Raw genomic sequence first — 72089 nt, 5'->3', positions numbered from 1 at the left:
GGGACCAAGCCTTCAGCACACAAGCCTTTGGAGGAATACTCCATATCTAAACCACAACAAATAGTAAACAGAAACTCAAGCCAAGGCCCTCCTTTCCATGGCCTCAATAATTAAATAATCCTTAGCAGAGCTGTAGTAGGTGCTCCATAATAACACTAAGAGGACATGCCAATATCCATTTGCTTTCTTTTCAAGTTTTGAGTCCTAATGACTCAATTTAGGCTCAGGTCAAACATCTCCTAGCGCAAATTCTGAGTCGCCTTTAAATATGCAAGCATCTTCAACAAGAAGGAAAGAAAAATGAGTGATGGACATTTGTATTCATTTATTAGGGCTTCCATAAGAAAATATGTATCTGCTGACAGTTCTGAAAACTGCAAGTCCTAGATCAAATTGGCAGCATACTTGGTTTCTACTGGCTTCTCCTCATCCTGTGGGATTTGCTTTCTCCCGTGTCCTCACACAGCATTTCCTCTGCACATTTCTGGTGTCTCTTTTTATTTTTCATTTCTAAGGACAGCAACCTTGTTTCAATAGTGTCCCACCCTCATGACCTTATTTAACCCTAATCACCTCTTTAAAGGTCCTGTCTGCAAATACAGTCTCATTGGAGTTTAGAGCCTCAGTATATGTGTTCAGTCCACAACAATATTCACCTGGCACTTCTTTCTGTGCTGCACTTGCAAATATACAATTATGTTGAGCATTCACTCCAACCTGAAGAGATAGATGTATTTTGTAGAGGTGGTCTGGAAGGCTAGGAAACTGCCCAAGATCATCACCCAAAGAGCACATGACAAGAATGTGGTTTGCCTCTAGGGAGACTTATCATAGAGAGTAAGGAAATAATGGCAGGTCATTTGAGGAGGCACTTGGGAAGCTCTACAATCTCTACCATTGCCTTTTATTTGCTATTTGGAGCAATATTCTTACCTTTCAAATGAAAAGACCCTGGGAAATTTTTTCCTAACTGAAGCCACGGAAGCTAAGGCCCTGAAACAGCCAGTATTATTCCAACAAAGATTTCAGAGACCAGAGGCAGTAGGGGAAAGCCCATAATCTTAGGATAGAAGAGAAAAAAGTGAAGGCAGCTGACCTGTGACCAGGATTACAGCCTAGATAAGTTCAGACAAGGTGGGAGAGACATTTCATGTCTATCTTTGCACTCTTTCATATGACGGTACTAATAATAATGGTATTCCTTTTGTAGCCAGCACTGCCAGGTGCTAAAGGATTCACCACTCATATCAAGGATCTGTTTCATTATTCTACCCAAAGGCTCCTTTCTAAGAATAGTAGTACCTCCTGCCCCTGCCACTGGGAAAAATACTTCCCTTAATAAGAAATGATCAATTATATTTTCTTGGGATCAAGTAGTAGTTCTGTCATTAGCTAGGTGTGTGATCCATTTATTTTCTTATTGGGGAAATGGGCATGTCAGTAATACAGACCTCAATCCAGACACTGGTGGCTTGTAACTATAATCCTAGCTACTCAGGAGGATGAGATCTGAAGATTATAGTTCAAGGCCAGCATGGGCAGGATAGTCCATGAAATTCTTATCTTCAATTAACCACCATAGGTAGCAATAGATCTGTAGTCCAAATGGTAGAGGGCCAGCCATGAATGAAAAAAGCTAAGGGACAGAGGCCAGGCACTGAGTGTAAGCCCCAATACCAGGATTAAAAAATGAAGTATAATAATAGTAATAAAAATAGTATAGACTTCAGTCTGTTATGAGAAATGAATAACACAATGTAATACACATAAGCATCCTTAGCACAATGCTCAATACCTATACAAGGGATGACATTTTTTCTTAAAAAATAATTGTCATGATTCTCCATTTCCCCTTGGGAAATCTGTCTTAAAATCCTTGGTGAGCTTTTGTGAGAATTTAGAGGCAAATGGAGAAAGGCAAAGGATGAAAAGGCTTAGTTGGAATGCTGCCCAGTTCCGCCATCACACAGGCAAACACCTGACATGTATAGGAAAGCCAGGTCCCTGGGGTGGTTGCCCAGATGGATCAAGACAGAGTCAGAGCGATTTTAGTGTGAACTTTCCTAACACCTCAGATTGGACTCCTGCAGCCTGAATATCCCCTTCCCCCTATTTTTCATCCTTTTGTTTAATTTCTCCTTTTTGCCAGTAGCTCATGTGGTGTTTGAAGGCAGGAATTCTGGATCTTACTCTATCCCAAATGTCCAAGGCCATTCTGTGCCTACAGGGGGAACAAACACATAGTTATTAACTGACTAAACTGAGACAACTATGCTGAGTAAGAAATAAGATTCATTTGTTCATAGTAGTAATAGACAAGAATATTCATAAATTTAAATAAATAATAATGATAATAACAAAACAACAGGCAGGGCACTGGTAGCTCACGATTGCTGGAGGCTGAGATCTGAGGATCACTGTTCAAAGCCAGCCTGGGCAAGAAAGTCCATGAGATTCTAATCTCCAATTAACCAGCAGAAATACTAGAAGTGGAGGTGTGTCTTAAGTAGTAGAGTACCAGCCTTGAGCAAAAAAAAAAAAAAAAATGAAGTAACAATACCCAGGCCCTGAGTTCAAGCCCCAGTATTGGCATGGAGCTAAGCCACCCTGAGGCTGGTTATTATTTGTATATGTGTGTGTGTGTGCGTGCATGTGTGTGTGTGTGTGTGTGTGTATGTGTGTGCAGAAAAGTTCATGAGACTCTTATCTCCAATAAACTACTCAGAAAAAGTCTGGAATGGTGCTGTGGCTTAAGTGGTAAGATCATTAGCCTTGAGCAAAAAAAGCTCAGGTACAGCACCCAAGCCCTGAGTTCAAGCCCCAGAACTAGCACCCCCACACCCCCAAAATAAAGGAATCACATGATGAACTATTTGAAAATAGTCAATTTGAATACAAATTACATGGTATTGAGCATATCTTTAAACTTGTTTAAACTTCTATTTCCTCATCTGTACAGTGGGGATAATGCTGCATGGGAAGCCCCCTGCACATCTAGTCTAGCTGCTTCCATCCTCGAGGCTCCACTACTGTGAGCTAAAGGGCTATGCCACACGTGTGGCCAGCAGAAAGGCTGGAACAGAAGTCTGGATTTCCCCACAGTTAACATCCATCCTCCCTCTGGATCCTCAGGGCTCTAATGCTATGGTCATGACCAGTTCTGTCATTCCTTTGCTATTTTCTGGGGTCAAATTCCTAGTTTCTCGGGTCATCATTCCTACTGAAACTAATGGATGTAATACAGACCTGAGGTCACAGGCAGCAATGGAAAGCTCTTCGTTCTTCCAGAATGAGTGTATAAAGCCAAACCAAATGAAACAGAACCCCTCTCAAGGGAGAAGACAAAAGACAAAGCCTGAACTCCAACATCATCAGAAAGTTCAAGTTTCCAAAGCCTGAACAGTCTAGTCACATGACTTTCCTTTTACATTCAGTCTTAAATCAAAAGGAAAACACAAACCCAAAACAAAAAAGTCAATTATCTCCTTGAAAGAATGAAGAAATATCTCTTTTTAAAAAATGACTGTAAGAAGGATCTTGGGAGTGACTCAGGAATGAAGTTGAAGAAGAAAGAAGAGCAATTGTATCTTTTCCTTTATATTTCATAATAAAGGCTCTCTCTGGAGCAATACCTCATAGAGCTACCGCTCTCAGAACCATCCCCCCAAATACTAAATATTTTGGCTAAAATATTTTCATTTGTCTCATGAGAAAATAACTTAGAATAATCCTAATTTTATTCCTTTCTATTTTGGAATCGATTTTTGTGTTCACACACAGCCTATACAAAGGGTGGCTTACTATGATCTTTCTTGAATTCTTGGTGCTTAGTACTAATAAAATTCAAATATATTTCCATAGGTAATATTAAATAGCTAAAATGATTTTTTAAAAACATTCTGGGGTCAGCTAATTTTGTTTATTTTTTAAATCCCCCTCCTTTAAAAAAAAAAAAAAAAAGACAGTCTTGCTATGTAACCTAACCTAGATTTGAACTTGATATACAACCCAGACTAGTTTGAGCTCATGATCCTTCTGTCTTTGCTTCCAAGTTCTAGGATTACAGATTTGTGCCTACTAGCTACATTTTAAAATTTGTACTTAGAAATAAATAATATTACATTTTTAATACCCCAAATATCACTTATAAAGGTTAACCATATGTTAAGGTGCATAGTAAATTTCAAGATATTCTAAAATATTTGGTGCTTTTATCAATTTTCTCTGATGTAATAGATTCATAGATCCATTTTCTCTTTTTTTCTTATAATTTTAAAATCTCTGTCTCTGCCACTGTCTCTGTCTCTCTCTCATGGTATTATTGGGCCTTACTACGTAGCCCAGGCTAGCCTCAAACTCAAGATCCACTGCCTCTGTCCCTGGGATTGCATACCACACCGGAATTATTATAGCTATTAATGAATAAAACCTGGACACATTGTGTGTTTCACTGTGGGTAGCCACATGTGCACATGGCCTGATTCTATTTACTTTTGGTTCAATTTTTATCATATGCATTTTGATTGATGGTGATACATGCATCTACCATACACAAATTTCCAGGCTTAATTTCTTTTTGCCAGAGACAGAAAATGAGAATAGGAAAAATTAGTACCATAAAAAGGGAGAAACAGGCCTAAGGAAAGGAAAGGCCTTGTTCAAGGCCACACAGCCTGTCTAGAGTTCTCCCCAGAGCACAGAACATCTGTCAACTTGTTTTGGATTCTGTGAGAAGAGTGTTGTTCAGCTAATGGGTTATTGATTAATGTCCAGGAAAAAAAAATGTACAGAGAGAAGTTTCTGTATTCCCAATGATGAGAAGCTCTTTGGCTTCCTTTTAGTGGGAACTATAAGAACATTCGGGACAATCCTCTCCATTGTGTGGGAAGGTCCCAAGAACTGTGGGGTGGTAGCATTTCTAGTCCAACAAGTGCAAGCCATACTTCCTACCTAAAGTGATACCAGAAATGCCCTTGTGATTTCTGAGTTCCTACTAGAAAGATAGGACTGCTTTGAATTGATACCCAAGGCACCAAATTATAAAATCAAATCCATGAGTTCTCCCCCACCTTCCTCCGTAGCTGGACCCTTCCAAAGGTCCTCTTTCTATATACTAAATAACATATCTTCCTCCTTTGGAAAGTGCTTCAGGCATCCAAGAATAACCGCGAGTTATGTTCCCATTCACTAGCTTCAGGCAAATGACACAAAATGAAGTCAGCAGTACTGATGTCCAAAGTTTTCAGTGTGTGTGTGTGTGTGTGTGGCAGTGATGGAGTTTGAATACAAGGCCTCACACTTGCGAGGCTGGTGCTCTGCCACATAAGCCATACCTTCAGCCCTGTGTTTCTTTGATTATTTTTTTGTTGTTGTTGGTCATGGGGCTTGAACTCTGGGCCTGGACACTGTCTTTCAGCTCTTCAGCTCAAGGCTAGGACTCTACCACTTGAGCCACAGTGCTACCTCCAGCTTTTTCTGCTTATGTGGTGCTGAGGAATCGAATCCAGGGCCTCATGCATGCAAGGCAAGCATTCTACCACTGAGCCACCTTCCCAGGCCTCTGGTTATTTTTGAAATAGGGTCTTACTTCCTACTTGGGCATGTGCCTGAGCTGTGATCAGCCTATGTTAAGCTTTCTGTTGTTGCTGAGATAGCATGCTGTGGCATCCAGCTTCCCTCCATAGAAATGAAGTCTCACTGACTTTTCTGCCTGGGTTAGCCTTAAGCTGTGATCCTCCCTAAGGACAAAGTGTTAGTACAAGTTTTCTCTTTCTGTTTCCTGGCTGCCATGACATCAGCTACTCTGCCCTGTCTTGCTCTCTCCATCAGGATGGACTGAAACCTCTAAAACTCTGAGCTAAAATAAACCTTTCCAGTCTTAAGTTGTTTTGCTAGTCCTTTTGTCAAATAAAATGCCCTGACCCTGCAGGCATTGCAAGAGACTTAGCCGGGTGGGCGCACATTTCACATACAAACCGTCCATCCAAGGTCCATAGCTCCCAGTACCCTCCATGGCCACTACCCATCTGCCCCAATCACCTCAGGACCACATAACAAACAACTAGGGACAGCCCCAATGTCCCAAATTCAATGACGTTCAATCCAGACAATCCTAGCACTGCTTGCCCTGTCCCTCCTCTTCCTTCATGATAATGGCTGGCTCTTAACATACTTTCCCTCCTTGTTTTCTCTGCCTCCTGACAATACTGGTGGTTTTCCAGGTGGGTCCTGTTTCACGCTCATTTTATGAAATTCTTGAGAATTTCATGGGGGATATTTTTAAAGCCATGTCAATCAGAACCTCTAGGAATGTGGCTGAGGCATCAAGTGTTTTCAAAACTTCCTCAGGTGACTCCAAAGTTCAAGCCAAGTCTGAGACGGATGCTTACTGAGTCTTCACAGTACACACTTCCAAATTTAACAGTCATTTCTATGGTAATCTCCAGCGCCTCTCTTTGGACAGTGACAGTGCAGAGAGAATTTTAACCTGGAAACTCACCCTTCCCACCATTGCCTGCCTTTTACATCTACATTCATGCCTCCCCTGCATAGAACCTATAGGGAGATCGAATTTTCCTATTGAAAAAGCTTTTACCCAAGACAGGAGGAAAACTTTTGGCAAAGAAGGGGTTAAGATGATAACTAATTCAGTTGCATGCTGGGAACTGTAGTACAATAGTGGAGCCTTGCCAAAGAGGAACTGTTGGTTTCCAAAGCCTTACAGGGAATCTCCTATTCCCCATAGCCCATGAGCAAAGCAGAGACCTGCAATGGCTAATGCTGCAAGACACCACAGACAGAATAGCCAGCTTAGAACCTAGCAGCTCTTCTCAGCAGCTGTGTCTGCAGCTTGAGCAGGTTGCTTAACCTCCTGGCTTCCTTTTCTGTAATTATGGGGAAAATAATAACAGCACCTGACCCATGAGGTTGTCAAGAGCATAAGTGAGTTATTATAAATGAAGTGCTTTTAATGATAGTGGACATATATGGGCATTGTAGAAGTGTCTACATTTTATTTTACCTCCTTCTCAACTCCTCCCTGCATCAAAGTTCTATTCTCTTGGTCAAAAAGATAAAATCCCCGGTGGCATAGTTAGGACATTAGAGTTGATTGGCCCTTTGAGAAATTATTCATAATGGTTTGCCTAAATTGTCTTCTGGTCATCTCTCTATAAAATCATATGCCAATATCAACAATGAAAAAAGTGTATTTTTCCTTTCTACTTTATTAATGCAGAAGATGAAGCACAGAGAAGCTAAGCAACTTGCTCAGGGTCACACAACTAGTAGATAACGGAAACAATATTCTAACAGGTCCAGTTGTTGATCTCAATCAATAAGTGAAATCTGCTGGGATCAAGATTATTTCCTGGGCTGGGATGTAGTTCAGTGGCAAAGCACTTGCCTACTAAGTGCATTGTCCTGGGTTCAATCTTCAGCACCAAAAAAGAACACAAACACACACACACACACACATACACACACACACACACACACCAGTTAAAAAATGATTATTTCCTGACGATTTCATAACATTCTTGTGGGGGACAACGATCCGTAGCATTTTCTAATACAGTGTTTTCATCTTTCTTTTTCTCTTCTGTTCTGTTTCTTGTTTGTTTTTTTTTTTGAGTGTGGTTGTTTTTTCCTTTTATAGTACTAAGGTTTCAACCAGAATAGCCTCATGCTAGGCAGGTGCTCAACCACTTGAACCATGCTCTAAACTCATTTTGCTTTAAGGATTTTTCATATAGGGTCTTTGTCCCTTGGCCAGCCTTGGACTATGATCTTTCTACCTATGCTACCTATCTAGCTAGAATGGCAGGCTTATGTCACCATGGCCAGCTTGTTTGTTGAGATGGGGAGTCTCATTAAGTTTTTTCCAGAGCTGGCCTTAAGCTATGCTGGGCTTATAGGCATGAACCATCTCACATTGTCTATTGTATCACTTTTCTTCTTTTTTTCCTTTCTTCTTTCCTTCCTTCCTCCCTCTCTCCTTGCTCTTCGGTTATAAATCAATGGTAAGGAACACAACGTATATCACCACCATGCACTCACACACATACATAATACACAAAGGTATTACAAGGCAACAGTTATCCCTATAAGAGCAATGTACTTCAATTTTGTATTCAAAACTATTTCCTTTTTTAAATTCTAGTTGTACCCACTAGATTGATTTCCCAATCATCTATTGCATTTGACTAGCAGTTTCCAAAAGCCAGATGTATTGAGAAAGCTTCTTAAAATGACACGTTTGTTTGCAAAAGGAGTCAGGGCCAGGCTTGATCTTTTAAGGCTCCTAATAATGATTTGTTTACTTGCACACTGTGTGTTTCCTAGGCCACACCAGCCTGAGGGGAAAACTGGGATCAGACCCACAGCACAGACTGTTCCTCTTTTACCGTGTTGGCTGTCCTCGGCTTTTCCAGAAGTGCCAGCGACAGCCCCCTGGACCCTTCCTATATGAGAATGGCCAGGAAGCACTGCATACATGCTCTCAGAGTTGTGTCCCTCAGTGTCCTTCTTGGCCCAGGCTTGCTGCTGGGATCATTTGCTGGTTCTTCTGATGGGGGCTGTCTGTGGTTGGGCCACCAAAGCTGAGCTTCTGGAGGAAACTTGAATGACTTGGTGATGTCTCAGCCCTGGGCCTGGAGGGGGCGCTGTTTGCCTCACATCGCTACTGTGGCTCCTGATGCCATCATCACTATGCGCCATAACTAGAAAGAACACAAAACCCCATAAAGGAGATTCTTCTTACCCAAACTTACACATGACCAAGGGCAGTGGCCTGAGAAGAAGCTTCACCCTATACCCACAGGCCCTGTGTTTTTCTCCAGCTTTGGGCCTCATCATCAGGCCAAGTTCAGGTACCATTACTCTCATCCAAACTGGCACATTCTTCCCTCCCCAGAAGGCATGTTGGTTCCTTCCTACAGCTTAGTGTCTATGCTTACAAATATCTCCTTCTTATTGTGAATATAGATTTCTGCTAGCCTCATATTTATTTGACCACTTTGCTTCCCAAGTAGTAGGAGTCACATGGCCAGAACTCAGGTTCTGTTGCAACGGAAATGATGATAATGACAATGGTGATGATGATAATGACACATCTCTTATGTATCTGTATCATACGTAATTCAACCACTCCATGTGTTACTATTATTGTCCTTATATTACAGAGGAGAAAATTGTGGTTGAGGAGGGTAAAATAGGTTGATGGTCACATGGCTGGCAAGGTACAGAGCCAGAACTCCTGGACCTTGCTCAGCTGCTCCTCTACAACTTAGCCTGGGCATTGTGCCTGCCTGCGCTGGACCTCCTGGCATCCCTAGGCCTCTGCCCACTCTGTTTTCATCCTTTTTAAGCCCCTTTCCCCAGTGTCACCATCATGGTCCCCAGTTAAGTTGCCAACCTTATCTGAGGACCTCCAAGTTGGTGGAAGCCTCTAGGTCTTCATCCTCCCTCCTCCTCCATCCTTCCATCACTCCCTTGGGCTTCCTGGGAAGTTGGGTAGGAGACATTGTCTGAAGTAAAGACCCCCCTCTCCAACCCCAGGCTTCTCAAGATTTTCCATGGAGCAAGCCACTCTCATCTTCCTGGCTCCCTCCTCAGGTTCAGTTCTGCAGCCTGCTCCCAAAAAGGCTAGCAGCATCCTGCGTGCCATGGTTAAAATTGTGCCTGATCCTGTGGGTTGTTTCATTGAATAAAGAATTCAACTCTGGGCTTTAAATGCCATAGAAAAAGAAAAAAGTTACTGTCTTTTCAGAATGCCCATTGTTATTTGTCCCCAGAGCTGTCCCCACCCAGGGTTCCTTTTCTACTTGAACTGACACATGGAGCTGCCAGATAACTACAGCTGCAGAGTAAATAACAGGGGTGTGATTTCTTTTCCTCACTCGTCGCTTTCCCAGCTTTACCACATCAGAAATGAAAGACTGATGTGTGGGCTCAAAGCCAAGGTCTCAATAATTTGACATATGAGAGAATGAAATGTAGGAACTTTATGATCCTGTTTGACTATGTGGATTTTTTTTTTTCAGTACAAGAATTTGAACTCAGAGTTTTGTACTTGCTAAGTAGGTGTCCTTCCATTTGAGTCACACCTCCAGCCCTTTGGCCCTGCTTATTTTTGAGGTAGGGTCTCACTTTTTGCATAGCCACCTAGATCAGACCTTGATCCTCCTATTTTATACTTCCTGCCAAAGACGATGACAGGTACACACCATTATACCCAGAGTTTTCTGCTGAAATAGGATCCTACATTTATTTTTTAAAATTTTTTAATTTTTTTTTTTTGCCCTCGAACCATGATCTTTCTCATGAGCTACCACACCCAGTTATTGGTTGAGAAAGAGTCTTGTGAACTTTTTACCCAACCTGGCCTTCAACTGTGATCCTCCTGATATCAGCCTCTAGAAGAGCTAGGAATACAGATATGTCACCTGGCTTGGCTTCCATGCATTGTTTTTAATCATGTGTCTCTGTACGAAGGCAGCTCTGCCCCTAACTAACCCCATCTGTGATGTCTCAGTGTCTCACTTTCACATCGAAGCATTCTGAGTTCCCTGATAGTTTTCAGGACTCCTTTTTAATCACCACTGATATCATTTTTCAGGTCAGGTAATTAAGGGAGTTGTGTGGGTCTTTGAATAAAAATGATCCTTCATAAAATGTTCACCACAGAATTGTTTTCTGGAGCAAGCTTCTGCCCAGCACATCCAGCAGAATCCCATTTACAGAACATCTGACTTGTGGCCAGCTTTTAAGTGACAGTTTTACTGTTTAGAGCCATGCTGCCCAGAGGTCACGGTTTCTAACAACATAATCACCCATTCCCTCCTCCACAGATCTGACAGGGAAGAACTCATTTGAAAAATCACAACTTCTCTTGGATTAAGTGTTTTGTTGTCCCCCCCCCCTTTTTTTCCTGTAAGAAATATATTTACATGATGTTAATGATGATAACCGACGGGTACTTTGAAACATACTCCAGGTGATAGCACTCCCCTGCCTCAAACTCTTCAGTCTCATCCTGTTCCATTCTCTGGATCACACTGGTCTTTGCATGCTGTTCCCTCAACACCTGGAACACTTCACCTCCCCCACCCTCACCCCTTCCCCTTCCTTGCCTTGTAACTCCTCTCAGTCATCCCTTCTTCAGGGAATTGTCTCCCAACCTCCTTGATGAGGTCAGGTCCTTCTTTATGAAAACTCCGAGGTGCAATTTGAGGTTGGTTTGGAGTCACATGGGCACCAGGAACAGTTCTGATGTTGTTCATGCAGCCATGGGGGTAGCTCACTGAGTTCAGAATATCCAGGCCCTGGGTTTGAAGCTGGATCTCTCTACCTTTCAGGACACTGGGATAAATAAGTAGTAACTCATTGAGAGAATGAACAGGCCTGACAGGACCCTCTGTTCACAGAGCTTGTGGAGTTTGAAGGAGTGATTGGACCAGGCATGGTGGCACATGTCTATAATCCCACTGAGGCAAGAGGATCATGAGTTTGAGGCCAAGTCCAATACAGGGAGAATCTGTCAAAAAAGAAAAAAAAAAAAAAGGAATGACTTAAGTTAGCACGGGGTCTGTAGGATCAGCTACAAGAGGAAGAAGGCAAAATGGCTTTCGCTTCTGATAAGGAGCTTATGTTATAATCACACATTTGTTCAAATCGTCTTTGTCACCAGCCCAGTTTAAGAAGTAGCAGGAGAAAAGGCTTCCCCCTGATACCCCAGCTTGAAGGATGGCTACTTTCAGCATGGCAAGAAGACCAAGGATCTGTGGGCTTCCACTATCTCTTAGGAGGGAGGATCTTCCTGAGTGTCTCCCATCTTCTAGAACCAGACCACTCCATTCCCCAAGGCCAGGGCCTCTCCATTGCTTAAATCAAGTCCCCCCCACTCCCGCTTTTTTCCCCCCAAGGATGCATCTTTTCTTCTGAGGTGTTCGCCAGAGACAGCTTATTTTCATAGTGGTGGTTGCAGCACTCCATCCTGTCATCCTCATGCTGTGCACCCGGGACTGTGAATTTCGCAGATGTGGGATTTCAAAGCCAAGGTCTGCAGTTCTTAGGCTAGCCTTTCCCCCAGCTTATCACAGCCTCCTAGACCGAGCCAGGCCCTTTTCAAAGCCCCAGTTGGCTGCCTCCTGCTGGCAGGGAGTTCCTTCCAGGCTTCAGTGCTACTGCCAAGGAATGGGGGTGGGGGTGGGGTGGGAAAAGGGAGGAGATCGGATTGGGGGGGGGGGAGTTCTGTGTGTGGGCTATATTGCCCTCTCTCATGGTTGTGCATAGAGGGGGGATTATGAAAATCCATAATTTGTGACACTTGATACCTATCAAAAATGTATTTCCTCACATTCACCTCCTCCCATGAAAGTCTCAGTCTCCTCCATACATTTGTATTTGTTGTTTAATCATACCTCTGACCAGGTGGACTGAGCAAGAAATAGGAAGATAAATGAATCCTGCAGAGAGAGAGAGAGAGAGAGAGAGAGACTTTCATTTAACTTTATCCTACCCCCCCTCGCCCCCCCCCCCCCAGCCAAGGCTAGCTCCCCAAAGCTAGTTTTACTGAGGTTGTTTGCTATAAGCAAAGCAAATTCCCAGAGGTTTCCCAGAGATTGCTGCCATCCTGTGCAAGATGACTGCTCCCACCCTCCCGCCCACCCACCCACTAATAAGACATAATGCCTGTCCTATTTTGGGTAACAATTAAAGGGCCTCCGGGTGAAAGCAGAAAGCTGTTTATTTTTCTGTTACATCACTTTGCCTTCGAAGGCTGCTCTGTGCTCGGCGTTTGCCGGTGATGCAAGCGGCTCTCTTCCTCCAGCAGTTGGATCGTTCCCATCTCACAGCACCTCACAGGTCTCCCCCCCCCCCCCCCCCCCCACCCAGAGCAGTGCACTGCTGAAGAGAGGAGAGAGGAGCTGTTCACGAATCAGCTGCAGGTCCCTGTTTTGAAAAGCCAAGATACAGACAGAGAGAGAGGAAGAAAGGGTGGACTCCTATGTGACCTGTTCTGAGAACAAACCCAGGCACCCTCTGAATTCCAGAAGATCTGTTCATGTGTGGGGCTATTTTTTCGACTGCATGGAATCAGAAAGAAGCAAAAGGATGGCAAATGTCTGCATCCCCCTGAAACGAATTGCTTATTTCCTATGTCTCTTATCTGCGCTTTTGCTGACTGAAGGGAAGAAAGCAGCGAAGCCAAAATGCCCTGCCGTGTGTACTTGTACCAAAGATAATGCTTTATGTGAGAATGCCAGATCCATTCCTCGCTCCGTGCCTCCTGATGTTATCTCACTGTAAGGCCCGTAAGCATTTTGATATTTAATTTTATGATTGAAAAAAATTCCAGCTTGTGGATCTGGGGTTTTGTATATAGTGATGGAAAGGCAGAGAGAGAGAGAGAGAGAGAGAGAGAGAGAGAGAGAGAGAGAGAGATTTCTCTTGCATGCTTGGCGATTTGACAGCCTTAACATTTTGCTGCATTTCCAAATTTTTGATTCTTGATTAACTGCTACTGAACATGCTTAGACACCCCCCCCCCCCCGCCCCCCCTCCCACCGCCGCCCTGCATTTCCCTGGGCATTCATATGAGAAACCTGTAGCAGTTTCATCTGGCTTTCTTACTTCACCTGGGAAGAAGCAGTATCTTACTTCATAAAATAGGGTAAAAATAGTGACTTGGATGCTAAACTGGATTAACATAAGGTTCGTTCTCTCTCTGTGTGTCTTTGTGTTTTTCATGTGTGTTTTGTTTTCTTTCAGATCCTTTGTGAGATCGGGTTTTACTGAAATCTCTGAAGGGAGTTTTTTATTCACACCATCGCTGCAGCTCTTGTGAGAAATATTTATATCATGACTATTTTTTAATACATAGTGGGATAATGATGATAAATAATACAACGGGACTCTTTGGAATATAGTGGGATAAGCCTTTCTAGTAAAAACAAGCTCAATATTAATTTTGTCGCATGTGATGCTATTAATTGAGAAAGATCAGCAGAAGGAAAGGTGATAGGTTTGCTTCTAACTTCCCACCAACGGTGCAGGTTGCTACTTGCCATGGTAAATGTGCTAACCTGTGAGGCTATCTACTCTAATGGCTATTTGTGAAGTTGTTGGGATGTGGTGACAAAAATCCCAATCCCATAGCACTATTTGACTTTCATTTTTAACTTGGGAACTTTGGTGATTTTTGCCCTGGAGTTTTTTCACATTTGTCAATGCAGAACCCAATATAACATATGCGCTCAAGATGTTGCCGCCAGAGAATCTGGTGCAGGCTGCTACTCTGTGTGATTTAGCATGTAGGGGGGAAAAAGAAAACCTTCACTTCTTTCTAGGTAATTCCTTAAACTATCATTTCTCAAGAGACTGCTTTCTCATCTCATCTAATTTATAGAAGGAAAGAATATATTTAATTTAGGGTTAGTGCACAGGATTACTTTCCACTATGTGTTTTGAGTTGATCACAGGGGAATCACATATTTAGTCTGTACCTGCACATATTAATATATATAATATATATATACATATATATTTGGCTGAGAAATCAAATCTCTTCATAGGTGTAATGTAACATGTATAATTTGTTCAGATGTGTAATGTCTGGCAATTGGAGTTCTGGTTCTTAGAGCAATATCACATGGGGGAAAGGTCAAGAGGTCCCAGTAGTATCCGACAACAGTCTTGAGTTGGTAGCTAAAGGGAATTAGTCAATTGTCGATGCACTGAGTTTGGAGTATTTTAACAGCATGATTCAGGACTGGAGTTTTCTGCTTGTTTTTTGGGGTTTGGGTTTGCTTGCTTTCTTGCCTTACTTGGCCATTTTGGCTGTTTGAGATTGTATACACTAAGCAGTAAAGAACTGAAATTGAAGAGCCCAGAGGGAACTGAAATCTCACCTTATCTCTCACTAGATCTTAGACATGTAATTTCGATCAAATGATTCAATCTCAGTGAGCCTCAGACTCCTTCTCTATACACATTTTGAAGAGTTCTTATCGGAGATGAATAAGAAAAATTCTTGGCATGGCATATAAAAAATCCTTATATGTTATATAAAAGTCAAGGCATTTCATTTTGATGTAAAGGTGAAAAAAAACCTAAAAGTCACTAAACATATTGCTTGGGCTGTATGAAATCCCAAAGCTGGCCTATTTCATTAGATTTGCAAACTTGATTGAATGTTTCAACTTATGCAACAATTGTGGCTATGTCCTTCCCCAAGCTTATGTCTCTGAGGAGTCAACAATTGAGTAGATGATTCTCAAGGGGTTTCCCAAGGGCCAGTAGTGTGATTACAATAAGTGTGAATATATTAAACAAATCAAAAAATGATAGTCTTTAGTAGAGAGAAGGGAGAAGTCAGTAATGCTGGGATCTTCCCACAGAATAAGAATTTGCTATACGTGAGAAAGTGATACATTGGCCTTATGCTGCTTATTGGCTAAATAAATGGGTCGCTTAAAAGATATCTTTTTGGTGTACCCAGATACCTCCCTCCCCCAGTATAGATCAAGTTTTAAAAGAAATCTCAGTTATACAACTACTTATATTGTGACATTAGATGTACATCAGCTATAACATCAAAAACCTGGATTGATCTATGTAAACAGTTAGCTTTATTTTTGTTGGGTGGGTGCAGCCATGACAAACCCTGCTGGGCAGTGTTGTAGAAATAGAACCCGGCTGCTGCATGGTAATGTGATTACATGTATTTAGAATCACAGAGGGAAGCCAAGGGATGGGTTTTAAATAGCCCACACCAAGTGTGTGCCATGCCCCTCTGTCCCATGCTCTGAGTTCCTATGGAACATTCCAACCCTTATTTCCACAAGCAGGTCAGGTTTCAGAAATAACAAAAGGGCGAGCAGTCTTGCCCTGGATGTCCTCAGTTAACTCCCATTGGCCAACCTCAGCTGTGTCATGCTGATCTTAGGTAAAACTATTAGGGGTCAACATTGGTCTCTAGTCACCAGGATCCTGTTCCTAAGGCCTTTGTTCTCCACCCATCCTGCGCATCACTCCCTGCCTGATTCCTTCTATCCTCAAGGAAAGGTCAAACAAGATCATTTTCATTGAGTAGGAAAGTAACAATAAGGATCTGAATATGAGCTATATCACCAGATAATAATTGTGGGAAAACTTGTACCACAGATAGAAAGAGGGTACATGAGTGAGACAAGGCCATCCAAGTGCCCTTGAACTCCCACTTGAACTGCCAATCTGCCTCTGGAACCTTAAGAGCCCAGTGCTACCATTTTTGGGGGTCTAGATCTCATCTGTTATTGCTTGGGAGTAGCTATGAATAATGGCATTTGTATCCACAGATCCTCAAATGTGCCCCTTAGTTTGCCAAGAGAGAAACTTCGGAATCAATTCTGTTGGATCCATGTGGAAGGCAGTTGGTTTCATCTTCTCATTTTTTTTTTTTTGTTTGTTTCTTGAAAGGAAAAAGAAAGATCCCATTCCTATCACTTACCATAGCCATCTGAGAATGTAGTTATGGCCCAAATGCATCCTCAAGCCCTTCTGTAGAAGTACTGTTCATAAGGTCAGCCTGGGATACAGAGGAAAACATACGTAGTACCTCATTCCACACAGTGTTTCAGAAGAAATCCTGGTAGGCCGTGGCTGGCAGTTTGTGTTGGAGAACAAGAAAAACAAAAGCCCACACTGCATGGAAAGGAGAGAAAGAATAAAAACAATCCAATAAAAATTTCTCAGATTAGTTGTGAAAAACATTTTCTATCTCACTTATTGTTTTAAAATACACACACAGACACACAGCACACAGACACACACACACACAAAACCCTTTTCCAAGCAAATGCAATTTTATCCATGTTTTTTACAGGGCCAGGTCAGAAATGTAACGAATCAGAATGATTCTGAACTCTAGTTTGCTCTTAGGAATGACAGTGGTACTTTCAGTGATCACAATTAAGAGGTATATGTTTCACACATTCCAGCCTGTTCTGGCACAGCTGCAGGCTGAAGTCCACAGTGATGCAGGACAGGCAAAGACTTGGTGTCAAGAGGATAAAATGTTGCCACATAGCTGTTGGTTGATGGCATTTTAATGAATATGCTTCCTGCAACTCCTAAGAAGGTTCTCCTTGCATGGAGTGAATTTCAAGGGTAGTTTTGGTATCATACTCAGAAAAATTAAGTTAAAATAAAAAAGAGAAACCTATTAGAATTCGATATGGCCAGGAGGTGGAGAGGGGGGAACTATTCCAGTGAGATTTGGTCTTATTTGAAATACAGAATTGATTTTCTAGGGAGAAAATAGCAATTTTTTAAAATAAATCCACAATTGTCACATAAATCCATAACCACCGAAAATTAAAAACTAAAACAAAAAGCAAAATAGAATGAACCAGAAATAAGCCCATCTTTACTAAGGCTTTAATCATTCAGTCCTTGAAAATAATTGTCAAGAGGAAAATATCATGGCCTCTCTTACCTTAAAGAAATTGCCAGAGGGGTGCCAGTGGCTCACACCTGTAATTCTAGCTACTCAGGAGGCTGAAATCTGAGGGCGACAGTTTGAAGCCAGCCCGGGCAAGAAAGTCTATGACATTCTTATCTCCAATTAACCACAGAAAAACCAGAAATGACACTGTGGCTCAAGTGGTAGACTGCTAGCCTTGAGCAAAAGGAAGCCAGGGACAGTGTCTAGGCCCAGAGTTCAAGCCCCAGAATCAGAAGGAAAAAAAAAAAAGAAAAAGAAAAAGAGGGAGAGAGAGAAAAAAAGAAAAAAAGACTGTCATTTTTTGAGTCACACCCCCACTTTGCTGGTTAATTAGAGATAAGAGTCTGATGAACTTTCCTACCCCTGCTGGTTTTAAACCATAATCCATAGATCTCAGCCTTCTGACTAGCTAGGCTTACTGTATGACCCACTAGTACCAAGCTCTATCTCTCTTGACAAGTATGAGAAAAGCTGGGTGCTCTTCAGTGACTAGAGAAGCCATACCGCTCAGCTGTGAGGTATTGGAGAAGTTGTTAACTGGTTGTACATAGATATGTATATTCTGGGTTTTGCCTAGTGGATGCTCTCACAATGATGGACTGAAAAGGAAATTTTCAATGTTATTTTGTCTACATTTTGCCCAAGATCCAGAAGTTTGTTTGGTAACTTCTTAATTAATTATGGTAGCTGTGTACAACATTTTTTTGGGTTGTTTTTATTTTTCCTGAAAGCACATTTCATCCTGCTACCTCCTCAAGCAAGAAGCCCAACTATCAGGCCCCTTACATCCATACCCACTTCCAGCTGGACAAGTCCCCTCTGCAACAGCGTGAGACTACTGCCTCTTCCTCCTCCTCTTCCCCAGCTCTAAAGCTCATTGAAGCACAGTCAGCACACTTCCACACCCCCCTCCCCACCTTCAGTTCCTGTCCCAGCCACCTCCATCACCATGGTCTTTCCTGTGTCACCTTTGTGCTTGGAAAACTTTAATGGTGCTTATGAACAGAGAAAATCTGAGCACCGCGATTTGTGTGAACAGCACTTGGCATACTTCTATTGGGGCAGAGTTTTCACTCACAGCATTGACATTACCTCCATGCTCTGCACCCTCCAGCTCCATCTATACTAGAGTGAAATATCTCATTCTGTGACCTGAACTGTCACAGTCTACGGACTTCTCTGTGGTTTGTAGTATTCCCTGCCACCCTCTAGGACGTTTGTGCTTGTATCTGTCCCAAGTCTAACATGGAGGATCCTCAGTAGACCATGGTGCTGGGAAACAGCCTAGACACCATAAATCCAGACTCTGCTCCTATGTATTTGCCGAATCCATGCACTGTCCATCGAAGACTCTGTTTTACTATCAGTGGAAAGTCCTGGTTGGGTGTTAATCCTTCCTTAGGTTTGGGATACCTATTTGAGGTCACATAAACTAATAGGGTGGAAAGAGGGAAAGTGAACCAGAGTCCCAAAGACCTATTTGCTCAGAAAGTTAGGACTTCAAACTTCTTCTGTGGACATTTCCAGAATCTCAAAAGCAATGTCCTTAAGCCTTTCCCTGAGACTCATTGTTTAAGTCCTTTTTTCCTACTTTGATTTCACATTTACACTGCTGCTTGCTAGTTGTATGCTTTGGAACAAGCTTCATCAAGCCTTGGTAGCTGTATGTACACATTGGAGACTAACCACCAAAGCTGTGGTGCAAGATTACAGTAAGGATTAAATGAAATGGGGCACAAACAGCCCAGTTCCTGTAACTCCATGAACATTAGCTCTTACTATAAGGCAGAAAATCACTTTAATTTGAACCACTGTAACATCAGATTAGTGTCTTGACTGTACAATTTGTGTTTACCTACAATCCCAGCTTTAAAGTTCAGTGGAGCTATACCTAGGTCTCTGTTAGAATCTGCTACGAAATCTTTTCAAATAAGAAGTATTCACGATCATACCTCTCATAAGAAATGTGGACTACTTACCTTTTTAAAAAAATCTCTCACTACTCCATAAAGAAAATAACTGGCACCACATTTTGTAAAACATGTCAGATTTTTAAAAAAATAATGAACACTGGCTAGTTTTCAATGAGTAGTCTTTTGTTTAGGATATAAATAAGCCTAAACTAAAAGTCAAGCAACATGACTCTAAATCCAGTTTGTACACCAGTGAGCTATGTGATATTTAATAGGGCACAAAATATCACTAAGCCTCAGCTTTCATATGAATTAAATACCAGAGAGAGAAATTATAGCTCTCAAACTCAAGTGCTAATGAGAGTTGGGTAGTAAGATAAATGAAAGACGCCTTTGGGCAGGAGACAATGGGGACTGGTGGGGACTGAGTGAAGACAGAGAATATATGTCTTCCTAAAAATGGTATCTTTAGCTCCTGCTAATTATTGGTGATAGAAATTCAGTACATGGAGATGGGGGGGAGTCACTGTTTTCCTAAATATTTTCAGAGGAAAGATGAATCTGGAGTAGACTGTTAAATAGGATGAACATCGTTTGACATTTGAGGACCTTCATATTAAATTATATCAATTATACCTAAGATTTCCTCCTGTCTTAAAATTCTATTGTAGTATATTCCTTTCTATAAATTTATATAATATAGAAAATGGCTCATTAAAGAAAGAACAAAATTATTCTGTCAGTTCCAACAAACAAGTAAATTTGATTGGTAATTAAAAGAGCCTCTTAATATAAAGTTGACTATTATAAAGTTATTGATAGACTAATAATATAATATCCAACCTCCAATATAGTCCAAATGGATCTTACTGGGACTCCCAATCGTGGCTGATGATCAGACAGTATTTCAATATCCCTTCCATGGAGCAAACATTAAAGAGGACTTGTTGGGCGTATGGACATAGCAAACTGGCAGGCACTTACCTATGTAAAATGTGACTAAAAAGCAAAGATTCTCTGAAAATTACAAATGAAAATGAATATGTACAAATGCATACTTCTTTGTGATACTGAAGTTTGAACTCAGGACTTCATGCTTGCTAGGCTGATGCTCTATTACTTGAGCTCTGTTCCAGCCCTTACTTATTTTTTCAGATAAGGTGTCCTGGTTTTGCCTAGACTAGTCTCAGACCATAATCCTCTTCCCGATGGCCTCCCACATAGCTTGGATCACAGACACCTATCTTCATTCCCCACTTCTTGGTTGAAATGGAGTCTCATTAACATTTTTGCCCTTGCCTGGGATGGCCTTGAACCATAATATCTACCTCCTCTTGACTTAACAGAGAATTCTTTGTGAATAGCATTGAATTTTCCCCACATTTCCATAGATAAGACTTTTGGAGTCTTCTTAGAATTACCAATGTTGGATAGCGTGTAAACCATCCAAGGCATGCTTTGATCATGGACATTGGGCACTGTATATTGTTTGATACTAAGTACCTAATTTATCTCATATTTTTATTTCATCATCATGATCACTCTTTTGCTGTGGTCATTCCCTGCAGTGGTGGAGATCAAACTTAGGTCCTGGTACATACTAAGAAAGAGCTCTACCTACAGAGCCACATCCCAGCCCTCATAACCATTTGCAGTGTGTATATGACCATCTCCACTTTCCTAGACGAAGTACTGAGTCCTCTGTGAAACTTCCCTAATAGCAGTTGAGGTGAAGTTCAAACCCTTAGCCGGCCCTGGCTTTAACAGTTCTGTTGACTTCCTTCTTGAGTGGTAAATCACTGGGCTTGACTTTGCAGAGTTTTGTTCCCCAAATCAAATTCCTCTCCAAGGGTCAATCCTTTGCCATTGACAAGGGCATAGAGGGGAATGTGTCCTCATTCCCAGAGACAATGGTTGAAAAGGAGCTTCAAAGCGCTTTGAAAGGGTTGCAGCATTGCTGGCAAGAACTTCTAGTTTCCCTAGGATTCCACTCTCATTTGTATGTGTACGTTCTGGTCTCCTTGCTTAAGGAAAGAGTCAGAGAAAGAAAGAAGGGGGACAAAACAGAGCAAAAGAGAAAGACCTTATTTACTTTAAAGTTACACCTTAGACTAGTGTTCTCTAAATCTGTATCCCAGGGAACACTTGTTTCAAAAGAATAAAGTTCTGTGCTCAACTAAATTAGAGGTACTGCGCATTCGAAACCCTGCCTGGCCACTTACAATGTAATGCACTTTGGCATCAAAAACTCTCTGCAATTATTGAAAGCTGTTTCATTTTTCGGTCCTACTATCAGTTCTATAGAAAATATTTTGGAAATGGATGCATGTGATAGTTGTATGTATTTATTGTTTAGACTGGATAATGATGCATAAGCAGGTAATCTCCTCTATCCTAGAAGAGAAATTTAACTATGTGTCTCGATAAGGAAAACAACTAAAAACAAGTTTGTTGGCATGGATTCATTGATGTAATATCTGGGGTTCTGGTCTCAGCACCAGGCTCTCTACCTGATTAAGTAGCTTGACAAGGTCTTCTTTAGGGACATCCCAGTAGATTCTCCTTCTTGCAGAGAAGTAGATGGTCCCTTGCAGCACATTCATCAGGCGGGAAAAGGTTCCTGAGCTTACATGTGTAATCTGAGATGGGCACCATGGCTCATGCCTAAGTATTCAGGAGGCTGAGATCTGAGGATCATGGTTTGAAGCCAGCCCTGGCAGGAAAGTCCATGAAACTCTTATGTCTATTTAACTACCAAAAGAAGCCAGGAGTGGCGCTATGGCTTGGGTTGTAGAATGCTAGCCTTGACCATGAAAGCTCAGGTACAAGGCCCAAGCCCTGAGTTCAAGCCCTAGAACCAGTGTGCATGGGTGTATGTACATTGTACACACAATGTACACTCTGTTTGGGTCTAAAAGGGAGTTTCCTCATAGTGAATATTCATTTCATGCACAGCTCAATGATTAAAGGATCCAGTTATCAATAAGATTCCAAACTTGCCTATTTCAAAGGTAATTTTCTTCTGAAAAGTCTAAATTTACTTAAAGCCAGAAAAGATTTGCATGGTTAAAAATAATAATAACCTGGTAAATTTCCTTAACCCTCTTTCTTAAATGTACTCTATCCCTACTTTTTTTTCACACTAAGCTCTCAGTCCCTGGAAGGTTTTGTTGTATTCCAGGGAATACATTCTGGGAAATACTGGGCAAGGCTGCTCTGGTTTGCAGCAGCAATTGGGCAGAGCTGAAGGCAGTAAAGGAAGCTGGCCTCACTCATGACTATTAACCAGTTCTAGCCAGAAGACTAGGCCTGAAGCCGGAGTCCAATTCTGCAGCTTACAGACTGCAAATTACTTTTCCCCCTCTCACCTTGGTTTTCTTTGTATTTTAAGTGGAGAATATAAAGCCAATATTAGTGCAGTCCTTTGAGGATTAAAGTGAGATGCTTGTAGCTAATGTTGAGCCCTGGTGTAGACATGCTTTAGATAAAATCCTAGCACCTTCCTGGTGTTCCAGGAGCAGACAGAAGTCGATCTTACAAAAACATCAGCCAAGTGAGCTGTTGGCCCACATGTGTCAACTCCAGTAAAAAAATCTTTGAGTCCTGAGGCAAGAAGTAGTAGCCTACAAAATCAAGACACAAATCCATGCCCAGGAGATCCCTACAAGTCTAAAATCTATATCCCTATCCTGGTCCACTACTGACAAAAGAAATAACCTTTGCCAATTTACTTACCTTCTACTGACCTGTTTCTTCATCTGCAATTAGGGTGCTGGTGGCTCATGTCTATAATCCTAGCTACTTAGGAGGCTGAGGAGTGTGGTTCAAAGCCAGTCTGGGTGGGAAAGTTGGTGACATTTTTTATCTTAAATTAACCACCAAAAAAGCCAGAAGTGGGGGTATAGCTCAAGTGGTAAAACATCAGGCTTGAGAGAAAAAGCTCAGGGACAGTGCCCAGGTCATGAGTTTGACTCCCAGTACTGGCATACAGACAGAAAGAGGGGGAGAGAGAGAGAAAGAGAGAGAGAAAGAGAGAGAGAGAGTACTAATACCTCCTCCACTCTAGATTTATGTGGAGCCAAATTATTCCAATCAATTCAGATTGAAGAGGTGGTAGTATACTTAAAAAGGAGTTGAATTACATTGAAAACTGTTTTTCAAGGATGAAAGTCAAAAATACCTATCAAATAATGTACTCTTGCATGGATGCCTCCCATTTTAATGCTTCCCTGTCTGAAGAGCGTATTTTTAAATATTCAAATGTAGATTATTCACATGGCACATACATTTAGAATATGTGCATTTAGCCAAAGTGAATCATCAACCTATTATTAATTATCATTCAGCCAGCCCTATTCTTCTGGATAAAGAAGATTAGTAACAAGCAGAGGGTCTGAATCACTTTGGCAGTGTTCTACACAAGTTGCCAAGCCTCTCTTGTGCCTTTGCATCTTTCAACAGCTTGCATCCCATATGTTCTGTGCTCTGTCATTTATACATATACACTCATATATCCTGACCCATATATACCTTGGAGAGTACTTACTGGTATTTGCGCACACTTCCCGTGGCTGCTAATAACAGGCCTGTGCCCATCCAAATCTTGAGTTTCCTTAACAGTCCAGTTAAGATCCTTTGCTAAATCTAAAGCTCGTCTAGCTGATATTTTATGCTTGTGTTCTTTGCTTAGATGTTCTTTGGTAGAAACACCAGGGCCATGTTTATGTATCTCACATAATATATATTCAAGAAGTTGTTTTGTTATTGTAATTCCTACTTTAACAGACAACGGAACAGATTCACCTACATAATGTCTTGACAGACAAGCACAAGTGGCAGCTACAAGATTTATTTTCTAGTTCATATCTAACAAATTGCAGCCTCTTAAGTGACAACTGGTTGCTGGCTGCTCACTCTTCTTTATCCAGAATAGTCTTCACAGCGGGAGGAATTGTGTGGGAGTCTCCTAAACCATCTTTCTCCATAGCCAGGAGAACCTGATCTGGGTAGAAGAGATGTAGGTTTTTCATGGGCTAATGACAATTCTGATGACAGTGAAGATGTTGCCCGAGAGGATCTGAAGGAATGTCACTGAAGCTGGGGGCCAAGCACAAGGCCAGTGACCAGCCTGGTTTGAGAACATGTTCTCAGTAGAGGTAGCACTCCTTCACGTTCAGCCATCTGCAGACCAGCCTCCTTGCCCCCAAAAGACTGCCATGCCTGCTCTTTCACAACTGAAGCCTACAGTGCTGCAAGTACAGACTCACATACTTTTAAACCTAACTGGGACCTCAAGTACTGTCCAGCATAGCCCCCTTACGTTACAATATAGAGGAGACGTGGCATGCTCAGAACACACAGGGTTTAAAACCCAAGCATGCCCGGCTTCTGGCAGGCATGGTGGCTCATGACTGCAACCCTAGCTATTCAGGAGGCTGAGATCTGAAGATCGCAGTTCCAACCCAGCCTACACAGGAAAGGCTATGAGACTCTTATCTCCAATTAATCAGAAAAAAAAAAAAAAAGCCAGAAGTGGAACTGTGGCTCAAGTAAGCAAAGAAACGAAGCTCAAGGACACTGCCTTGACTCTGTGCTCAAGCCCCAGGACTAGAACAACAACGACAACAAGTCAGATTTCTTGATTTCCTGTATAAGGTTTCTTCCCTGGCCTTTGGGAGAGGCAAGACAAGAAATCACTGTCAGAGCCACACCAATACAAGTGTGTTCCCAGTCCTTTCACTCTGGACCATGTCTATGGCCTTTCAGTTGTACTTACAAAGGCCTTGAACCCCTAGCCATCTTCCTTCTTAGACCCTCTGCTCCTGCCGCCAGTTTCCCTCTGAGCTATGAGCTGTGTGCTAACACTGCCACCCCGCTTTTCAAAAGCTCCTTTGGGAGTAAATTCATTCAATCGAGTTTTCGTTTAACCAAAAACTCCCTCACAACCTCCAGCCCTGGTGCTAACATGCTGTTCTCGATGAAGAGCTCTGCTCTGTCCACAGGCATGTGTGGGCAGCTGGAAGAGGAACCAGCGTTAACAAATGTCCTAGAGGTCAAACCTTCTGATCACAATGTAATAGTAATGATAGATTTATGAAAACTTTTTTTAAAAAGGGAATGCTATTCTAAATGACTGTTGAAATTAAGTATACAACTTAAGTCTTCTAAATCAAAGTTGCAGGATGCTTTATGTACAGAACAAAAATATACAACTGAGTACTGAATTCATTAAATACCCAAAATAATAAGGGAAAAAACAATAATAGAAATTTAAAACAATAGATTAGAAGCAGTGGGAATAAAAAAAGGGGGCCAGAGGCATGGCTCAGCAGTAAAGTACCTGCCTAGCAAGTGCAAGGCACTGACTTCACATATGAATCAGTCAATCAATCAATAAATCCAAGATTTGATCCTTAGAAAAACCTCCACAATAACAGCCATTTGGAAGAGCAACACTCACAGGTTGGAGAAACATTAATTATTCAACTAAAAGCTTTGGTGATAAATATTTAGAAAAGAATCGAGGATATATCTCACTTGATATATTAAAGTGAACTCCAAATGGATTAAAGAGGCCATGATTTCACAGGAAAAGAAGCAATGATAATATTAAATATTGGTAAGGATTTAAGACAGACATTTTCATACTCAGAGTTGGACAGATAATTTGGTAAAGCTTGCATAAAATACGAGACTTAAAAGCCATCTACATTTAGCTGGATGCTGGTGGCTCACACCTGTGATCCTAGCTACTCAGAAGGCTGAGATTTGAAAATCATGGTTCAAAGCCAGCTGGGGCAAGAAAGTCCACATGACTTTTATTTCCAATTAACCACCAAAAAAAAGTGGTAGAGTGTCAGCCTTGAGGACAAAAGCTCAAACCCTGAATTCAAGCCCTAGGACCAGCATTTAAAAAAAAAAAAAAAAAGATGGTTGCTAGCAAGTCTACAAAATCTTTGGTCTCTGTTCAGGCTAACAAGGCCGTTCAAACTATAAACAAATGTACATGATGTTGTTGTGAGGAGGATTGTTACAGCTGACTCACTGAAGGCTCTTACTATGTGTAGTGATGGGGATAGGAAAACCCATAGCCCCTCAAGGCCCCACAGCACCCATTGTAGTCAGACTGCTATTCGGAGCAAAGAGGCCTTGGTCATCTTGGTAAAGGAATTATTAGAACTGACCTGGGAGGCTGTCTGTGTCTCCAGGAGCTTTGAAATAGCCTGGGCCACATTCCAGGTAGATAATTTAACAAGAATCCTTGAGGGTGGAAATGAGTTGTCAGGATTTTCAATGCTTCCTGGGTGATTCCCAGGGCAATCAAAATTGCTGCACACTGACTTAGGACCTGATTCAGTTCTAGGCACTTGCCCTATGCCACCACACTTCTTTTAGTGAGATCTCCATATTCTTTTTTGCTCCTGGATGTTCATTGCACATATGCCTTGCCTGCCATAGATCCAACTCAACCCTCAGGAATTTCCTTTGCTCTTAAGGATATCATCTTAGCCCAAATTACTTTTCTAAGTCATGCCATTTGGACCACAGTATGCTGCTCAATCTAGGGATTGACTATTTGGGGAAGAACTAAGTATTTATTACCAAAATAATCCACAGAAAAGGAGAGAAGTTGGGTAGCATCAAACATAGCCATGCTGGTGTGCCACAAGTCTGTTGTGTGTGACCATCATGTGAGATAGCATCATGGCTTGTATTAAGGCCAATAGGATGCCTGAACAGAATCTGACTCAATTACAAATCATAGAACTCAAATCTAACATTTCTCTGAGCCTGGTGGCAATAGCTCATGCCTCTAATCCTAGCAGCTTAGGAAGCTGAGATCTAAGGATTGTGGTTCAAAGCTAGCCAGAGCAAAAAAGTCCATGGCTCACACCTGTAATCCTAGCTACTCAAGAGGCTGAGATCTGAAGATCGTGGTTCAAAGCCAGCCCGGACAGGAAAGTCTGTGAGACTCTTACCTCCAATAAACCACCAGAAATCTGGAAGTGACACTGTGGCTCAAGTGGTAGAGCACTAGCCTTGAGCCAAAGAGCTGAGGAACAGCACCCAGACCCAGAGTTCAAGCCCCACAACTGACTCCCCCCCACCCTAAAAAAGGCCATGAGACTCTTATCTCCAATTAACCACTAAAAAGTAGGAAGTGAACCTGTGGCTCAAGTGGTAGAGTGATAACCTTGAGCAAAAGAGCTCAGGGACAGCTTCTATGCCCTGAGTTCAAGCCTTATGACTGGCACCAAAAGAAAAGAAAAATCTTCGAATGTCCATTAAAATATAAAGATTATTGTTTTGCCCTTTTTGTAGGACACTATAGGAATCTGTGATTTCATAAGGAGCTTTTTATTGAAATATAATTAATATACATAAAAAGGTGTATATCCTGAATCTTTCTCAGTTTTTTTTTTTAACAAAATAAACACATTTTATAATCAGCATTTGGCTTGTTACCAGGTCAAGACCCCAAAGTATTCCTTGGTACTATTTAGAACCAGCTTCCAAGAATAAACATTACCTTAAATTCCACCAGTATAGATTTGTCTTACTACTTTTTGTACTTTATGTAAGTGAAATCATATAAGATATACTTTATTGTGTTCTGGATTTTTTTGTTCACATATTGACCTATATTTTTGCATGTGGTTATAGTTTTAACTGGATTTTAGTAGATTTTTGGCCCTTGAAATATATTCCAACAAACTTTTGTTGTTGTTTTTGGTCATGGGGCTTGAACTCAGGGCCTGGGGTCCTGTCCCTGAGCTTTTTTGCTCAAGTCTACTGCTCTACCACTTTGAGCCACAGCTCCACTTCTGGTTTACTGGTGGTTAATGGGAGAAAAAAATCTCATGGACTTTCCTGCCTAGGCTGGCTTGAACCATGATCCTCAGATCTCAACCTCCTGAGTAGCTACGATTACACACATAAGCCACCAGCAAGTGCCTGGCTCCAACTATCATTATTTTAAGCAAGAACTGTGGTTAGAGCTGAGGAATACAAAACAAATAAGGGTAAAGTCCTTGCTGTGAGGAATGTTTGATCTAGTTGTGATTGGAATTTACTATGAAATGAATTCTTCTTTGATAAACAAATATTTATGCAGTATTCATTATGGGACAGGTGCTGGGGATAAGCAGTGAACCTGCAGACAAAACTGGTGGAAATCCTTTCTTTTCTTTCCGAGACATGCATGGGCAAGTTCTGCTTACCAACAGCCACTTGCCCCTGTCTTACAAGAGGTTTACCATAGAGGAACTAAGGGTGAAAGCTATTTCTTTCTTCTGGCAGCTTGGAGTGAGGTATGATGGTATTCCTGGTTAATGGTAGGGAAGTTTTCAAATTCTTGAATGTAGGAAGCACCTGTCTGTCTATACCAATTTCTACTTTATTCTATGCCTGTACAGAAGGGGATAAAAACCCTGGAGCCTGTGGAACCATTGGCTGACAACTTACACTGGAATAAGGCTGAGCATCAAGATACTTTTAAGAACCATAAAGTGAAAAGAGCACAGTTATGATAAAAGTCATGAACCCTTGAATTTGCTTCAATAACAAGACGCTCTGATGTGAATCAATTCATTAGTGCTGGCTTTTTGAAGCCTAACAAATTACTTGAATATGAAATTGTGACAGCAGAGGGGAGAAGAATTAGAAGTGAATCTAACACCACACCTGGACTGATGGTTTAGGAAAAAATACATTTTGTTTGGCTTACCCCACCACTCCTACTTTTTATGGAAGATATTTCAACTCTATATAAAAATTCACTCTCAGGGCTGGGAAGGTGGCTCAGTGGTAGAGTGCTTGCCTTGTATGCATGAGGCCCTGGGTTTGATTCCTCAGCACTACATAAGCAGAAAAAAGCCAGAAGTGGCACTGGAGCTAAAATGGTAGAGTGTTAGCCTTGAGCTGAAGATCTGAGGGACAGTGCCCAGCCCAGAGTTTAGGCCCCATGACAGACCCCCCCCCCCCAAAAAAAAAAATTCACTCTCATGTGCCTATCTTTCAGCTTCAAGATAATTAGTTCATTTGCAATGTATCTCTAGCCGCCTGATGTCCCTCATCCCTTGATTATTATTTCTTTTTTATGCCAGCCCTGGGACTTGAACTCAGGGCCTAAGCACCATCCCTTAGCTTTTTCCCTCAAGGTTGGTGCTCTACTACTTGAACCACAGCTTTTTGGTGGCTAATTGCAGATAAAAGTCTCATGGAGGGCTGGGAAGGTGGCTCAGTGGTAGCGTGCTTGCCTTGCATGCCTGAGGCCCTGGGTTCGATTCCTCAGCACCACATAAGCAAAAAGAAAAAAGCCGGAAGTGGCGCTGTGGCTCAAGTGGTAGAGCGCTAGCCTTGAGCTGAAGAGCTGAGGGATAGCACTCAGGCCCAGAGTTCAGGCTCCACAACCAGACCCGAAAAAAAATAAATAAACTACTCAGGAAAAGCTGGAAATGGCACTGTGCCTCAAGTGGTAGTGCACTACCTTGATTGAGCCCAAAAAGATTCAGGGCCAGTGCTCAGGAACTGAGTGCAAATCCCATAACTGGCAAAAAAAAAAGTCTCATGGACTTTCCTGCCAGGGTGGGCTTTGAACGATGATCCTCAGATCTTAGCCTCCTGAATAGCTAGGATTACAGGGGTGAGCCATTTGTGCCCAAGCTCCTGCTTATTTAGAAAAAAACTCATAGTCAAATCACTTACTAGTTTCAATGTACTTGAAACTAGTTCAGAAAGTGAGATCTAGTTGTAATCCCCTGGTTAGCAGGCAGAGGTAAAGAGTTATATTTAATGCCTAAACTTCAAAAGTAAACATCACAAGTTTACTAACAAAAACCAGAATTATTAATGTATTATGTTATTTTATTTATATTTATATTATCACTAATTTATCTAGTAGACAAGCCTACTATTTGGCTTAAGGCCCCTCTTTTAAGCCTTTTGTTCAGAGAAGTTGTCCAAAGAGTTCAACAAAGCGTGGGGACAGTTGCTTTTTCATCAGTAATTTTGAAACCAGCTCCCTGTAAATTTTGAAATGACAAATTTGTCCCTGTGAAGGTATTTTACCAACTCATTGGTAATATGATGGTCTAAGACTCTCCCCAAGTCTTACTAGTTCCCATCTTAGTCTATAATATTCTCAAAAAAGAAGGTTGATGTTCACTGTGGATGAATGTGATGCTCATCAAGGAAGTGTCAATGAGGTAGGAAATACCTCAGTACCACTGGGCATTGAGCTAAATTTTACTATGTCTCCCAGGATTAAACCCCCAAATCACCATCGTTTTAGCAATGAATGTTCCAGAAATTCTACAGTCTTTGTCATGATAGCATGCAAAAATGTCTATTTAGCTGCATCTGCTGGTATTATCTGCTCTGCTTATAACTCAGAATGCTTCTCAGGGCACGTGACAACTGTCACTGGAGAGGTATGGGGCCCAAAACCTTCAACCCGCCTTTGATGAGAAGATAATTAGGAATAAGAAAGGCTGCAAAGGCTTTTATATATAAATAGCACTGTAGAAAACAGACATTCAGATCTTTTTCTACATTCAACACCCCTATTCATTTTTCTGAGAGATAAAAGCAGCAAAGACTGTCAATCTGTCAGTTTAACCATTTTCATTATGTTCTTTTTTTGGGGCAGGTTATTCACATCGAACTCCTTTGATGTGATCAGTGATGATGCTTTTATTGGTCTTCCACATCTAGAGTATTTGTAAGTAAGGGGAAAAAAATTACAAATGATTCCAGACAGGTTCTCTCAACTTCCTTTAGCTGTCTGACCAAATGTATTATAACCTATTGCAGATTCATAGAGAATAACAACATCAAGTCCATTTCAAGACATACCTTCCGGGGACTCAAGTCTTTAATTCACCTGTAAGTATGTATATTGTTATTACTATTTACGCTTGCTAATGCAGTAAAAGCACCATGCTATGAGTGTCTATGAAAATTTAAGAACCCAAATGATTTGTCTCTATGCATGCTGTGCTCTCTCTTTCTCTCTGTCATCTGTCAGCATATTCTCAGGAAATTGATCACTATTAATATTTTTAGCCTAAATTGCCATAATTAGAAAGCGAGCTAAAGCAGGGAAATTATATGACTGAAATAACTTTTTTATATCTACATCATTACTCACTTCATAGATAATTATGGTTGATATTAACTGCTAATTTGATATTAACTGGGGGATTTTTCTGTATAAAATCTACCTTTATATACATTTAAAATGAATATAGCCAAAGGCAATGTCTACAGGGTACCTAACCAACTTGTTTTATAAATTTATCAGTGGATGATTAATATAGTAGTCGCTCTTAACGGGACAATTTTGTCTCCCAGGGAATGTTTGGCAATATCTAGAGACATGTTCACTTGTCACAACTAGGGAATGTAATTGGCATCTAGTAGGTAGAGATCAGGATTGTTCCTAAACAGGATAGTCAAGAATTATCTAGCCTAAAATGGCATAACAAGGAGATTGAGAACCTTTAACAACATGAACTCTACAACTTGCTTCTTCTAGTTTCTTCTACTTCTCTGTCTGTCTGTCTGTCTGTCTGTCTGTCTCTCTCTCTCTCTTTCACACACACACACACACACACACACACACACACACACACAGTTGGAGGCATAACATCTTCCCATGTAAGAGATTAGGAAAAAAGATCATGAAGGGAATATATAACTAATGAACTAATGAGTTATGGACCTATAAAAGCATCTCTGTAGTGATTGGATTGATTGATTGGCTATTCATCCACTTGGTGACTATTACCCAAGTGCCTACTCTAGGTCTCATTAGAATTAAAGATGTAAGAGTTCTATGTAGCATTGTCATTCTGTCAACCTTACCCTAGTCCCTCATAGCACTGGATTCCCAGCTCTGTTCTAGGCCTAGAATGTAGCAAAGGAAAAGAGCAGACAGAAAGAGCTGCCCTCCAGGGGATGTTCCAGTATGCCACATCAGTCATCCTGTAAGTGAACTAGGCCTCATTCTCTTTTGCTCTTTGGTTTGCAGAAAGGGGAAGTTAATGGCCTGATTTACTTTACTAAATTGTATCTTTCATGGCTTTTATGTATAGCCATTTTATAATAAAAACATCATCTGCAATGCTGCCCTTTGTATCAGCTATATAAAAAGGTGCAAATATGACTGTTAACAGGATAAATGTTATGCAGTTTTATCAAAGAGTACAACACTGCCAAACTTCATTCTTCAGACAAAAGTAAACAAAAGCAGTAAGTATATGGAAGGAGAAATGAATAAGCATGACTTCAATTTGAGGTCCCAGACTGATACTTGGCATCAGGGGCCCTGCAGAAAGAATACAAGGCCCTCTCCAGGAACCCGGACTCCATGTACTCAGGGGTACCCTTTCCAGCCCAAAGGCCTAGACCTTTACTCAACCTTCCTACAGGGAACAAGAGAAAATGTCCTCTCTACTTCATAGGAAAGGAAAAGAAGAAGGGAAAGGAGCAAGGAAGGAAGACAGAGGGGAAGAAGGAGAGGAAATGAAGGAAAATGGGAAAGGAAGAAAGAAAATAAGTTATATACCCCCATATAGAAGATCATACATTTTGCTTGACGACAGAGCATTGTTTCCTATGAAATGAATAGGAATTTAACTGTGGTGCAAATGAGGTCCCTGTTTAAGTGGTATGGAGACTAGAAAGACAGCTTGGTATAGCTTGTGCTTCCTATCTAGAAACTTTCAAGATCAAAGGAACACCAAAGGCTGCCTTCAAAGAGTGAGAGGCAAAAATTGCAGGAGTCATACAAAGAATGAAAAGGAAGTCCCACCTCTCCAAGTTGGTACTGGAGGCATGAAGGTAGGTGAGGGAACGGGCTGAGGGTGAACAAACGAAGATCTTAGGTCTCCAGCATCTTTATACTTATTAGGTTGATTAGACAGTTTCCATCTACAAAAATGACAGTGCCATATGGCTCCTTCTACACAGTTTCTATGATGTGACTTGCACTTTACAAGGAATAAGACCCGCAGGGATGAGTACGATCCAGCCCCACAGTGGAGAAATTCATTCTAGAGAGAGGAATTAGGCAAACCAGTGTTTTCTCACTATGTGAGTGTATGCCCGTGTTTTATTCTCCTTCTAATTATGCTGTTCTCCAAGGCACATTTCATTCTTCCTTTCTGCTTGCCTGCCTGTCTGCCGTTTTTTCCTTCCTGTTTTTTTCCTTCTTTCCTTCCTTCTTTTTCTCTTTTCTTCCTGCTTTCTTTCCTTCGTATTTTCTTTCCATCCTGCCTCTTTTCTTTCATGTCTTACTTTCTGCCTGCCTGCCTGCCTTTCCTCCTTCCTTCCCTTCTTTCCTTCCTTCCTTCCTTCCTTCCTTTTTTTCTCCTTCCTGCCTGTCTTCCTTTCTTCCTTTTAAGGAAAAGATGGAGTAGGCAGTACTTGAAACCCAGATGTCCCTCTGCTGCTTGTACGCCAAGTTCATTTCCCACTATATACTGCTGATAAATTCAGCATTTGTATGAGCCATTAGTTTCCTTTTGAAGTTTTTAGGTAGCAAAGGCACTTTTCTCCACCTCTGACCTCCTTTCCCTAATTGAAAGGCAAATGATCAAGCAGAGAATGATTACCTCACCCTCTAACCTGCATACCCTTCAGAAGAGTTTACAAAGCTGTTTTGTGCTCTAAATACATCATAGTTTCCAGATGACAGGAGGAAAGAGAAGGACAATAGCACCATCCTCATAGATGCACTTCAAGATGAAGGCAACACTGAGTATAAGCCTCTCCCCACTCAGTCAGCAGTAAAGCCAGACATTTCCCAAGAGCTTTGGCAAGACATTAGTAATGACTCTACCATATCAGTTATAGCTCAACCAGAAGCTTTCATTGAGCTGATTAGATCCTTCCCTGAGAAATGATTTGAACAGTAAATGTGACTAGAGAATGAAGAGATCCTGAAGATAAGAGCCCCCACATACACTCACTTCTTTTTGTTGTTGTTGTTGGTCATGCAGCCTGAACTCTGGGCCAGGGCACTATTCCTTAGCTCTTCAGCTCCATGCTAGTGCTCTACCACTTGAGCCACAGTGCCACTTCCAGCTTTTTGGGCTTATGTGATGTTGAGGAATCGAACCCAGGGCTTCATGCATCCAAGGCAAGCACTCTACCACTGAGCCACCTCCCCCCTCCCCGCCCCCAACTTCTTATTTTGCAGATATGAGGTAGAAATTCAATATACACTTTTAGACTTTTAGATCCAATTTGTTTCCACTACAGTTTAATATTCAAACTGTGTCAAGAACAATAAACATATCACTTTAAAATTATATCATTTTAAACTTATCTCACTTTTTTATATACATCTGTTTCATTAGAATGGTCTTCTAGAGTTACTTATGAACAACTTAAAAGTTACTACAGGGCTGGAAAATATATGGCAATGGTAGACTGTCTAGTATGTGCCTGAGTTTGAATGATAGAGCTACAAAAAAAAAAAAAAACCTACTTAAATATACTTATCTTACCTGTAAGGTAAGACTCTTCTTCCCTAAAAAATTAGCTCTCAGAAAAAAGGTGAGTGAGCACGGCATTGGTGGCTCACACCTGTAATCCTAGCTACTCAGGAGGCTGAGATCTGAGGATCCTAATTCCAAGCCAGCCAGGCAGGGAAGTCCATGAGATTCTTTTTTTTTTTGGGAGGGGGGTCCGGTCGTGGGGTCTGAACTCTGGGCCTGGGCGCTGTCCCTCAGCTCTTCAGCTCAAGGTTAGCGCTCTACCACTTGAGCCACAGCGCCACTTCCGGCTTTTTTCATTTTGCTTATGTGGTGCTGAGGAATCGAACCCAGGGCCTCAGGCATGCAAGGCAAGAGCTCTACCACTGAGCCATCTTCCCAGCCCCGATGAGATCCTTATCTTTAATTAACCAATAAAAAGCTGGAAGAGGAGCTGTGGCTCAAGTGGTAGAATACTAGCCTTGAACACAAAAGCTCAGGGATAGTCTCCAGGCCCTGAGTTCAAGGACTAGCACAAAAAAAGAAAGGGAGGAGGGAGAGGGAGAGAGAAAAAGGGAAGGAGGGAAGGAGGAAGAGAGGAAGGAAGGAAGGAAAGAAGGAAGGAAAGAGGGAAGGAAGGAAGGAAGGGAAAAGGAAGGAAGGAAGGAAGGAAGGAAGGAAGGAAGGAAGGAAGTCTTTATGGTTAAGAATCTATAACACTTCTCTAGAGTCAGAACCTTCTCTTCATTTCCTTATTCTGAGTCATTGCCCTAATATTATTCATGTGCATTAGTTAGCTTTTTTTTTTTTTTACTATAATGAAATACCTGAAGCAGGCTAACTTTATAAGGAAAATATATTTATTTAACTCAGAGTACAGGAGGTTCAAGAACATGGTACTGGCATCAGCTTGGGTCTGACAAAGTCCTTCTTGTTGGCAGAGTCCTGAAGTGCACTGACCAAGGCAAGAGACCAGAAGTGTCTGTGTCTCTGAGGTGTCTGATCTCTGTTGCCTTTTTTTATTTAAATAAAGCCAACAGGACACAATCCTGAGGCTTCAACCAACAACTTTATCTAAAACTAATCACTTTCCAAAGACCCCACCTCTAAGCTCCTTAACTCTTAAGAGCATTAGCAATTAGACTCCTGCCTGCGTTTGATGTGACAAATCATATTCAAACTATAGCACCCTACCTAACTTTAATGTTTGAATAGCTTGTGTATGTCAGCAAAAATAAAAATTAGTTTATTGCCAATGCTGACCAAAATCCTTGAATATCAATAATGATTTTTGTTAATATTCATTGAGCTGTTTTCCCTTAGGGATTACTATGGCTACCAGGATTGTTGACATGAAATTATAATATTCTGTGGGGAAAATTATCACCAGTCTACTTCTTATAGAGTAGCTACTGGTTGCTCAGTGCTGTAGAGGTGCCAAGAATATGTGTAACAGTTCTCAAACTTTGGGTGCCTGTGCCCCAAGTCAACCATGCTTAGCCTTAGGCTTGGCCCTCATGTGGACATCTGTGTGAAGAGGTAGTATGATGTAGGGGCTGAAAGGGGAATCTCTCATCAGGCTGCGGGGTTCAAATCTTGGCAGCCCTCAGGCAGATTATATTATTCTACTTTGTCCTACTTGTTCACATGTAAATGGGAGTAATCATTACTTATAAAAATGAGAGTGAAGAAGCCAGGCCTTAGTAGCTTACACCTGTAATCCTAGCTATGCAGGACGTTGAGTTCTGAGGATCACACTTCAAAGCCAACCCTGGCAGACAAATCTGAGAGACTCTGCTCTCCAATTAACCAGAAAAAAATGGCTGAAAATGGAGTTGTGGCTCAACTGGTAGAGAGAAATAACTAAGAAACAATGCTCAGGCACTGAGGTCAAGGCTAGTACCAGTACAAGAAGGGCTTGGGGGTGGGGGTGGCTTAGGAATAGCTAGTTCCTAAGGTAATGAAATTAAATCAGCTCACCTCTGCATAGTACAGAGCCTTATGTCTAGTAAACCTATCGTATAAGAAGAAGCTATAGCTATCCACCTCCATTGGTCCTGGATCTGGATTCTGAATGCTGCTGGGTATTTATCTCCTTTAAACATTTCATAGGAAATTAAAATAACTGCATTTGAAGTGCCGCAGGTTCAGTGAGACACAAACCCAAGCTGAGATGCCGCATTGCAGGGGGCCTGGGAGCACCCCAGATGGCTGTGGGTGTTGCTTTCTTAGCAGCACAGCCCTGTGGCACCGAAACAAATGTGCTGTCTGAGCCAGTCCGGTCTGCCTTGGAGACAAGATTTCCTAGTGAGTTCCACCATCATGATCAGAGGTTTCCTCGGGTGGTTGAGCCATCTGAACACAAGGTGGAGGGAATGGTAGACATTACTGTTGGGGAAGGATGGAGGTCTGCCTTTGAGAGAACTTGACCCTGCTCAACTACCATCAAGTTGGGTGATATTCTGGGTGTTTTCTTAGACTCTGAACAGAAGTCACACTGTGAAGAGTCTCTGTGTGACTTGGAATTATCAGCCCAGTGAGGCAGGGGAGGGAGAGCAGCTGTGGGGCAAGGTCCACATGATGGGGTCCCAGCAATGCCCACACCCGGGCCTCGCACTTTCTCCTTAACTCCTTTCCTGGTGCAGTGGTCTAAGAGAAGTATCTGCCACTCCTCCTCTTTTCCAGATTGGTTCCTTTTCTCTTATCCACTCCAAACCACCTCCTTTACTCACTCATTCATTCATTAAAAAGTATCTACTGAAGGCCTCTGCTGCAGGCTAGATGCTATGCTAGGGAATGGGAGTACAATGGAAAGGAGAATGTTCTTCCAGTACTTAAGGTAGCAGCATCCTAGATAGAAAGGACTAATGGTGAAGGGAGGAGGGAGGGTGGGAGAAGACAGGGACATTTTCTTAACCTCTCATGGCTTTTGTCATCTTCTGTTCTCCATCAGCTCTGCCCTCCCTCACAGATATCCCAGGACACCATCTCTTTCTTAGAGAAACCTGTTGCCTCTTAACGGATTCAAGTATTACTTCCAGCATCATCTGATTAGTATTAAAGATGAAGCTATAACTCTCTTACAGTGAAAATGATGAAGATGTGATTTAAGAGTCAAAATAGAACTTGCCGATCATTTTAACCAAGGTATCAAACAGCTCATGAAAACAGCCAGAGCTCAAACCCACATCTTCTCTTCCCCGTCTGGACCATGTCCACTGCACTTGGTGGCTGATTCAAAAACTCTTCATGGGAGCCTGGCAGGATGGGTTGGCTTGGGTCATGCCTGGTTTTCCTTAAATTATCCCAAACGGAACCTCTTCTCTTAGCCATGTTGATGGCCAATTCTAAGTCCTTGTCTTTCTCTCCTTCACTCTCCATATTCTTCTGCCTTTCAATCCTGAGAAGAAGAAATTCTCATAAACTATTGAAATCTAGCTCTGATCCTTGACCTCACCTTTGCCAGTGTATCCCAGCTAGCAGACCTTCGAGGAAGGAGATTCCCAGCCCCAGTTCATGGCCAGACTCCCTCCTGCCATGACCTTAGAGGACAGAGGACTTCAGAGATGAGGACCAGTGCCTTCATGGCACTGGTCCATGAAGCCTCAGAATCACTTCTTCAGTGGGCTCTGAGCTGATGACTGCAAGAGGCTATGACAAATCCTAAAGAGGGGGGCCTCTACCAGGGTGATGGTTAATTTTCTCTTAAAAAAATAATTTTAAGCCAGGCACCAATGGCTCATGCCTGTAATCCTTGCTACTCAGGAGGCTGAGATCTGAGGATCACGGTTCAAAGCCAGGCCAGGAAAGTCCATGAGACTCTTATCTCCAATAAACTACTCAGAAAAAGCCAAAGTGTCACTTTGGCTCAAGTGGTAGAGCACTAGCCTTGAGCACAAAGAGGCCCAGGGACAGCACCCAGGCCCTGAGTTCAAGCCCCAGGACAGCAAAAAATAAACAAATAAAAGTAAAATGATAATAATAGTATTTTAATTTAATTTTTATTTTTTGTCTTTCATGGGGTTTGAACTCAGGGCCTGGGCACTTTCCCTGAGCTCTTTTACTCAAGGCTAGCCTTCTACCACTTCAAACCACAGTGTCACTACTGGTTTCCTGGTGGTTAATTGAAGATAAGAGTCTTACGGACTTTCCTGCATGGGCTGGCTTTGAACTGTGATCCTCAGATCTCAGCCTCCTGAATGTCTAGGATTACAGGCATAAGCCACTAGTGCTTGGCTATTACATTTCTTTTGTAACGTAATTCTCAGGCTAGGGGGCAGCATTACTTCCTTAAGTCTTTCTCTGCTCAAGTTCCTCTGCCTGCTTTCTGTTTATCCCAATGTGACCTGATGTCAGCCTCCCAGAGACTAGAGAACTGAACTTCAGTTCCTAGGTCTTAGGCATCTGGAAGTCTCCAGATTTCTGTGTCTTTCTTTTGTTTCTGCTTCTTCTCTAAGTCCAGCCTTCTCAGGCCCATCGCTCACCAAATCTAGACATAAAGCACTATCCTATCACCTTCTAATAGTCTCCTTTAGCAGATTTTGGAGCTGCTGAATGTGGATGGTCACATCAGTCAATTCAGAAATGAACAGTTTCCAAATGTTTGCTGGACAAATTTTACACAGGAGCATTGCTTCTCACTCCCCCCCCCCCTCCTTCCCCATCCCCCACCCCAGTTAGGCTGGATACCAGCTTGAGGTATCTCCTTTTCCCAACACCTTCATATTATCTCTACTTCATCATGATAAAGCTGAGCTGTATACATTTTCTGTCATTATAACAACTACTTGAGATAACCAACTTATAAGAGTTTCAGTCTCTGGTTTGGCCCCATTGCTTTGAGCCTGTGGCTGCACAGGGTGGTTGAGAGAGTGCAGTGAAGTGAAAGTCTTAACCTCATGGTCAGAAAATAAAGTGAGAAGTAGGAATGTCCTGGGGTCCCACAGTCACCTTCTGAGGGCAGACTTCTAGCGATCTTCCATTAGGCCTTGTTTCCATCATCTCCCAGTAGTGCCATGGTGACTGGAGACCAAACCTTTAACATGTGGGTCTGTGGCAAGCATGCTAGATCCAAACTTTGGCAGGAACCCTGAAGAAGATACATCACCAAAGTCACATGGTGAAATCAGGATTCCAGATTCCAACTTAGTTCAGACTCCAAAACTGCCTTTCATCACAAAATCCTTTGTTGTCCAGGCTTCAACTTTCTGATTCTTGCCCCATTCTTACATTTTACCAGTTCATTAAAAAACTTAATTAACTTAAAAATAGGTTCTAAAAGTCTTGAATGTTAGCATTTGAGAAATCTCATATGTAATTAGAGGAGGTAAAAGGCAGGGAAGACTTTTGAGGTTTTAAAAAGAAAAACTTAAGGTTTTCAAGGGCTTTGGAGGCAAACTACGTAGGATTTTTGGTTTCCTTTTTTTTTTTTAATGAGAGAAATAAAAGTATATAACATGTGCTGGCTAAAACTAGAAAATTTCAGTAGCTGGTACCCTTTCTTGATATGGCATTACCATTTGATTAAGTCAGTATTCCTGTAGTATGTGCATATATATCCCTTAGTATTATCAGAAGTATCTAGGTGCCAGTAGTATCTAGATAGTACTTTCTGCCTGATGAGTATCATTGGAGTGATCTGTGGATGAACAAATAGAGGAAACAAGACCTGTGATAATAGAAGAACAGAAAGGGAGAAAGAGATGAGTAGAGGATAGATGGGTAGAAAGCTTTCTCTGAGATGCAATGAATGAAGCTAGAAGCTAGAAAATGGGACCCATACTTTGGAGAGAAGAAGGCATATGTGAGCAATGGGATAGAGCCATGGGTATGTTGATTAGAAATGTAGCTGCCTTCTGATCATTATAAGATAGTTCAGCTCCAGTAAGTGGGAGAAGGACCATTTGGACGCAGACACTACCAGCTTAGTGAATTATCATTTGGGAAATACCCTAAAAGGTAAGTCTGGTTTCCTAAATACAGAGAGCAACACACCGATATCATTGTGTTGCTGGTTTGTTGTTATTGTCATTGCCTTTGGCCACTATGAACTGTTAAGTGACTCGAGGGATGTTGAAGCAAAGAGGTCAAAGGTTAAATACAATAATAGGAATCTGAGTAGTATCTTAGAAGATAAAAGCAAGTCCTACAAGTAATTTAGGAGACGAGAAATGACAAAAGGAACTCAGAACTCATCTTTGTCATAAACGCATTTAATCTGTCACCTAGTTTACATCACGCTCTTTTTTTTTTTTTTTTTCAGGAGTCTCGCAAATAACAATCTCCAGACACTTCCAAAAGATATTTTCAAAGGCCTGGATTCTTTAACAAATGTGTAAGAAGACTTAAGAAATTGCTGATGAATTATTTTGCAGTAATTAATTAAATAGGTGTTGCTTATGAGACTTTTTAAGGGGCTTTAAAATTCCATTTGAATTTCCAAATTTTAATTTTAAATTGGCCTAAAATTTAAATTGACACAAACTAACACATGGGTGTTCTTTGCTAGATACCATGGGAAATTCTGAATACAAGGGACCTAGGCATTATTTTGACAAAAAGTGTGTGTCTATTTAAGAGGGGTAATGGAAAGGGTCTCTGGGGTGGGGGGGCAAGGAGGAAAAGACCTCCACAGAAATTTCAAGATCCCTTTTCTTTGTTTCTCATGAGGTCCAGGAAATGAGGTTTCAAAGAGAATAACATTAAGGGGTCTGGGAAACTGACAGAGTAAGATGAGAGGTTACACTCAGGAGTTGGGTGAGGCCACCTAGAAATGGGAGCAGGAAGTGGGGGAAGGGAAGAAAGTTTGCCTTTTCTCTCATTAGACTGAATAACAACTCTGGGCTTAATCCCTAGGAATTTGGCTTAAGCCCCAGGAAGAGAATGAATTTAATTATTTTTGACCCTTTTTCAAACAAAAGAGCTTTCAAACTTTGACTTTTAAGCTTCAGAGTGAAAGATCTTTTGCAAGGAATTTGTATATTTTGCTGTAAGCAAAGCAAGTACTATAGGCCTAACTCTCCCAAAAGCAATTTGGCTCCATTAATGCCTTCCAAAACATTAACAAGGTATTTGGATGTCAGAAAATAGACTATTAAGAGCAAATAAGAGGCTAGATGAAAGAAATCAAGAGATTCAAGTGCTTTACTAGAGACTATATATTCAAAACAACTTGTCTCCAATAACAGAATCTTCTGGGGCAAAAATTTTCCTCTAAGCCTAGTATTTAACTTCAAATCAGGAAGCTAATGAAAAACTTTCTTTGTTCCTTGAAGTAGGTCCTCAGCCCCTCCCCCATGCCTGTTATTCCAATTCCAGAATGATAGTTTTATTTCCAAGAGTGCCAGAATCAAGACACTTTCAAGAGAGACCGCATACATCTATTATCTGGTCCAGTTTACGCTAACCCTGAAGGATTGGCACTCATTATTCTGTGTCAGATTACTCTTGGGAGATGAAGTCAGTTCTGGGAATGTCTTGGAAGGCAGATGATGCTCCATGCCAGGCCGGGGACACAGTTCATTGGTGGCTTCCATCCCATTCTGTATCAATCTAACATTGGAAATTGGTTCCGTCTCGAGCAAATCCCATAATGAGTTTGGCCTTGTGGGCCTCATCTGATAGGCCCAAATCAAGAATTATCTTAGAAGTGTAAGGATCTGTGCCAACTTGCCTTTTAGTGGGTTTCTTAATTTTCTTGAACGGTATCATCTAAAACATGTTCTTAAATGTTTGGGAATCTAAAAATTATTTATGTGCTGTGTGAAGAGTGAGCAACACCTATCTCAGGAATTCTGTGTGACCAGCAAAGGAAATGGAATTCCTGAAGAGAAGCAATGCAAATAACAGAGAACTTGGTGAATTGGTTGGGGTCCAACGTGGAAACTTAAGCCTATAGCATACAATTTATTACAGGCATAAACTAGTGTATATCTACAGTAACTCTGCCTTATCAAAATCATTTCCTATCAAGAGAATATTGGTAATTCAGGAAATTTGTAGACCTAGACCAAGACCAGGATTAAGTACATCTATAAAGAAGCAAAGCAAACATTGTATTCTATTCTGGAGCTCTATGATGTGTAATATGGTGTCTACTAGACCCTTGTAGTTACATGACACCTGGGACGTACTGTAACTAAGGAACTTAATTCTAAATCTTTAGTTTTTGGTGCTGAAAACTGAACCCAGAACCTTGAACATACTAGGCATATACTACTGAGCTAAGTACGCCCCCATTCCCTTACCTTTTAAAGTTTAAACCAAAAAAGTTTCTTAATTCAATTACCAGGAAATTTTGGCTTATGAATCTATTGCTCACCTATATGTTTTATGAAATCTAAATGCAGACCACATTTTCGGATGAAAATTTAGCATCAGAATTGAGATACAGTGTAAATATAAAATACACTGTAGACAGTATAAATAATGTAAATATCTCAAAATTGTCGATATTGACTAGCTGTCCAAATGATACTATTTTGAGCAAATAAAATTAAATGAAACATACAATTATAATTAAGTATATTGTTTCTCTTTACTATTAAAAAATATGGTTATAGAAAAATTTAAATTACATGTGAGTCACACCTTATTTCTATTGACAGCACTGCTTTAGACTAAGCCCCCTTTAATCCAAAAGAGAGTAAGTTATGAGGTCTCAAGGACTGGAGTGTCCTTTATGGGTGCTCTGTCGCCATATTCTGAGCCCAAATTGGATGGTCAGTGAAGTTCAAGGCAGATTATGGAGCATTATATAAAGCCAGGTGAGATCATTGCACATTAATGGCTAATTGTAGAAGTCTTACCAGGGCCCTCAAACTGCAAAAGCAGAAGAGGTTTGTCTTTCAGGGACCTGAGAGGAAATTCATTTAATTGTGACTGTAAACTGAAGTGGCTAGTGGAATGGCTTGGCCACACCAATGCAACAGTGGAAGACATATACTGTGAAGGCCCCCCAGAATACAAGAAGCGCAAAATCAATAGTCTCTCCACCAAGGATTTTGATTGCATCATTACAGGTAATATACTTAAAACCAATTGACAGCATACAATTAAAATAAGGGCAACTTTTTTATTTGTACCTATAGGAACTGGGAAGGGGGTTGACTTAAAAAACTAGTAGCTGGGCACAAGTGGGTTTGTAATCCTAGCTGCTCATGAGGCTGAGATCCAAGAATCTCAGTGTAAAGCCAGCCTAGACAGGAAAGTCCGTGAGACTCTTATCTCCAGTTAACTACCCAAAAGCCATTCGTGGAGGTGTGGATCAATGGCAGAGCACTAGTTTTGGACACAAAAGCTCTCAAACAACACCTAGGCCCTGAGTTCAAACCCTCCAATCAGCACTAAAGAAAGAAAGAAAACAAGCAAGCAAGAAAGAAATTAGCATTTAATTTTTTTAAATTATGAACTCTTAAAACTTCATGTGTTTAAAAGCAAAATAAAATTACCATTTTATTGTTTCTCTAAGATAAATGTAAATCTTGATATATTTGAAATCTAGTCAAGGAAAGAGGTATTAATAGTAGTTCACACTTACCTATCATCATTTTTTGCTTTTTGCAGAATTTGCAAAGTCTCAAGACCTGCCTTACCAGTCACTGTCCATAGACACTTTTTCTTACATGAATGATGAGTATGTAGTCATTGCTCAGCCGTTTACTGGAAAATGCATTTTCCTTGAATGGGACCATGTAGAAAAGACCTTCCGGAATTATGACAACATTACAGGTAGGAAAACCTGATACAACACTGAGTGGGAAGTGATTGCTTTGGCCAACAAATAATACCAGGAAAAGATGAGTAGCATGAAGGAGTGCTTGCAAGAGTTTTAGAGTCATTCTAATCCCATTTACTAAGTGACTTGAGATTATCTTCTAAAGCTTCACTTATATTTCTCAGTTATAAAATGAGAGTAACACTTGATTCATAGGATGGTTAATAAAATAGTATGATCATGTATTTAAGAAAGTTAGGATAGGACCCAGCATATTAAATATACATTAAATGGCAGGCTTCTTATCTCAAAAGGAAGTACTGAAAGTCCTAATCTAGATTCTGACATAATGTAGCTGGAGAAATCAACTCACTTTCTTTTGTTTAACTTTAAAATTAGGTTGATTTAAAAAAATTGGGTTGATTGATTGATTGTGCCACTGCTGGGATTTAATTCAGAGCCTCCCACCCTTGCTTAGCTTTTGTATTCAATGCTGGCATTCTACCACTTGAGCCACAGCTCCACTTCCAACTTCTTGCTGGTTAGTTGGAGATAAGATACTCTCAGATTTGTCGGCCTAGGCTAGCTTTGAACCACAATCCTCAGATCTTAGCGTTCTCAGCAATTAGGATTACTGGCATGAGCCGTGGGCACCTGGTTTTACAGAGATGGTGTCCCCACATGTAACTGACTTCAAACTCCCAATCCTCCTTCTTAGACCTCCCAACTACCAGGACTACAGGTATATACTGATACATATGTCTGGCTTAAAGAGGTTGTTTTAAGTCAGCAAACCTCCAACTTTATTACACATTTATTTTATAAAATATTAATGTGTGTCTTATAAAAATAAAAGGTTTTATAGTCTAAAAAACCCATAAGCCATATCTCCCTCTAGAGATTCATAAAACATATATTAGCGGTCTGAGAAATCCAGCAATGAGAAATCAAATCTCAGTATTTTTCGCTATTAATTTGGTGGACAGTCCAAATTTTTTCCATGAAGATTAATACTTGAGTCATGTCTTAAGTTTCTTTCCCAGTTCAACAGCCTTTAAAATTGTAAGTCATAAATTAGAATAATTCTGCCATGTTTACATCACCTTACCTTCTCATACCTTGGAACTGCTCCTCAGAGCACTCAAATTTCCCTGTGAAAGGTCATCTGGTAGACAAGGTGTAGAAGGTCGCAGTTAAGAGTCTGCCTGTGGCCATCCATCTACCTATTCATTAAAGGACAGAGAGAATTCAGGGCTTGCTGGGAACCAAGGTTGCCAGGTAAAGAAATCCCTCCAGACTGAGACCTTTCTTGACTTCCCCTTCTTTCCCAAGGAAGAAGGTCGTGCATCTCTCTTCCTAAGTTTTCCAGTGGACCAGGAAGGACTTCATACTAGGAAACGATTCTTCCAGCCTGTGTACAACCCATCAGTTTCTCCGGATGAATCTTCTAGAGGAGCATTTTAAAGAGAAATGAGTCATTCGTTTGCAGAATAGAGGGCAGGCACCTCAGAGTTTATCTCACCTAAAATGATGCCTTAGTTTGTTCCTGCTGCTATAACAAAGATGCCCTAGACTGCATAATTTATAAACAACCAAGGTCTATTTCTCATAAAGCTTACTGTGCGGGCTGGGAAGGTGGCTCAGTGGTAGAGCGCTTGCCTTGCATGCCTGAGGCCCTGAGTTCGATTCCTCAGCACCACATAAGCAGAAAAAAAAAAGCCGGAAGTGGCGCTGTGGCTCAAGTCGTAGAGCGCTAGCCTTGAGCTGAAGAGCTGAGAGACAGCACCCAGGCCCAGAGTTCAGGCCCATGACTGACAAAAAAAAAAAAAAAGCTTACTGTGCTTCCAAGATGGTTCATTCTCTCTTTTCACAGACAAAGAAAGGACCAAAAGGGACTAAATAGATTCCTTCAGGTCTGTAAGGGCATTAAACATTCATAAGGTCTCTGTCCTAACCACAAAATCACCTCCTAATATTGCATTGGGAATTATGTTTCAACACCAAATTTTAGAATTATACAAACATTCAAATCACAGCAGATGACAAATATGTCAGATACAAGATCACTGTTTACTTCTTCACCACAGACATTGCTACACAATCATGTTATTCTTCCTTGAAGAGTGCAAACATGGCCAGAGACTCCTTCTCTAGGCAATCACAGCCAGCTAGTCAATCAAGATTGGTACATACGGCAAAATCAAGTGGCCATCTCTGACTATTGTGATCTCTCACTGCACAAAAGAAAAATCTGAATCACAGAGAAGTTAAATGATCCTCCCAAAGTCACACAATCAGTTTAGTTCTGAAAAGAATCACATATAAAATATGTTTAAGGGGAGAGATGGGTGAGAATGTTGAAAGGAGTGAAGATATATTGTGTTCATAAACTGTTTTGTTAAATTCCAATTCCTTTGCACAACTACTTAAAGAAAATTTAAAAAGGAGGGAGAAAAATCATTTTACTTGTGAATGGAGCCAAGTAGTAGAGAGAGTTTGTATCAGACTTGTTTGCATCAGAAACCTGGAGCTAGAACCAGAAGAAGAAGAAGAAGAAGAATGGGTACAATTTGTTCTTGTTTTCTTTGGATTTCCAAGAGCTCAACTCTCTTCAGACAGTGAGATCAGACTCTGTTGATAAATGTCAAACTACTGGCAAAAGGATAACAATCATATCACTCACAGACCCCTTATTCCCTTATTATTCATTATATGAGATTTCCCAAAATAAATTTCAGGAGCATTACCCGTGGCTGTACTTTCACTTTGTTCCTTTTTTTTTTTTTGGTCGATTATGGGGTTTGAACTCTGGGCCTGCGCGCTGTCCCTCAGCTCTTCAGCTCAAGGCTAGCGCTCTACCACTTGAGCCACAGCACCTCTTTCGGTTTATCTGATAGTTTATTGGAGATTAGAGTCTCACAGACTTTCCTACCCTGGCTGGCTTTGAACCATGATCCTCGGATCTCAACCTCCTGAGTAGCTAGTATTATAGGCGTGAGCCACTGGCTCCTGGCTGTCACTTTGTTCTTAAAGATTCCTTTTCCTTCTCACCTGCAACCATGACATGAAGCTCCAGAAAAGTGACAAACATTATTTACTTCTTTCCCTGGAGGATTCTAGAGCAAGATTATTCTAGAGCAGCGACTATTTTATGCGTAGAGCAAATCAATCACACATGAAGCTACAACCATCACTCTAGATTTTGTAGGGTAGTTCTAGAACTTTGTGCAATCCTAGCCCAAGTTTTCAGACTGGGACAGCTAACTTTACCTCAGCCTGGGTTAAACAGGCACATACGGGTTTGAATAGGTCTTCATTCCTTTGGGCTTCATTTTCTTATCTAGAAAAGAGAAAATGGTAATATTTACCTCTTAAGTTTATTGGGAAATTTTAATATGATGATGTGACAAAGCACATAGTAAATTTTCAGTAAATGTTAGGTTTTTTTGTTTTTTGCAATCCTGGGGATTGAACTCAAGGTCTCTCTTTTGCTAAGCAAGTACTCTACCCGTTGAGTTTGTTTTACTTTTACTTTGTTTTCCAGATAGGTTTTCATGCTGACTTTGGTTAGCATAGTTGGAGGTTAAACTCTAACTTTGATCTTCCTACCTTTGCTTCCCTAGTAGTTGGGACATTAGGTGTTCATACCCACATCCAGCTTCTCTTTGAGATAAGGCCTTGCTAGTTTGGCTCAGCTGATCCTCCTATCTCTGCTTCCCAAGTAACTGGGATTATAGGCTAGTGCCCTTGTGCCAGACCTCTAAATGATATACCTTTTTAATTAGAATTACTAGAATTAATTTATGATCTGTCAGAGAAAGCAATACTTTCTGTTTCAAGGACTGAGAGAAGAAAATATAGGCTCTATGGTCTGAATATCTAGAGGCAGTTGGAGGTGATATGGTAACTTCATTGTTCATAACAAGATCCTATGAGGTCAAAAACCCTTGGGTCCATTGGCCTTAGAAATTGCCTTGCTTAGCCAATCACAGAAATCACTTGTTTCAGACTGCTTTCAGTAGAAGTTGTATCTGGCTCCAGTCTGCATGTTCTCCATGTTCCAGAGGAGATAGCCACACAACTAATCTCTACTTTGTCTTTTCCCAGGCACATCCACTGTAGTATGCAAGCCAATAGTCATTGAAACTCAGCTGTATGTCATTGTGGCCCAGCTGTTTGGCGGCTCTCATATCTATAAGCGAGATGGTTTTGCAAACAAATTCATAAAAATCCAGGATATTGAAATTCTCAAAATCCGAAAACCCAATGACATTGAAACATTCAAGATCGAAAACAACTGGTACTTTGTCGTGGCTGACAGTTCCAAGGCTGGTTTCACTACCATTTATAAATGGAATGGCAATGGATTCTACTCCCATCAATCCTTACATGCCTGGTACAGGGATACTGATGTGGAATATCTAGAGATAGCCAGAACACCACTGACACTCAGAACACCTCATTTAATCTTGTCCAGTAGCTCCCAACGTCCTGTCATTTATCAGTGGAACAAAGCCACCCAGCTATTCACTAACCAAACTGACATTCCTAACATGGAGGATGTATATGCAGTAAAGCACTTCGCAGTGAAGGGCGACGTGTACATTTGCTTGACCCGATTCATTGGTGATTCCAAAGTCATGAAATGGGGAGGCTCCTCATTCCAGGATGTTCAGAGAATGCCATCACGAGGATCCATGGTGTTTCAGCCTCTTCAGATAAATAATTACCAATACGCAATTCTTGGAAGTGATTATTCCTTTACTCAAGTGTATAACTGGGATGCAGAAAAAGCCAAATTTGTGAAATTCCAGGAATTAAATGTTCAGGCGCCGAGATCATTCACACATGTATCCATTAATAAGCGTAATTTTCTGTTTGCTTCCAGTTTTAAGGGAAATACACAGATTTACAAACATGTCATAGTTGACCTAAGCGCATGAGACACCAAATTCTGTGGCTGCTATCAGAAACTTTCTACAATACAAGACCTTGATGAACTCAATGCATGATGACTCTTCTTATCACACTTGCAAATGAATGCCTTCCAAACACTGAGAACCAAGCACTACCACTCTCTCCATCTTTTAACTGTCCAGTCCAGTGGTGTGGGAAAGTTACTGTGTCTAAGACAAAATTTAATTGTGTAACTGTTCTTTGCAGTGAAATGTGTAAATAAGCGTTTAATGGTATCTGTTACTCCAAAAAAGAAATATTAATAGTACTTTTCCATTTATTTATTCATGTGTTCAGAAACAACTGCCAAATAAAATGTTTACATTTTCTTTCATATCCCAAAGGTAATTATTTACAGGGCTTGTTTTACTTGGGTGGGTTGTCGCCTGAGGAAATAGCTTTATGCAACAGGATTAAATTTGTATGCAGGATTAGTGGTATGGTTAATGAGTGAAGATAAAAAAAAACAATGTAAATGATTTCCCATAAGCAGGTTTATAAACAGGCTATATAAGCTGATTTCCAACAGCCAAAGTATTTCCAGAAGTAAAGACTTTCTAAAGAGCTGCCTGTAGAATCATCTGACAGCTGATAGAGGCTATAACTCAATTGCACTTGCCTCTAATGTACCTCTGTGGAGGCCTCCTAATCTGATCAAGGATGCTTCACTTCTGCACCCCTGTTTTGATATTATTGCCTTGCTGTACAGTGTCCAGAAGGCTCAGATTGGGTTTCTAAGTTTCTAAGCAACTGGATCACATGAGCCATTGGTAGTTATCACAATGCCCATAGCATAACAGGTCCTCAAAACATGCCTTGGAAAAGGCATATAGTCTTCTTCTCATAATAGACTAGGAGGTTCTTTGACCTAGTCAGTATTTACTGAACACTTATTAAGAATGAAGTCGTTGGGTGCTCTAGTGGCTCACATCTATAATCCTAATTATTCAGGAAGCTGAGATCTAAGAATCACAGTTCAAAGCTAGTCTGGGCAGCCAAAATATTGTGACTCTTATCTCCAGTTAACTAGCAAAAAGCTGGAAGTGGAGGCATGACTCAAATCATAGACCACTGGCTGTGAATGAAAAAGCCAAGAGACCCTCAGTTCAAGACCCAGTACTAGCACACATACACAAAAGGAATTCAGTATAGTTGAGACATAGTCCTTGTCTCCTGGAGTCTTAGAAAACTAGTTGGGATGTTAAAATACTTTTTAAAAAAAAACCTACAGAGCAAGTAATGAGTGGGAGAATCATCAGAATGCTCCAGATAGTGAGTACCTTGGGAACATCAAGATTGACTTTCAAGATGGAGTCCTTACTTGAACTTAAAAGAAGATGGGACTTCAAAAGAGGGTCATGGCCAGGTGCTGGTGGCTCACGCCTGAAATCCTAGCTACTCAGGAGGTGAGATCTGAGGATCGAGGTTCAAAGCCAGTCCAGACAGGAAAGTCCATGAAACTTTTACCTCCAATAAACTGCCAGAAAACTGGAAGTGGCGCTGTAGCTCAAGTGGTAGAGCACTAGCCTTGAGCTGAAGGGCTGAGGGACAGCGCTCAGGCTCCGAGTTCAAGCCCCACAACCGACAAAAAAAAAAAAAAAAGAGGGTCATGGCAGAGAAGATATTCCTGGAATAAACTGGTTGTGTGTATTGACCTGACAGAGTGAATCAGAGCTTGCTCCTGCTTGTTGTTCCTGAGACTTTTGCCATAGCACCGAGTAAGTTCAGGCAACAGTGGCCTCTCTGCCCAGAGAATATCTGGAAGACTAATGTATAGAAGGCATATATAAAACTTACACTGTCTCCAGGAAGCAACACTCGAGGGATCATGCACAGAACTAGGTTCCTTCACTCACATAGAAAAGCTCTAGTGTCAACCCTCTACTGGGATCAGGTCTTTGGGAGGCCTTACTCATTCTTGCTCCTGCTCCAAGGCAGCCACTAGTCTTGGAAAGTCTCTTCCTTCAATTTGTTCCTTTTCCTGTAAGCATCATCACATACTGTCAGAGGACCCCTGCTTCTAACAGACTAGGTATAAGTCCATCTCAGGGTCATATGCTCTCCTTTGGTTTTCTCCACTCTAGGCTAGTACTCTACCACTTGAGCCATACCTCCTCCTTTAGCTTTTTGCTGGTTAATTGGAGTGCTTGTGGCTCATGCTTGTAATCCTAGTAACTCAGGAGACTGAAAGTTCGTGGGACTCTTATCAGAACACCAGAAGTAGAGCCATGGCTCAAGTGGTAGAGTACCATCCTTGAACAAAACAGTCAAGGGAGATGAACCAGTCTTCCATTCAAGCTCCAGTCAACAACAACAAAACCCAACCATGGTCTGCAAAATTGAAGAATAGAAACTAATTTAAAGAATCCATGGAGCCAGGTGTCTGTGGCTCATGCCTGTAATCCTAACTACTCAGTAGGCTGAGATCAGAGGATTGTGGTTCCAAGGTAGCTCCTGGAAAGGCCGTGAGGCTCTTATCTCCAATTAACCACCAAAAACCGGAAGTAGAGTTGTGTCTCAAAGTGGTAGAGTGCTAGCCTTAAACACAAAATCTCAGGGACAGCACCTAGGCCCTGGGTTCAAGCCCTACAACTGACACACACACAAAATCAATGGGGAAAAAAAGAAAAGCAAAGAGAAACCCTCTTAACATCACCTTTACAATAACAATTTTTTTAAAAAATAAAGAATCTATGGAGAGCAAAAAATGCTCTAATAGCTAATAGTACTTTCTGAAAGTCCATGCTATGAAATGGTTATCTCCAGGGAGGATTTCAGATCATGTTCAGCTACTCAGAGATACCTCAGGGCGAGCATCCACACTAGAAAGGTAATAACCAATAATCTCCAGCACAAATCAGAACCCTTAATGTCACATCCCAGGCCAGAAAGTTCTTTATCTTTCGTTCCCTTGACCCTCTATAAAGCAGTCCTAAATAAAATATTCTTAATATAGGGCATGTTCTTTATTATTTTAAGCACAACAGGTGATATTCACTGTATACTCACCATGAGCCAGCCATTAAACCCATTATGCTAAGTGGTTTCTCTGCATTATCATCACTTCCTTTGTGATTCTTTGATAATAGTATTGTTTTACAGATGAGAAAGCATTCTTAGAAAAGCTGAGTAACTTGTGCACAGTCATACAGCCAGCTGAGAAGCAAAGAAGGATTCCTTTGGGTGGTATCTATCAGTGGTCCCAAAGACAAAAATATACATTACAAGTTCAGAACCATGTACACTCTCAGTAGATGAATACCCAACTCAGAAACCTGAAGTGTTCTCTTAGCATAGGGCATTTATTTCTATGGACACAAGAAGCTTAATTTCACTGGAGATGTTTATTGAAGGTCTTCCCTGCACAAAACACTATGGTAGGTTATAGGAAAAAAACAAAATGAGCTAAAGATATCCTTAAACTTAAAGGGTTTTCAAAGCAGTAGGGCTTATGTCTAAAAGCCAATATGCAAAGCAAAACATGAACTTGGACCAAAGTAAGTTCTATCGATGTCTAGTAGAGAGGTGAATCATGACCCCAGTTTTCCAATCTTTTTTTTTTTTTTAAATCAGTCACAACAAATGGTTGGTAGTCACAGCATTTCTCTTTCTGGGTTAGTAGGCATAGTGATTTTAGAGTTAGCAGACCTAGGTTTGAATGTTGTATGGGAATTCAGTCATGAGAAACAGAGAAGCCACATTTTGAGAGGTCAAATTGGAGCCTTCATTAGAAAGCCAGCAACTGTAGGTGGACTCCTGTTCCAAAGACCTGCAGCCCTTCAAATTCAACACTATTTTATATTTATATTATTTAATGCTATTAGAAAACTGAACCATGACAGTAGTAAAGCAAAAAAAAAAGAGCAGGAAAACAATTACCAACCAAGCAGATCAGCTCCAATGGAGAGCTGCAGTGGGACACCATGATGAACAAAGGAGAGACAGGAGACACAAGGCATAGCTTAATGGCACCTGAGCTAGTCTGTGCCTAAATAGGGGCAGTGGTAAGAGGAAGGGTCACAAAGAGCTTAAGAGTTCATGACCCAAGACTGGCAGGTCCAGTAACATATTGTCCAAGACCCTGCCCTGCCTCTGGGAATTCAGGAATGCCCAGCACCTAGGAGGTATGACTTTACTTTCTTCCACCATTGAGACAACATGGCAGCAGGTAAACCCAAATCCCTATCATCCACCACTTGGCCAAGATGGCACTGGTTAGACCCCATATCTTTATTTCAGTTTGCAACTCAATGTGTCTGTATGACCATACTAGCTGTATGACCTGAACTAAGTTAACCTATGTTTCTCTGTAATAAAAACATGAATGACAGTCATAGAATAGGATGGTCAATCAAATCTAAGCCTTACAATGATTTCTGTTTCCAAACAGGGTGGCTACTCTTAACCCCTCCATTTTACTGCCGAAAAGTAAATTTGCCCACATTCACACTGTTAGCAAGTCTGGCAGAGGCTACTTCAGGCCAGTTCATTAGCTAGTGGAGCACTGCTATGTAGAAAGTGCAATCATTGAATAGGGTTGATGGAAGTCTCCTGTGGACCATCACATTCTTGTCAATGAGAACTGAAGATGTCTGTGAACTTGGAGAAGAGAGGGAACAGAAACCCAGGGGACTGCCATACCAGGCCATCCAGCCTAGCAAGAGTGGAGCAGGCAGATGGATGCATGCTCTGTAATAGGCAAGCATTTCTTCTTGAGGAACATTGAAGGATTTTTGGCTTCAAGGAACTTAGTTATGTTTTAATAAAACTTCCTCTTGTTTTGTTTTTTTTTGTCAGTCCTGGGGCTTGAACTCAAGGCCTGGGCACTATCCCTGAGCTTCTTTTGGTCAAGGCCAGCACTCTATCATTTGAGCCACAGTACCACTTCTAGCTCTTTTCTGTGTCTGTGGTGCTGAGGAATACAACCCAGGGCTTTATGCATGCTAGGCAAGCACTTTACCACTAAGCCACATTCCCAGCCTAAAACTTAACTTTTGTTGAAATGTGGTCCGTGTTTATATGCATGGAGAGAACACTGTGTGAAAAAGAGCTCTTGCAAATTTCTGTCTGGGTTCTGAGACAATAAAAGGCAGATCTCCCTGAATGATAAAATGATACAATCCTACTACATTGTCCACAATGTTATATGAAGAAGTGATTGTATTTCTTTACTTCTGTTTTCCCTAAGAGACGACTCAATTGACCTCAGAAGAGGTGTACTGTAATCTAGCTGTGAGACTTTAGCTAGGTTTTCTAGACTAGCTTGTGCCTATTCTCGACTACATGTACTCTGGTGAGGAAAGCCATCAACCCATTTCCTGTTCTCAATCTTGTTCCCTCTCAATATATCAGAATTGTCATAATTTTTCCAAATACACAAGACCACTTTCCTACCCCAGACTCTGAATCCTGAGGAATTATGATGGTGATAGTTCTTTTGATTATAAGTTGCTGAAACCTAACTAACATAGCTAAAATGGTATTTTCATAAATCTGTCAATATGTGACTCGTATGTTGGCTTCTTCCTAAATCAACCTCTCCTGGGAGACACTCACCAGCAACTATATTAGTTCTGTCATGTTAGCCACGTCCAATAGAAACACTGGAAACTATTCTCTCTCTCTCCCTCTCTCTCTCTCTGTAGTTCTATCAAAAACACAGAGCTGATTCTGATTGGCCCAGTGCTAATTTCTGATTAAAACAACAACAGTAACAACAAACAATGATCATGACTAAAGATAGCATTCTGTGATTGGCTAAATTAGGGGTGGACTTGTCCTCAGAATCCATGGATGAAAACCGTAAGGATTATGAGTAAGAGTGATTCCCTAAATTAAAATTTAAAAGCTATTTTTTTAAAAGTCATTGAGAAGTGACTGAAGAGTAGTGAGGCTGAAGAACTCTAAGTTCAAGACTAGCCTGAATTATATAGCGAGAGCCTGTCTCAAAAAAAATGTAGGTGGGCATTGGTGGCTCACACCTGTAATCCTAACTATTCAGGGGGCTGAGACCATAATTCAAAGCCAACCTGAGCAAGAAAGTCCATGACACTCTTAGCTTCAATTAATCACCAAAAAAAGGCAGAAGTAGTGCTACCCCTGAACAATAACAACAACAACAAGCTCAGGGACAATGCCAAATTCCTGAGCTCATGCCCCAGGACTGGCACACACACACAAAAAGATTTTATCAGTAAGGGGTCCAATCTCTACAAAGAACCTGAAGGGGAGCTAGAATGGTTCTCATTGAGCCATGCTCCTGATGCACTTTACCAGAAGAGGTTTCAACGATCACTTCTCGCTTTTATTTTGCAAAAGATGATAAAATGCAAGCTCCTGTCTTTGTCCATTATTCATGACGATCCACTGTTACATTTTCTATATACATTTTAAATGTGTATTCTTTCTAATATTCTGTTTTTAAATATTTAAGCGGATGTCCTTGATTTCAGAATGATGTTTTCCCCCAAAGAGGTCAAGCTGCCAGTTCTGATTCTGTGGCTGCCTGTCCCTGGGAAGGGAGTCCTGGTATTCCTCGATCACTTTCTGTTCCCTTCCTGGATGTGCTTCCATTTCAGATCAATCTCCTCTTGGCAAGGGTAGCACCAGCTGTCCTCTCTCCTCTCATCACCTTGAGCTTGGTTTTGCCTATTTATAATGTCAGAGGCTCCTTCCTGGCCCAGGACTGACTCCCTCTGACTTAGCTCTTGTACAGGCATTTAGTCATTGACTGGAAATCACCATAGACCAATCTCACAGAGAAGAGTAGAACGGAAAACACTGGCTTCCGTTAGCATTGGCTCCCCTAGGCTGAGCTAATTAAATACATAGACTCCTGGAGTCCTTCCTCAAATCCACTGAACTGGAATCTTCACAGAATGAGACCAGGAATGTTTCTTTTTAAACATCTCTTGGTGATTCTGAAGCTAATGGTCCATCACCAGCTCAGGGATTGGGAGCTACTAGTCTAAATAATAATTTCATTTGACTGAGCAATGACTCATCTTGAGAGTAAACTTAGGGTGAGAAAACTTCACCCAAAAACTCTGGACATAATAGTGGGGATTTGTTGTTTTTGATGATCGTTTGTGCCAGTACTGCAACATGTGCTCTTGTTTGGTATTTTTGCACAAAGCACTCTACCATAAGGCACTCTATCCCACTTGCTGATTAATTGGAGATATTCTTGGATTTGTCTTCCTGGGCTGTCTTTCAACTTGGATCCTCAGAACTCAGCCGCCTGAGTAGCTAGGATTACAGGCATGAGCCACGCACCCAGTTTCTTGATTGTATTGTGAGACAGGATCCCACTATGTAGCCCAGGTTGTCTGATAGTAGGGTTAAGCAATACCTGGGTAAGACATTTAAATTTCTTTGGGTCTCCATTGTCTGAAAAAATATCAGAACTAGGTTGGATCATCCTGAAGGCCCTTTGCAGCTCTAGTTTTATCACTTTCTGTTTTAGTGGCAAAAACATTAATTTGGAGTTTGGAGACCCCCTAATCTACTTTTTTGTTGCGGGGGGGGGGGGGTCGGTCATGGGGCTTGAACTCTGGGCCTGGGCACTGTTACCTGAGCTCTTCAGCACAAGGCTAGCGCTACGGGCTACCACTGGAGCCACAGCACCACTTCCTGTTTTCTAGTAGTTAATTGGAGATAAGAGTCTCATGGGACTTTCCTGCCCAGGCTGGCTTTGAATGGTGATTCTCAGATCTCAGCCTCCTGAGTAGGGAGGATTACAGGTGTGAGTCACTGGCATCCAGCTTCTACCTTCAATATAGTGAGTGAGTTTCTTGTTTCCACAGTTCTAAGATAGCGGAAGATGACAATTCAGACTTTGACATGCCTTTGCAGTGATTTTTTGAGCTGTATGATGTGAAGCTCAGGAAGATCATAGTTTCATACTGACTTGGGTCTGCTTGGTTGAGAATCTACTAGTGGCATTTTGTTGGTGTTTCACAGGAATAATGTTTCACTGTACCAAATGGAAAGGTGGTATTTTTAGCACAGAATTCACTGAGGTTTAGGGAAAAGGGACTAGTATTTTATCTAAAGTATGGCCAAACCTAAATCTAGGTATGGTGATACACACCTGTAATCTTAGCACTTGGGAAGCTGAAGCAGGAGGACTGTGAGTTCCAGACCAGCTTGAGCTACATAGTAAGACTGTCTCTAAAAAAAAGGAAGCATAAAAGGAAAAGAGAATATAGCTTACTGGTAGAGCACATGGCTAGTATGTGCAAATTCCTGGCCAGGTTCAACCTCTGGTATAAAAACAATATCAACATATCAACATTCACACATACTATACATACATATATGCATATATACACATAATATATATGTGCATATACATATAAATACAACTTTTCTCCACTATCAGAAAAAGTAGTCCCACATGCCTTTATTTCCACCCAAAAGCTTGACGAATATTAATCCATCTATATTACAATAGCTCCCCTGGATCATGTACATTGCTAAGTACATGTTCAATAGCCTAAAAACATAGTGATTGAAATAAAATAGTTACCCTTACTTGAATGTTAAAATCATGTTAAATTAACCAAATAGAGTATTAATTAAACCAGGGAAGAATGAAATTTAGCTGGGACAAACAAGTCCAAGGTAACCTGAGAAACATAAGTACAGACTCTAGGAATGGAACAAACTGTATCCTGACATTTACTGAAATTTGCAAAATGAGTAAGAATAGGGCCAAATTTGACAGGCAGGATCTCCCAGTAGAGGAAAAACTCCAGGCTAGTCATTAAAAGGAAAAATCTAGAGATAAAGGCCTGCGAAAATTAGGAGGTCAAACAAAAGGTTACTGGAATTTGGTAAATAACAGTGAAACTCAGAAAGAGCTAGAAAACCTAGAAGGTAGTTTGATTTTAGGTGTGATAAGTAAGCTGTTTGGAATGTGTTCTGGTCCATATCATTTAAACCCCAAACCAGTAACTGAACAAGGGAAGATCTGGGATAAGAACTTTCCCTTGATGACTTATTGGTTACCGGAATTGTAATCACTATCTTTAATCACTGTCTGTAATCTGCTTCTGTAACTTGCTTCTTTGTTGATTACAAAGTTACCACTGACCACCTGCAAGAGGCCCTCCTATGGATCTTTTTCTTTTTTGGGGGGGGGGGGGGCGGGGTCTGGTCGCGGGGCCTGAACTCTGGGCCTGGGTGCTGTCCCTCAGCTCTTCAGCTCAAGGCTAGCGCTCTACCTCTTGAGCCACAGTGCCACTTCCGGCTTTTTTCTTTTTGCTTATGTGGTGCTGAGGAATCGAACCCAGGGCCTCAGGCATGCAAAGCAAGCACTCTACCACTGAGCCAACTTCCCAGCCCCCCTCCTATGGATCTTGTCTTTAAATACCCTGAACTATTTGACTTTACTGCTGTTCTTTAAAGTCCTCATATAATGTCAAAAACGAGCTTTACAATGTCAGTGTGGGGGAGGGGGAAGGATGGGGGGGAGGGGGGAGGCTGGGAAGAGAGGTGAAAGGTAAACAAAGGAGGAGGCTGCAATGCTTGGTAAGAAATGTATGCATTATCCTGCCCATGTAATTGTAACCCCTCTGTACAGTATGCTCTCAAATAAAATAAAATAAAATTAAAAAATAAATAAATAAAGTCCTCATATAGTGGATATAGTGGGGAACAGTTGTCATGGCTAGTAAGATTCCTAGCCCAATTGAGTGTTGGTGACTCCTTTCACTGATTGTGGATTCAAGTCCCACTGGCCCTAGGAAGTTGAAATACTTCACTGAGCATTTTAATGCATTTAGTTATTTAATTCTTACAACTATGTTATTATTATCCCTTCCTTCCTGAGAAAAGGTCTAGGGACACAAGTATAAACATAGTTCTTAAAACAAGTGGGTTATCTGAAAGTCTTCATACCAAATAGTGGAAGCCCCTGTTCTCATTCTTGACCCTAATGGGTAGATGTTTTTCCATCACATAAATTTTGCCTGAGAAAACAGAATTAACCACAGATGACAAGCAGAAGAATTACATAGATGATGTGGAAGGTGGTACCAGGATGATTTCTGCATAGCTGGCAAAGACAGCAAGAAGACCGGAAGAGGCTACCTGAAGGGTCTAGTTAGGAGGAAAAACAGAGCTGAAAGATTGTTTGATAGGTTTTTGGCTTAAGAGCCTTTTGGAGGATTTAAGAATTAGCCATTTGTACACACACACACACACACACACACACACACACACACACACACACACACACACACACACACACACACACACACACACACACACACACAAAGAAAGTGAGGGGAGAAAAGCAATGCAATTATCAACTCCAGGAAAATAAGTTGTCCACCTAGGAAATGTGAACAATCAGTTATTTATGTGTTTATAGTAATCTGAACACAGAATTTTTTTTTGGGGGGGGGGTCCGGTTGTGAGGCCTGAACTCTGGGCCTGGACGCTGTCCCTCAGCTCTTCAGCTCAAGGCTAGTGCTCTACCACTTGAGCCACAGCGCCACTTCCGGCTTTTTTCATTTTGCTTATGTGATGCTGAGGAATCGAACCCAGGGCCTCAGGCATGCAAGGCAAGCGCTCTACCACTGAGCCATCTTCCCAGCCCTGAACACAGAATTTTGATGCAACCAAAAATTTTTCACCAGGCATGGTAGCTCACACTTGTAATTCTAGCTACTTAAGAAACTGATTTCTGAGGATAATGGTTCAAAGCCAGCCCAGGTAGAAAAGTATGTGAGATTCTTGTCTCTAATTAACCACCAGAAATCTGGTGGTAGTGGCACTATGGCTCAGAGGTGGAGCCCTAGCCTTGAGAAAAAAGGAGCTCAGGGACAGTGCCTAGACCTGAGTTCAAGCCCTAGGACTGACAAAAAAAGTTTTTTTTCATCAGATGCCAATACTTACTATGTGCCATGGCAACAGCTTTCCATAACTTGACTCATTCAATCATCTTATGAATTGTTATAGTCAACATCCTATTTCAAAGACAAGGAAACTGGGGCTGGGAAGGTGGCTCAGTGGTAGAGTGCTTGCCTTGCATGCATGAGGCCCTGGGTTCAATTCCTCAGCACCACATAAGCAGGAAGTGGCCCTGTGGCTCAAATGGTAGAGCAGTAGCCTTGAGCTGAAGAATTGAGGGATAGTGCCTAGGGCCAGAGTTCAAGCCTCTTGACCCACAAAAAAAAAAAAAAAAAAAAAAAAAGATAAGGAAATTGAAGTACAGATAACCACTTTGCCCAAGGTCACACAGCTTGAATTCAAACCTGGAGCTCTAACAAGTGGGAAGAAAGCAATTTCAGAGGATGGGGGAAGTTAGGAGATTGGATAGAAGAAAGTTAAATCCCCATGTACCCTAATAACAAATCAACTCAGGCATATCTAGAATAGATAACACATTTATTAGGTAACAGATACAGGAAATTTTAGCTCATGGAAACTACTCCATTTAGAATACAGAAGTATATATCATTAGCAATAGCAAAAACAGCTGAAAGTGTCTGGCGAGAGGGGTGGGCAGTGGACTTTGCTATTACTGGAATTCTATTGTTTGATATAATATATTTGGATAACTTTTTCAAAGGGAATTTTTCCTCACAAAAGGTAATAAAAAGCACTTAAGTGCCCTCCTTTTCCAACCCCCCCCCCCCATCATTATTGGTTTGATGAGGGATTCAGTATCCTATCTTCTAATGAGGCCAGTAGGCCCAGAAGTCCTCAGTCATCTGAACCAAGTGTTCATTCACATTTATAAAATGTATCCTTGTGGGGGCAACATACTGTCACACATACTGTCACACATGGAAGAGGCTAACAGCCTCTTCCATGCCAAAGAAATGGATCCTTCCAGAAGTATACCCCAAGACTCCACACTATTCACCTGTATTGAAATAAGGATACTGGGTCTAACCAGCACCATCTTGGCCACATAGTAGATGACAGGGAAATGGGTTTAACTGGCACCATCTGATAGAGGAAGGTGAAGTCCCACCCCTAGGTGATGGATGTGCCTGAATTCGTATAGGCAGGGGCAGGAATTTGGAGGATAGATTACTGGATCTGTCAGTCCAGTGCCTTGAACTCCTGAGATTCTCAGGCTCCCTGTGATCCTGTCCCCTGACCGTGACCTTATTTAGGCCTGTACCAGCTCAGGCGCCACTATGCCATGTCTCATGTCTCCTAACCCTCCTATGGCAAACATGGCGCCCCACTTCAGAGCCCCATTGGAATTGATCTGGTTTGTTGGTATTTTCTGCTCTTTCTTTCTTCTCCTGCTCTCATGGCTCAGTTTTCTAGCAGTGTTAAGTGTATCAAGATGGCTGCAGGTCTTTGGGACAGGAGTCCAACGGCAGTTGCCGGCTTTCCAATAAAGACTCCCAATTCAACCTCTCAAAATGTGGCTTCTCTGTTTCTCACAACTGAATTCCCATACAACTGTATCAGCTAAGAAGATATTCATTTTATAATAAAAATGGACATATTTCTGATCCTTAGTCATTGAGCACACAGAGATATTTAAATCCAGTGTCCTTTATCTTTAGGATAGTCTATTTCAACCACATTAACATCTTCCAACTCGACTTTCAGCTTAAAGGGTCAAGCAAATGCTGATGTTGGGGATTTCTGCTGTTTTCAGCTACTACCACTTCACAGATGCTATAGCCAACAAATCAACAGTAATAGCAGCTGTTATTATGTTACAAAGGCTTTGTGTTTAAGAGGCTCCTAAATTGGAACTACCATAATACGTGGGGACAAGGTCAAGAGATATCACAGTCTGACAACAAATCAAATGAGAATCAAGTGTAGTTGATGAGCTCAGACATTTTCTGACAATATTTCACAGCAAGCCATTATCCATTATGATAAATGCCAGAACCATTCGCACAGATGTGTTAGATAAACTGCACCTGGAAACTACATGGCTTTGTGCCCTGCTGCTTAACAATAGAAATCTTTGGTACCAAAAAAAAAAAAAAAAAAAAAAAGAAATCTTTGGTACCCCTTAACAAATGCTGATGGGGAGAATTGGAGGACAAGAATCACAGACTTTGGGGGAGGGGAACAATTAGCCAATGTCAACAAGCAGAAAAAGTCCACTGTATCCAGCAGAGGACAGCAGAGGCAGCCTGCCTTGCAGGCAGCCTTACCACAGGACACCATGTGACAGCTGCTGTGGCCATTTCCACTCGGAAAAAAACTGGTACCACAAAACTGGAAGCCCCAAGAAAGACCTATTTAATGTGAGCCAGGAGGCTCACAGAGAGAGATTTCCTTCCCAGAGGATGCCTGGCCTGTGGGTTTATTCTGGTGATGCTAGTAACTGGTTTCTGGACACGGTTTGCAAGGTTCTGCCTCTTCTAGATGATAAGGAAGACAGGAGGAGCCAAGGAAGAGTGTAAAACTAAGAAGAATATTTAAATAACATTTTACTTTGTTGTTCTAAATAGGCTTTCTTCAATAGGAGCAAACCTATATTCAGTCCCTTTTGAAGTTTATCTCATGCCCTGGAATCCACCCACTGGTCTGTTTATTGAGAGGATATGTACTCCAGATCCTGGTCATTCCCAGAGGAACCATTATGATGGCAATTTGGTTTCTGCACAGCTGAAGGCCGGAACATAAACTCCTAAGGACTTGGCCAAGATATGAGCAATTAATTAAACTCAGTGTAAAATAATTACCCAGCACTTCCTGCTGATTTACTAAAACATCCCCTGGATCACCAATGTTCACCCCCTGCATCACAAAGGGGGACAGTAAACTCCTTGACTGTTTCCCCAGGGGCCTGCCTCCTATCCTTTATTTTTGTTGGTCATGGAGCTTGAACTCTGGGCCTGGTCCCTCAGCTCTTCAGCTCAAGGTACATCCCCTGGATCACCAATGTTCACCCCCTGCATCACAAAGGGGGACAGTAAACTCCTTGACTGTTTCCCCAGGGGCCTGCCTCCTATCCTTTATTTTTGTTGGTCATGGAGCTTGAACTCTGGGCCTGGTCCCTCAGCTCTTCAGCTCAAGGTGAGCGCTCTACCTCTTGAGCCACAGCACCACTTCAGTTTTCTGGTGGTTAATTGGAGATAAGAGTCTCATGGACTTTCCTGCCCAGGCTGGCTTTGAACCGTGATCCTCAGATCTCAGCCTCCTGAGTAGCTAGGATTACAGGCGTGAGCCACCCGAACCTCCTATCCTCTTATCAGGAAGGGTGATATTCTAACACAGGTAATGGTAAGCAAAAATTGCCTTCATTTCTTTGGTTAAGAACAGAGACATAGAATGTGGTTGAATTTCCTGCCCTCTAACACAGCAAGACTGATTCAGCTTCATGTGTATGAGTTAACAGTACAAGATTAGAGTAGCTGAGATGATGCTCCCAAACAGCATAGACACATCCTGGAGAGGTACTTAAAGGAAACTATGACTCGTTGTATTCCCCAAAGGTGAGGAAAACCCTAGCAAAACAGTTGCTCTCAGTGCCATCCCAGTCTTCCAGTGGTCCTGATTTATGGAAGTTTCTGGATTTATCTACTTTGTATCTTCTTCCTCCAAAGCCATTCCAGAGGAGTCCTGTTTGGGAGACTCCCATGAAGCACACAGAAAGATCAAGGCAGAAAGGGGTTGGGACTCAGGATGTGGCTGAGTGGTAAAGTGTATGCCTAGCATGCTCAAGGCCCTGGGTTCAATCCCCAGCACTTTAGAGAGGGAAGAAATACTGAAGAAAATAATATAAAGTAAGGTAGGCTGGAAGAGGATGTTAGTTGTTATATGCTCTGTGTGTGTGTGTGTGTGTGTGTGTGTGTGTGTGTGTGCGTTCACACACACACTGACTTGTGTGCAGATGCTGGTCCCTAGAGCTTGAACCCAGGACTGGGGTACTGTCCCTGAGCTTTTCCACTCAAGGCTTGAGCCAAAGCTCCCCTTCCAGCTTTTTTTTTTTTTTTTTAAAGAAGTAGCTAATTGGAGAAAAAAGTCTCACCAGACTTTCCTGCCTGGGTTGGCTTCAAACCTTGATCCTCAGATCTCAGCCTCCTGAGTAGCTAGGATTACAGGCATGAGACACCTAGACCAAGCTAGTGTACTTTTTTTGTTGTTTTCTTTTTATCTTGTTTTGTTTTTTGAGACATAGTTTCTCTTTCTACATAATTTAAGCTGTCCTTGAACTCAGATCCTCCTGCCTCAGCCTCCTAAATGCTGAGATTACAGGCATAAACTACCACAACAAGCTTTAGTATTTTGTTTGTTTGTTGCACTGAGACACTGTCCTTGCGATTTTCTGCTCAAGACTAGCATCCTACCACTTGAGCTACAGCTCCAGTTGTGGCTTTTTGCTGGTTAATTGGAGATAAGAGTCTCATGGTCTTTCCTGCTGGGGCTACCTTCAAAATGCAATTCTCACAGTAGCTAAGATTACAGGAGTGAGCTCCCAGAGGCTGACTTTAGTATGTTTTAAAAGAGGAAAATAGAGAAAGAGCTTTTTTTTTGCTTGGTTGTGGGGCTTAACTCTGGCCTGGGCACTGTCCCTCAGCAATTCAGCTCAAGGCTAGCCCTCTACTACTTGAGCTGCAGCGCCACTTCTGGTTTTCTGGTGGTTTATTAGAGATAAGAGTCTCATGGATTTTGCTGCCCAAGCTGGCTTTGAACCGCGATCCTCAGATCTCAGCCTCTTGAGTAGCTAGGATTATAAGTGTGAGCCACCAGCACCCGGTGAGAAGGAGCTTTTTAAGGGGAGAAGATGGACAGAAACATGGAGGGTCTTAAGAAACCCTTTCTTATTTGAAAAGATGTTGCTCATATATTGATCAGATGCACATCTTCTTTGCAAATAGTCCTTATGATCAAAGCTTCAACAGAATTATAGAAGAGATTGACATAATTCTGCTACTTCCTTTGAACCATGTGGATCATTTTAACAGGTTATCTTATACCCTAAGAGCAGCATGAAAACTACCAACACACAGAATCTGAACTTAACCAAAAACCAGGCAACTTTAAAATCCAAACACATTAAAACAGAACTAATTCTGATTTTTCTCCCATGTTATTGAACCAAGAGCTTTCCAGAATTATCTTTGCTGTCTGCAAATTGTTGGAGATATTTCCTCTCTGTCTGTGGGCAAGCTTCATACTCCAGAATGCTTGGTTTCCAGCTCCTAGTTATAAGGCTCTATCTAGGCTGTCCCCTAAGACAGCTATCTCATTGTGGCCTGGACTGGCAATTCTCTATGGTGCTGTCACCTTCATACAAAAGGGACCTCTTGTCGCTCCTAATACTAAAGTGATTTGAAGAAAAGACCAATGTTATGATAACCACAAAGGTAAGAGGTGGTCAGTGGATTGGTTTTACAAGGAGATTTTGGGGTTACAACAGAATAAGAAGCATAGGGTCAGGAGGAGCTTTCTGGCTAAGGAATGAAAACAAAAAGAAAAGGAAACATTAGCTAGAGAAAGTCTCCTGATTACACATAGGAAGAATTTTAATACCTGAGCTGCTAAGATGCTTTTGTTCTTCCTCTCTCTCCTTCCCCATACTCCCTCTGTCTTTGTGTCTCTGTCTCTGTCTTTCTGTTTCTCTGTCTCTGTCTGTCTGTCTGTCTGTCTGTCTGTCTGTCTGTCTGTCTGTCTCTCTCTCTCTCTCTCTCTGTCTGCAGAGATAACGGGGAGGAATTGGGATTCACTTGGGAAATTACCTCAGAAGCCAGTTATGGCAGAGGGCAGCAGGAAACAGGTCCCCCACGTAACCATAGTGACAGAGCTGGTGGAGGGAGGGAGCAATGCAGACAGAGGACCAGATAGAAACAAAACCCAGAAGACGGAGACACCAGATCAAGGGGTGAGGGACAAGAGCTGGGAGGAATTGAAGATGAATTCTAATTTTTTTTTAAGGAAGAATTAACTACAATTAATTGGGAAGGCCAGCTGCAGATAATATTACGGATTTGTTTTACATTTGAACAGAAGTTTAAATGTTTTCTTTAGAGCTCGACCACTTGAATGAATCAAGATCGGGGTGCGCAGTGAAAATTGTGTAGAAAAGAGGACAGATGTCATGAAGGTTGCAGAAGGTAGGAAGCCAGAGTTTTCCAGAATCTCTAGGATGCTTCCTCCCAGCCATCGTGGCACTGGGCTGCCCTCTGGTGGCAGTGGACTTCAGCCAGCAGGAGATGGCACTTGCAGAAACTGAGATGGCAGATCCAAAACTATAGGTCTGGGCTGGCCAGAATTATTACATAAAAAATACAGGTTTTTCATGAAGGTTAAATGCCAGGCAAACAATGAATAATATACCAGTAGGTGTTTGTGCCTGAACAACCCTTTGTATGGTGGCCCATGAGGGTCACATTTCTTCCTGCTGTTCTTCCCAGTACATTTTAAAAAGAATGAAGGTGAAGAGGGAAGGAGGGATAATAGACCTGAATCATAACAGCTTTCTCTAATCCACTCTATCTCTTCACCCACCCCCTCCTCTATCATCATCATCATCATCATCATCATCATCATTGGGACTCTCTCAATTCCCTACATCTTCAAGAAATCAAATCAGAAAAAAAAAAAAAAAAGCTTCTTTAAAAAGGGGGGGGGAGGGGAGAGAGGGCTTAAACCAGGTGGCAGTGGCTCACACATGTAATCCTAGCTACTCAGGAGGCTGAGATCTGAGGATCACGGTTTGAAACCAGCCTGGGCAGGAAAGTCCGTGAGACTCTTATCTCCAATAAACCACCAGAAGATGGGAAGTGGTGCTGTGGCTCAAGTGGTAGAAGGCTTGCCGTAAGCTGAAGAGCTGAGGGACAGCGCCCAGGCCCAGAGTTCAAGTCCCATGACTGACAAAAAAAAAAAAAAGGTAGGGTTTAAAACCCCCTGTCCAGTGCTATAAGTTTCTTGAAGGCAAAATTTTATTTTATGTTTAATTGTTATTATAAAGGTGATGAACAGAGTCAGGTAATGAGTACATTTCTTTTGGGGCAATGTCATCCCTACCCTCGCTCTCTCCGTTTTTCCCTCCCATCCCTCCCCATACTTTGTTTAGTTCATTTTCAACATACTATCTAGTGAGTAACACTGCTATATTTATTCACCCTTTCTCCCTCCATTTCTATGTCCCCTCTCCAAGACAGATAAATGAAGAAGACTTTTGTCAATCTTCTTCTTGGATCTTAAAGAGTGACTGGCCTGCTAAGTGCTGGTGGCTCATGCCTGTAATCTTAGCTACTCAGGAGACAGATCTGAGGATGGCCATTTAAGCCACGAAAGTCAGTGAAACTCTTTATCTCCAATAAACTACTCAGAAATGTCCGGATGTGGTGCTATGGCTCAAGTGGTAAAGTGCTAGCTGTGAGCCAAAGAAGCTTGGGAACAGCACCCAAACCCTGAGTTCAAGTACTAGGACTGTTGCTCTTTCTCTCTCTCTCTCTCTCTCTCTCTCTCTCTCTCACACACACACACACACACACACACACACACACACACACAAAGATGACTGGCCCAACTGCACAACCTTTTCCTAAATATTGGCTCCTATTACAGCCACTGTCTACAGACTCTACTGGTGCAGTCTCCAGGTTGTCCTTCCCTGGGTCCAAACCTGGATCTCGGCCATGTGTCTGCAGACTGTAGGTTCCTGCCATCTGCCTGCCCCTTATGTAAGAGGTGCTTAAAAAATGCTTTCTACTGAGAAATGTTGACTCTTTGGTAGCCCCATAAGTTAATTGGGAACAGCAAAAGGGTAGGCATCCTAGATTCCTCCCCCCTCCCCACCCCCCACACACTTTTTTTCTCTTCTTCATTTAAAAAACTCTATGTCCTATGTCCTGAGCCATTCTCTCTGAAGTCACTTTGAAACCATCTTGGAATCCAGGTTGGGGCCAGGCTCTCTGCTAGGCCTGCCTCATCAATCCTGCAACCACGGACTGTCACACCACCTGACCCCACCTCTGACCATCCCTGCATGCTTACCTTCTTTCCCCTCTACCCCCAATTCTCCCTACTTAGCTTAAGGCAAATGTCTGCCTCCCAAGACAGCTAAGGATGACTGAAAAGGTACTGAATGTTGTCTATCCGTGTAATAACTGTTCTTTCTCTGTCCTTCTCCATGTCTCTTTATTTGTGACTTTGAGACAGTTGTGCTGCTCTCTCCCACAGGGGCCTGCCCATCTAGCATTCCTGCAAGCTTGTCTATTCCCTACTTGTCCAGACCTCCCTGAGCCAGCTAAAGTGTTCTTGGCCTTCGAAAGAAAGAGAGAGAGAAAGAAATAGGAAAAGAAAGAGAGAAAGAAAGAAAGAGAGAGAAGAAAGAAAGAAAGAGAGAGAGAGAAGAAAGAAAGAAAGAAAGAAAGAAAGAAAGAAAGAAAGGAAAGAAAGAAAGAAAGAAAGAAAGAAAGGAAGGAAGGAAGGAAGGAAGGAAGGGAGGGAGGGAGGGAGGGAGGAAGAGAGGGAGGGAGGGAGGAAGGAAGAGAAGGAGGGAAGAATAGAGGGAGGGAGGGAGGGAAAAAATACCTTTTCCCAGCTAGCTCCCAAATTCCTGAGGAAACTGAGGTAGCCAAAGTTGGATCAACTGCCAGGGGCCCTCTTTCTGGTTCTACTGGCAAGTTCATCTTTCTCTTTGCAATAAACTTTTCTGCTCAGAGTTTTCAACTGTTCTTGCCTTATTTCAATATAGTCCAGAGAACAAGGACACATGCATCTGTATCTCAAGTTCACATTGAACTCCCAGAGCTTGAAGTTGGAGGTCTAAAAACATCAGCTTCATTTGTAACCCCTCCTTGCTCTATATCTCTAAATTTCAGCCACTTGTGCCCTAGGAATCTTACAAGGATTGTCTGTACATCACTACTCCCACAGAAGAGGGTGATCTTAAACTAGGAAAGGCCAAGTATTTTATTTCATTGTGTGTGTGTGTGTGTGTGTGTGTGTGTGTGTGTTTAACAGTTGTAGGGATTGAACTTAGGGTCTGGGCACTGTCCTTAAGCCTTTTTGTGCTCAAGGCTAGGACTCTACCACTTGAGCCACAGCACCATTCCAGTTTTTGAGTGGTTTAATGGAGATAATAGTCTCTCAGGGACTTTTCTGCTTGAGCTGGCTTTATACCAAGATCCTCAGATCTTAGCCTCCTGAGCACGTAGGCTTATAGGTGTGAGCCACCAGTGCCCAACAATGCAAACAAATAATTTTAAAGCCATGAAATGTAATGTAATGAAATGAAGCCTGCTAAATCCACACAAAACTATCTAAGAGGATAAATGAGAATCAAAGAGTGTTAGTCAATGAAATTCTTCCCCCAAAACAGCCACTATGCACACAAACACAAAATTTCAAATGGAATTAGTATTTTCAAACAAACATCTGGAAATATAAAAAACTACTTTGAATCAGAAATTTGAAACCCAAGAAGATCCATGGACAAAGCAACCTATAAGTAAATAAAGTGATGGAGAAGTTGATTGAACTGGGGGAAAGGTGGAAAAAAGACAATTTAGGAATGAAGGCCCCCTCATACATACTCAATGATAGACTCAAATTAAATTTGAATAAAGGACTTTGCGGCAAAAAAGAACATCAACACAATTAAAAGAAAGAAGTAAAAAAGACAGGAAAAGTGGCTAAAATGAAAGAAGAATAAAGAAAAATAAAAATACAGATCATTGGTATCCCCAAAGAAGACATAAAAAGCAATGGAACATTTAAGTCTATGATCCAAATTGGAGTGATATACCAAGCTCACATACAGAGAAACTCAATATAGTTATGATGTCGTTTCCTGCCAAATTGAACTCTAGATTTGATTTGTTCCTTATCTAGGCAGAAAAGCCCATGAGATTATTAAAAAAAAAAAAAAAAAAAGCTGTGGCCCAAGTGGTAGAGCACTAGCCGTGAGCAAAAGTAGCTCAGGGAAAATACCCAGGCTCTATGTTCAAGTCCCAGGACCAACACACACAGATACACACACACACACACACACACACACACAAACACACACACACAAACACACACACACACACACACACACACACACACACACACACAGTGAACAGGTTGGGTGCCTGTGGCTCATACCTGTAATCCTAGCTATTCTGGAGGCTGAGATCTGAGGATCATGGTTCAAAGCCAGCCCAGGCAGGAAAGTCTGTGAGACTCTTATCTCCAATTAATCACAGAAAAAGCTGGAAGTGGAACTGTGGCTCGAGTCGTAGAGCACTAGAATTGAGCAAAAAGGAGCTCAGGGACAGCGCCCAGACCCAGAAAGTGAGCCCCAGGACTGGGGGGAAAAAATGAAGAGATAAACAAGAGATCATAATCAACCAATGACCCATGAAACTTACAGAAAAGACTTCTCAACACTATCTGAGTCAGGGATTCCCAGACACAAATGACTTACTACACATTCTACAATTCTGTTTGTATGAAATTCTATAAAGGTAAATCTAATCTCTCATGGCCAGAAACTTATTAGGGATTGCTTGGGTAGATGAAATGATGACAACAAAGCATGAGAAATTTTCTTTGATGATGAAATCTGTCTCTTGATTGCATGTATTTGTTAAAGTTTTTAAACTCTATATTTAAATTGGCTATATTTTATATATGTAAACTAAATTGCAAAAAAAAAAACCCTATTATATAGGAAATTTTTTCAGAAGGAAAGAAAAAGATCTGAATGGTTCAAATGTAAGAAGTTGCAGAGGCCTGGGCAAATTGGTACAGCTTGGAACCGTGATCTGAGGATCTCAGCTTTCTGAGTAGCTAGGATTACAGGTGTGAGCCACCAGTGCCCAGCTTAGGTGTGTATTTATATGTGTGTATATATATGTGTGTGTACATATATATATATATATATATATGATTCTAATGTACTTTATGTGCCAAAAGTAGCACCCATGATTCTCCCTGAGGTATACATCTCTGTGTGTATTTATAATCTTACAGTATCAAGCTTTTAAATGTTTTAAGTAACTTTTTAGTTTTTCCTCAAAGCTCTAGTGCTTCTATAACAGTTACTGAAGATCTATCTAGCCTAGCTAAGCTGTTAACCTTTGAAGTTGCTATGGGAACAAGAAGGGTTGTTTTTTTTTAAATAAATCATTGATGTAGGAGAAAGAGAGGCTGTGATGCCTGTCTCAGGGGGGAAAAGTAAAACATCAAATTATTTTAAGTAACAAGAACAGCTTTTCCATCTTCATTCAAATTGTAAAGTAGAAAGTACTCCAAAATCGTACTAAGTTGGGAAGAAGAGGCCTTATTTCCATGGCTGTGGTCCATTTGTACTTGTTGGTTAAATGAATGAATGAAGGATGGGAGACAAAATAATCCTGAGGCAATGTTAGATAACTGTCTTGGTCACACTCCATGACAAGAATGAAAGGTGTTCATCAGTCCATTATTAGCCAGCAAGCCCAGGTTTTCATGAGCTCTGTTCCTTAAACCTTGAGAAGTTACACTCTCAGAATTCTTGTTTCTGGACTATGGAGGTGTGAAAGTTGGGATTAAAAAATAATTGATTACTGTATGAACCAGCTGGGAGCAGGGATCAAGTGGTAGATACTTCCCTC

At 41.4% G+C, this 72089-nt stretch overlaps 1 protein-coding gene across 1 annotated transcript; it reads left to right on the top strand.

The window, feature by feature from the left end:
• The first annotated feature begins 12794 nt into the window (after positions 1-12794).
• On the top strand, positions 12795-49857 carry Lgi1 (leucine rich glioma inactivated 1). The gene is made up of 9 exons (XM_042689518.1): positions 12795-12867; positions 13056-13307; positions 13774-13845; positions 31052-31123; positions 31216-31287; positions 41146-41217; positions 43734-43903; positions 44448-44612; positions 48706-49857. The coding sequence occupies exons 1-9, from the start codon at positions 12809-12811 to the stop codon at positions 49539-49541; spliced, it is 1770 nt and encodes a 589-aa protein (XP_042545452.1). The 5' UTR covers positions 12795-12808; the 3' UTR covers positions 49542-49857.
• Positions 49858-72089: the final 22232 nt, after the last annotated feature.

The sequence above is a fragment of the Dipodomys spectabilis genome, unplaced genomic scaffold, assembly GCF_019054845.1.
Source record: "Dipodomys spectabilis isolate Male_0828 unplaced genomic scaffold, ASM1905484v1 ptg000125l, whole genome shotgun sequence".
Taxonomy (NCBI): Eukaryota; Metazoa; Chordata; class Mammalia; order Rodentia; family Heteromyidae; genus Dipodomys; species Dipodomys spectabilis.
This window is presented reverse-complemented; position numbering and strand designations above follow the sequence as displayed.

Excerpts from the sequence above, each read along its gene's own strand:
- Lgi1 (XM_042689518.1), top strand. The coding sequence starts at position 12,809 with ATGCAAGCGGCTCTCTTCCTCCAGCAGTTGGATCGTTCCCATCTCACA. Across the intron at positions 31,288-41,145 it reads CTCAAGTCTTTAATTCACCT|GAGTCTCGCAAATAACAATC; the intron begins GTAAGTATGTAT and ends TTTTTTTTTCAG. Across the intron at positions 44,613-48,705 it reads GAATTATGACAACATTACAG|GCACATCCACTGTAGTATGC; the intron begins GTAGGAAAACCT and ends GTCTTTTCCCAG.